The sequence below is a fragment of the Saccopteryx leptura genome, chromosome 9 (assembly GCF_036850995.1).
Source record: "Saccopteryx leptura isolate mSacLep1 chromosome 9, mSacLep1_pri_phased_curated, whole genome shotgun sequence".
NCBI lineage: Eukaryota > Metazoa > Chordata > Mammalia > Chiroptera > Emballonuridae > Saccopteryx > Saccopteryx leptura.
In genome coordinates, this window is record NC_089511.1 from 882,150 (window position 1) to 953,341 (window position 71,192).

At 50.8% G+C, this 71,192-nt stretch overlaps 1 protein-coding gene across 1 annotated transcript; it reads right to left on the reverse strand.

The window, feature by feature from the left end:
- Positions 1-23,989: 23,989 nt before the first annotated feature.
- On the reverse strand, positions 23,990-28,213 carry LOC136381137 (proline-rich protein HaeIII subfamily 1-like). Its single transcript, XM_066349501.1, has 3 exons — positions 27,977-28,213; positions 27,109-27,330; positions 23,990-24,604 (listed from the first exon to the last, which is right to left on the reverse strand). Exons 1-3 carry the CDS (start codon positions 28,211-28,213, stop codon positions 23,990-23,992), a joined length of 1,074 nt encoding a protein of 357 aa, XP_066205598.1.
- Positions 28,214-71,192: the final 42,979 nt, after the last annotated feature.

The window sequence follows — 71,192 nt, forward strand, 5'->3', positions numbered from 1 at the left end:
CTGGCTGTTGCCCAGGCACCTGTGGTGACCCGGGTGCCCACTGGAGCGAGCGGAGCTGGAGCAATCGTCGTGGAATGGTGCGGGGTCCGGGAGCTGACGGGGGCCCTCGGACCTCCCTGCGACGTCGTGGGTGAAACGCTTCCCTCTCGCAAGGGGTCGCTGCGGCGTCTGCCTGATCCCGTGACCTGTTCGGTCTGGCACGTCCCAGTTCGTAAGGGACAGCTCCGCCTGAGTGGGGACGTGGCCTTCCGCAGGGCGGTCTGTCTCTGCCCAGGTGGGACGTGGCCTTCCGCAGGGGCGGTCTGTCTCTGCCTGAGTGGGGACGTGGCCTTCCGCAGGGGCGGTCTGTCTCTGCCCGGGTGGGACGTGGCCTTCCGCAGGGGCGGTCTGTCTCTGCCCGGGTGGGACGTGGCCTTCCGCAGGGGCGGTCTGTCTCTGCCCGGGTGGGACGTGGCCTTCCGCAGGGGCGGTCTGTCTCTGCCCGGGTGGGACGTGGCCTTCCGCAGGGGCGGTCTGTCTCTGAGTGGGGACGTGGCCTTCCGCAGGGGCGGTCTGTCTCTGAGTGGGGACGTGGCCTTCCGCAGGGGCGGTCTGTCTCTGAGTGGGGACGTGGCCTTCCGCAGGGCGGTCTGTCTCTGAGTGGGGACGTGGCCTTCCGCAGGGGCGGTCTGTCTCTGCCCGGGTGGGACGTGGCCTTCCGCAGGGGCGGTCTGTCTCTGCCCGGGTGGGACGTGGCCTTCCGCAGGGGTGGTCTGTCTCTGAGTGGGGACGTGGCCTTCCGCAGGGGTGGTCTGTCTCTGAGTGGGGACGTGGCCTTCCGCAGGGGCGGTCTGTCTCTGCCCAGGTGGGACGTGGCCTTCTGCAGGGGCGGTCTGTCTCTGCCCGGGTGGGACGTGGCCTTCCGCAGGGGCGGTCTGTCTCTGAGTGGGGACGTGGCCTTCCGCAGGGGCGGTCTGTCTCTGCCCGGGTGGGACATGGCCTTCCGCAGGGGTGGTCTGTCTCTGAGTGGGGACGTGGCCTTCCGCAGGGGCGGTCTGTCTCTGCCCAGGTGGGACGTGGCCTTCCGCAGGGGTGGTCTGTCTCTGAGTGGGGACGTGGCCTTCCGCAGGGGCGGTCTGTCTCTGCCCAGGTGGGACGTGGCCTTCCGCAGGGGCGGTCTGTCTCTGCCCAGGTGGGACGTGGCCTTCCGCAGGGGTGGTCTGTCTCTGAGTGGGGACGTGGCCTTCCGCAGGGGCGGTCTGTCTCTGCCCAGGTGGGACGTGGCCTTCCGCAGGGGTGGTCTGTCTCTGAGTGGGGACGTGGCCTTCCGCAGGGGCGGTCTGTCTCTGCCCAGGTGGGACGTGGCCTTCCGCAGGGGCGGTCTGTCTCTGCCCAGGTGGGACATGGCCTTCCGCAGGGGCGGTCTGTCTCTGCCCAGGTGGGACATGGCCTTCCGCAGGGGCGGTCTGTCTCTGAGTGGGGACGTGGCCTTCCGCAGGGGCGGTCTGTCTCTGCCTAGGTGGGACATGGCCTTCCACAGGGGCGGTCTGTCTCTGAGTGGGGACGTGGCCTTCCGCAGGGGCAGTCTGTCTCTGCCCAGGTGGGACGTGGCCTTCCGCAGGGGCGGTCTGTCTCTGCCCCGGCCAGGACCTGCACACGTCCCCACATCTCCCGGGTCCCGAGGGACTGCCTGGGTCCCGGATGCTCACCGGGGCTCGCTCAGTAAATGGATGAGAACAATATTCCACACTGTGGGAGACTGCCTCCGGGACCAGGGCCCGAAACCGGCCGCACGCCTGCTTTTCGTCCGTGGGAGACAGGAGGTGCCGGGGTTTCTGCTTCACTTTAGGAGCAGCGCCCTGGTGTGGTCTTTGACCGCTGGGCCCCTCAAAACTTCACTGATTCCCCACGGTCCCCAGATTTCCCTGCGGCTCACTCCCCACCCTCTGCGGTCACTGTACCGGAATGTCCGTCAGCCTGCGGGTCCTGCCTGATGTTTGCGGGGATCAGCCTAGGGGAACCCCACGAGGCCTGAGGAGCCACCAGCCCTTCCTCGTACAGACTTGTTGCCTCAGTTCCAGAGACTCGAATGTGGCCCCTGCACTGTGACCATTCTCACCCAGAGGCCCCAGGGACCAGTTTAGAGATGTACCCATTTATAAGTCTGTCCGCTTCAATTATCCATTGTAGGGGCTGGGAGATGCCACCAGGTAGCCCTCCTCGGAGCTGGGCACGGCGCCCATGTGCCAGGACTCAGAGAGGGTGGGTCCAGCCTGAGAGGTCTGATGAAGTGTCCTGGGGCTCCCCCGTGTGTGTGGGACATGCGGACGGCGCCACACAGGGTGAGGACGTGGAGTTACAGCCGAGGGGGTCACAAGATGGACACGTTATTCCTCATTCCCGTCAAGGTGTGTGAATGTGCGCTGTGGCCCCCGGGGGACCGACGGAGGCTTCTTGGTTGGGAGTTGGGACAGGGGTAGATTCTACCTGCTGTGGGTGTGTCGTCCTCCCACCCTGGGCTCCGTCCCTCGTCCCGAGACGGGACGCCTCAGGACAGCTGCCGCCGACGTCTCCAGCTTCATCCCCACCTCGGAGTCGACATGGCCACCTTGGTGTCCTCGTGACAGCGCGTGACGGGGTGAGCCGAGGCTCTCAGCTCTCCGATCCAGCGGGGGGAGGGCGGAGGGGGGGGAGCGGGCCCCTTCTCACCTTCTCTGGCCGGAAACGCTAGCCGATGTGTAGTGGATAGAGCAGGGGTCCCCAAACTTTTTACACAGGGGGCCAGGTCACTGTCCCTCAGACCGTTGGAGGGCTGAACTATAAAAAAAACTATGAACAAATCCCTATGCACACTGCACATATCTTATTTTAAAGTATAAAAACAAAACGGGAACAAATACAATATTTAAAATAAAAAACAAGTAAATTTAAATCAACAAACTGACCATTATTTCAATGGGAACTATGGGCCTGCTTTTAGCTAATGAGATGGTCAATGTGCTCCTCTCACTGACCACCAATGAAAAAGGTGCCCCTTCCGGAAGTGCGGCAGGGGCCAGATAAATGGCCTCAGGGGGCCGTAGGTGGCCCGCGGGCCGTAGTTTGGGGACCCCTGGGATAGAGACTACTCTCTGGGATTTCGATGGACGACTGGTTGAACCCCCTCGGGTCAGAACGCCTCTGCTGCACGCCCTTCCCCTGGCGTCTGCATCCCTTTGCTCAGCTCAGAGGAGGGACGCCCCTCCCCGAATTCACCTGCTTCCGCTGGAGGTCAAGGTGGAACGACCTTGGATCCACCGGGGTTTCCTGGCCAGTACTTTTCCTTTCTGACCAGTACGTTTTCTTTCTCCGGCTCAAAAAATCATAAGACCATGTATTTGTTTTTATCGCTGCTGTAACAAGTGACCGCAGACTCAAGGGAGGACACCGTTCGGATTTATATCTTGCAGCTCTTGTGGGTCAGAAGTCCAGCAGCGTCCTCACCACTGGGCTGAAAGCGAGGAGCTTTCCCTCCCATGCTGGGCTGTGGCGAGGAGTCCTAGCCGATGAGGCGTATTGCCACATCTCGGAGCACTGGCGTCCTGGGAGAAAGCTCCGTGGGGCTGGGGAGGGTAGAGACCAACCGCAGGGGCTGCTCTGTGGGGAGGAGGCGGCTTTGGGTCACGTTGTGAACAACGGCCGGTCCGTCTGGGCTTTGGGAGGGTCGTGACTCACGTCCAGACCTCGTCCCTCACTTCCTTACGTGTCCCTCGGGCCCCTGGCTGTAGCCCCTTCCACCCCGGGGCAGAACCAGAGGACAGGACAGAAATACCTTCTGCCGTTTCAGAACAGATCCCAAGGCCCTCGGCAGGGTGGTCCCCTTTGTCCGAGCCTGGCTTGGTGGGTGACAGTGTGCTGAGCGCTCGGGTGTGAAGCTTTTGTCATCAGCACTGGATCTGCAGGGACAGGGAGCAGATGTCCTGGGTCCTGGGGGTGCGAGGGTGGGGGGCACAGGCCACAGAGGGTGGGGCGTGTCCCCTGCCCTGCAGGACAGTGGAGGGCGGTGGGTGTTGTTGCCAGGCACGGTGGGAAGCCCCGGGGAGGGGCCTCTCTTCTGAGAGTGGCGCAGCCGCGTGCCCTGCAGGGAGTCTGTGCCGTCCATGCCATGTCCCGAGGCCCCGAACCCAGGTCCCAGCATCCTCAGCTCTCCCTGAACGTCCTCCCTGAGGGTCTGCTCCCAGTGTGGGTCCCGAGGACCCCCCGTGTCACGGTGCTCTTGCAGGAACACCAAGGCAGCCTGGTCTGAGGGGGGCTGGCAGACAAGAGGGCAAACGGCTCTCAGACTGCAGAGTGCTCCGGAGACATTTCCTGTGGGCCGGCTAACTTTTCAGACAGGGAGGGTGCGTCGGAGAAGAAACACCTGAGTTATTTCCCGTTTGGCCTGTTTCCTCCCCAGACTAGGCCAGGAGCCCCGAGGCCTGAGGCCGAGCACCCCAGCTGCCCTGCCCCGTTCACCCCACAGCCCTGCTCCTCTGCCCGGGGTGCCCCGTTCACCCTGGGGTGCCCTGTTCACCCCGCAGCCCTGCTCCTCTGCCCGGGGTGCCCTGTTCACCCTGGGGTGCCCTGTTCACCCCGCAGCCCTGCTCCTTTGCCCGGGGTGCCCTGTTCACCCTGGGGTGCCCTGTTCACCCCGCAGTCCTGCTCCTCTGCCCGGGGTGCCCTGTTCACCCTGGGGTGCCCCGTTCACCCCGCAGCCCTGCTCCTCTGCCCGGGGTGCCCCGTTCACCCTGGGGTGCCCCGTTCACCCCGCAGCCCTGCTCCTCTGCCCGGGGTGCCCTGTTCACCCTGGGGTGCCCCGTTCACCCCGCAGTCCTGCTCCTCTGCCCGGGGTGCCCTGTTCACCCTGGGGTGCCCCGTTTACCCCGCAGCCCTGCTCCTCTGCCCCGGGTGCCCTGTTCACCCTGGGGTGCCCTGTTCACCCCACAGCCCTGCTCCTCTGCCCGGGGTGCCCCGTTCACCCCGCAGCCCTGCTCCTCTGCCCGGGGTGTGAGGTCAGCTTTTCCTGCAACAGGTGAGCCAGCCCCAGGCCGAGTGTGGGCACAGGAGCCTTGTGGTCAGGGCAGCAGAAGCCTTTGCTTCGTGGGGGAGTTTCGGAGCTGGCAACCCAGACGGAGAAGAAGGGCGTCCCAGCCCGGCCATAAAGCAGCTGGACAAGCTACACCCCTCCACCCCCATGAGCAGTTGGGCAAATACCTCGACGCAGAGACCTGCGTGTGCACACGGGCGGGAATTAAACTTCACGGTTATTTTTTACATCCTCACATTACTCTTGGAGCACTGTCGTATTTTATGAAAACTTTGATTAACATTTCCAAATGACCTTCCCCCCGCGGCGGACCGCCCGTCCCAGGAGCCATAACCTATTTAAAACATTTTCGTCTTCACAAACACAATAAAGTAAGCTGTCTTCGACGGAGATTTGTAGCTCTCATTAGGGATACTTTTTAAAAGGTAGTGTGTCTCCGGGGAGCATGGTGACAGGGCGTAATCTTTGCCGGCAAAGTTTTGTGACGCGGACACTTGGTGCAAATAGATTGTTTCACCTTTCGGGTCCCTGTCACCCCGGTCGGCTGTGTCACTGCTCTGGTATTCGGTGGGGACGGTTAGGGCTCTGGCTGTCCTGACAGGCAAGATGCATCGGAGGAGATGAGGCTGGTGGTCCCCACAGGGGAGCCCCCACTTGGGGCTTGGCCTGTCCATCAGGGGCGAGGGGAGGGCCCAGGGACACGGGGGCACAGGACGCTCACGGGGAGACGGGGGACCTGTTAGAACAGCAGGGTCCTCCAGGCTATAACTGAGGCTGCGCCCTCGGGGGGGGGTTGACTATCTCTGACGGTGGGCAAGGGGTCATTTTTCAGGGCCGCTGCCCCCAGCAGGCCCGTCTGCACACTGCCCAGCTGCCTCGCCCCAGCGGCCTTTTTAGGCAGCAGGCTGACGGCAGCGTGCACTCCAGTAAATCAGGCCGATCTTCCGAGCAGCGGTGGCGTTTGGGGACACTCCTCTTTCATCAGAGGAGACGCAGGCCGCCTCTCCAGGCGTCCGCCGAGGGGACATCATTTCTCCAGGAGCCCGGCCTCGGGTCAGTGTGCAGCCTCTGGCTCCCCCGCCATCCCCTGTTGTGTCCACCTCCCGGAGACACTCTGATTTATTAGGATTAAACAGCCGTGTCCTCCCCCCGACTCAGCCCGCAGGACGCGCACCCCCCGCCCGCCGGAGCCACAGACCAGGGCAGGGTCACTTTACAAATGGCCCCCGTGTCTGTGGGAGCGAGTGCCGGGAAGTCCGACTCTGCCGGGGGCCCCGCGGGTCTGCGGGGAGGGCCAGGCTGCTGGGCAGCAGCTCTGGGTGTGGCTGTCCCTCTGGTGTGCTGATGTGATGACGGGGGGACAGGAGGCTTTGAGTGCTGGAGAGAGGGGCCCAGAGCTATTGGTCCTCTTACCTTGTCCGACGGGGACGACACCTGCCTGCACGCACTGCGGAGTGAACCCTAGGTTTACCCGGTGAGCGCTGTCATTGTGTTTTTATCTGAGCCCCCCCCCCCGCCCCCCACACACTGAGGCTCCGCTCTGGCTTGGCACCTGTTTGAGAGCTTCCTGTTTGGCATGGATTCACGGTATGACCACTGCTGTGCTTGTATGGATCATACAGACGAGGCCTCGGTCCCACCTTGGGTCTCTGTCATCTCCTTGTGATGCCCTTTGTCCCCGAGGCCCGCTGGCACCCCCTCCCCCGTGGGACCCTGGTGGTCAGGATTCAACGAGTTAACGCACACAGAGGCCCAGGGCTGGCACTCGGCACGTGGTGAACCCTGGTAAGCACAAGCCCGGTTGTCCTGGTTTCCTGGGAGCCCGGGCTGGCTCCTCGGCCCCTGGTGGCCTCCCGGTGCTGAGAGCCCGGAGCCGGGCAGGTGAGTACTGGGGACTGTGGAGCCGGGACTCGGGGTCGACGGTGTCCCCTGCGCTGTGTGTGACTCTTGTCTGCCCCGGCAAGGCTGCACTCCTCCTGGGGGCCTTCTGGCTGACAGGTGTGTTTGGAGCCTGGAACAGCTGGCCTTTGCCTGGAGGCCGGGGAGGGTCTGGCCCCTGAGCCCCGGGGCTTGTGAGAGAGGGACAGTGTGTCCAGAGAGTGTTTCCCCTTGGTCTCTCTGTGTGTCTTCTTGAGTCCATGTCCAACTTACCTGTCCTGGCTGGCCCATCCCATCCCGCCTGCAGACGCATGTGAGGACCTACTGTGAGTGCCAAGACGTGGGAGGCCATGTGCTTCCTTCCTGGTTGTTTTGGGCGGAGGTTCCCACAGACACGGGCCTGTTCATTTAAATACCTCTTCCCCTTTTTTCTTTTTTTTTTTCTTTTTTTATTCATTTTAGAAAGAAGAGAGAGAGAGAGAAGGGGGGAGGAGCAGGAAGCATCAACTCCCATATGTGCCTTGACCAGGCAAGCCCAGGGTTTCGAACCGGCGACCTCAGCATTTCCAGGTCGACGCTTTATCCACTGCGCCACCACAGGTCAGGCTCCTTTTTTCTTTTGTGTGAGTAATACATCTGGCTGAAGCTTCCGTCTAGGTAGAAGAGGTTGATCCAGTTAGAGAGGAAAGGGTGTATGAGGCCCGATTCCTGGGTTTTAAGTTCATTTGAAAGAATATTAGAAACAATTATTTTTTTCCTACGGAGAAGCCGGGTCGGAAGGTTGTTGACTGGGGGCCGTAACCCAGCAGCTGGGAATGGTGGCCGTCCCCAAACCCAGACTCACGTTCGGCCCCTGCGTCCCGGGCTCTGCCCGGCAGAGCGGCCTCTCGACACACAGATGTCGGCGGTCAGGGGTGGGCCTGTCACGGGTGGGGGACGAAGGCGCAGAGACAAGGGGCTGTCCTGGCGCACGGTGCAGAGACCAGGGACGCGGTTCCTGGGGAGAGGAGCGATGGACCTCCCTGGTGAGCCGCGGCCAGGGCCCAAGGTGCCTGGTCACCACCCCAACGGGCTCCCACAGCTGTGCCGTCTGGGGAGCCATTGCAGCCGGGGAGGAGAGAATATAGTGTCTGACAACGGTTATTTTGTTTTAAGACATGCGCATTAAAAATACATCTGAAATCCAGGGCACAAAGAATCCAAATAATGTTATTAAATGTCTTGTTGCAGAAGGTCCCCGGGGACAGCTGGCTCCGCTGTCTTACGGAAAATGTGCAGAACTCAACTTGTTGCGTGAACAAAGCATTTTCATCCCTGCCTTCTCCTCTCTCTCTCTCTCTCTCTCCCCTTTTCTCTCTTTTGCATTTTCCCGTTTCTCTTGAGGAGACAAATCTCTGAAGGACTATTAAGTTGCAAATATACTGGAGCCAAAAATAGAAGATGGAGCCTTATAAACATTTTGCATATTTTGGTGTAATTTGTTGAAAATAGTACAAAATATGCTCACAGTTGGCATCTCAAATGCAAATATTAGGAATGCAGTCCCCTGATGCATTCTGGTTCCCCAGCAGCACAGCCGGGCTTGTCCAAGAGCTATTGTGCGACTTGGTGGCTTGTTGCAGTGCGAACAATCTCGGTGACTTGTTTGCACAGCATCTTAGGGGCCTACCTGTCGCCAAGCTATGTAGGCTTCCCTGGAGGCTGGGGGGCGGGGGGGAGGCAGAAGCCGCGGGTAGAGCTCAGGGAGACACAGACACAGACACAGATATTTTTTAACATCACGATGCTCGTGGCTGTTGTGCATTTTTTTTGTTGGGATGGGGCTTGTGTTCACGGCCGCCCACTCTCGTGGTGCGGACATGGGGTTGCGTGGGGTGGGGTGGGGGGCTCCCTGGGAGGGGCCGGCAGTCGCTGCGGGGGTCTCTCCCGCCCAGAGCTGAAAGGGGTCCTCTGGGTCTGTGTCCGGGACAGCCAGTCCACATCCCCTCCCCACTGACAGGCGAGGACCCTTCTTCCCTTCGTCCAGGGCCCCCCGCTGGTGCATCTGGTCCCCACCTCACAGGTGAGTCCTTCCCTCCTCCAGGATGACGGCAAAGGAAAACAAGATGTCTTTCTTGGTTATAAATTTAACTCTTCTATGATTAGTCGGGGCAATTAGGACGCCCCTGGGGTCGCGTCTACGGCGGAGGCACAAGCTGGAAGTCTGATTAGCTCCGGTCTCCGGATGCTTGTCCCTGGTAGTAAATGCCTGGCACATGGAGTATTGATTTTCATTTAGATATCTTAATGTCTCCAGACAATCCCAGCAGATGCGGGCTGAACTCGGATCTGCGGGGAGCACCGGGGCTGCAATCTGCAAACATTTTTCTTGCCACTTTGTTTCATTTTTCCTAAACTTAACTGATTTGGAATCGGGAGATATAAATGAACAGCGCGGGCCGGGCCTATCCATCACAGCATGTACAAACATCACCACTGCCCTCTCCTAACATCCTATTACCACCGGGTAGTTGGCTAGTCAAACAGGGATAAAAATTACACCGCCAACATCATAAGTTAGGCTTGATTTGTTGAGCAAGTAGCCTGACAATTCGGTAAGAGTTATATACCTCAGCTTTGCTGGAAATCAGGCTTGTTATGGCTCTGGTACGTCTATAAAGATTGTTCATTTCATACAAAACAGCTACCTGCGCTGAACGCTCTGGAAGGGAAGAGTAATGCCGGTTATAAATATCGAGGAAAATCTATTTATCTGGCCCCTCCACGCCGTCCGCGAGTCCCACGGAGCGGCCCCGGGTTCCGGCGGCAGGAACAGAGCCCACGGCGGCCGCCTCCCTCTGCCCGGCCGCCCCCGGGCTGGGCTGCGTCATCTCTCTCTGTCACACGCCATGAGCAGTGGAGTGTGACCGGTGCCAGCGCCTTGCTCTCCGCCCACCAGGGGGACGCTAATGATGGTGAAGAGAACCGGACGGCGCTGCTTGGGAAGCCGAGGCGAGGGGCAGGAGGCTGCCTGCCGGCCGGCCGGGCTGCAAAACAGGGGACGTCCGAGAAGATAAATTGAAATTATTAGGATGGGGTTGGGATTTTTTTTTATATATATAGGGCAGGGCTGTGCTCGTTTAAAGATACATTGTTGGACTGTTCTATCTGATTTCAAGCTGCCGGGTAATTAAAATGATGAACACTCCTTACTCATAGGTTTTAATTCATTCGAGTTTTAAGCACCCTTTGTGCTCGGAACGGAAGGGTAGGACATCTACACACGAGGCCTCGCACCAGGGGCCTCTGGGCCTCCGGGCGTGTCCGTGACCTCTCTCTCGGGCCAGCGTCCCCGTCCGAGCTGTGGGCACGTGCGGGGAGAAAGCGTCGGCACAGACGGCAGCCTGGGTCAGAGGGCAGGAAGGGGAGGAGGCAGAGGAGCTCTGGTTCCTGCCACAGATGCTCCTGGGTCTCTCCAGCTCCGGGTCCCCACGGAACGCCCCTCCTGGGGGCTCTCCAGTTGTGGCCCAAACGCACGTCCGTCCGTCGGGTACGTAGTGCCAGCGGACTGTCCGGGCAGGGCCCCTGCCTGGCAGACGTGCTGGAACGTGGAGGGGGCACAAGCCCGTTCTTAGCCTGCTGTCTCCTGGGCTCTGTTCTCGTGTCATCAGTCCCCGTGTCCAGCAGTGTGTTGGTGAATAAAGGGGGTGTTTTCAAGAGCTCACCTGTGACGGCAGAATGACAATGCTGTTGTCTTTGGGGTTCATTTTTTTTTTTTTTTTTTTTTTTTTTTGCCACCTGGTTTCCCAACACTCAGGGACAGAGCGATGTAACGCTCCTGGCTAATCTCCTCCATCAACTTGAACCGTCAGTCCCGGTGATTTGCAAGGCTGCTTGAGACACAGACTTTATTTTTTTAAGGCAAAGTATAGCTGTGGATTCTGCACCTTTTGACAGATTCTTGGGGATGCCGATGCCGGGACTGCCCTGCTGGGTGACCTTGAGCAAGACAGCTCACCTCTCTGGGCCTCCGGGCCCTTATCTGTAAGACAGGGATCCGTGTGTCTTCTTGATAAGATTACAAAGACTCTAGAGTGTCAGAAGTGCCTGATATAACGCTTGGTCTAGAACGGAAGCGTAGCTGTCGTCAGCGGACACTGTAATGTGAGCAGCCGCGTTGCTGTTTTATGTGAAATGGAACCAGGCATTCTGGCCAGGGGCCTCCAGGGCGTGACCTACACAGTGAGCTGTCCTTTCCTTAGCTGGTTAAGAGTTCCCCGGCCACCTACCTTGCCCAGATCATTAGTTAACATGGAGACTTCTGGAAAAACTATACACAGTCTATACTTCATCTATTTATATCAAAAGTAAGAGAGACAAAAAGAGGAGGAGAGAGGGAGAGAGGAAGAGAGAGAGAGAGAGAGAGAGGGAGCCAGTGAGTATGAAAAGGGGTCTCCCACCTACGTGGGTCCCAGTCGCAGGCCCCACAAGTGTCTAGTTGCTCTTCTTTCCCTGGTGTGGGGTTACCCGAGGCCACTGCCAGCCCACCGGTGACTAATCATTTCCTGTCATTTTTCCCGCATGGTGACCCTGACGAAAGAGGTCTCCACCAGCTTGGCAGAAAGACACACCGTGGGGACTTCCACCTTTTTTTTTTTTTTTTTCAGGTAGAATGGCCACACACCTGGACTGGCTCAGGTCAAGGCTTATTTTCCCTGGGGGTGACAATCCCCCTTTAACCTGCAAAGTGGTCCAGCTGGTGTGATAAATCCTACAATCACCGAGGCCAGCAGGGAGTGTAGGGGAGCAGGCAGCTGAGGTGTTGCCCAGGCAACTTGGAAGGCCTGCTAAAAGTACAAAGCTGGGTAGTGACATCAAGGCACCTGTCCCCGGATGGATGCTCGGGGCGTGCCCCAGGCCACCGCCAGCTCACAAGCGCCAAGGGCAGCAACGGGAGGAGGTCTGTGCGCAGGTGTGGAACGCGCACTCCTCCTAAGGAAAGAGGGGAAGGTACAGAAAATGTCATTGTAAGTGTTTATGACAAGTGTTTACTTCTGGGGAAAGGCTCGTTTTAACTCTTGAGACCGGCTTCTTAGTAACTGTTTTTGAAAAAGTCAAGCCTCACATCCATTTTATGACTTGTTACTCGAGCGGGTCCACGCCGAGAGTCTTCGGAGCGGCGTTGCTGAGGGTCAGACCGAAGGCTGTGGTTGTTACTCGGGACAGCTCTTTACACTTGGACTTTGCAGTGGCTGCAAAAACAAAACAAAACAAAACAAAGAAACAAAACGGAAATGAGGAAGAGCAGAGCATAAGTGAACAATGGTTATCTTTTCTTTGGAGCTCTTTTTTGGGGGGGGGGTCTTGGGAAAGAATGTGGCTGTCCCCTGCTGATGTCATTTTATCGACATCACCGAGTATCATGTGTTTCCAGGTTGGGACCGGGCCACACACAGGAGGTTCTTAGCCAGCAGGGTAACACGATGTGCTCTCCACCTGTCCATGCACACTCTTTCCCTGCTTTGCATTAATTACTTGTGGGGACAAGACCTCTTTTCTCTTTCATGCTATCTGGTCCCCGGTTCCCTGAATGTCAGAGGCTGCAAACTGGTAACCCACAGGGTCAATTTCCATCAAAAACAAATGCCATTTTACCAATGGAAGGAATGAACTGTTTACATTTAAATAAGATTTTATATTAAACTGGAAGCCGTCTGATTATGATCTGGAAAATGCTGAGTCTTCTTTGGGATATCATACTGGAGACTGACTTCACCCCTCATTTTGTTCACTATGAGGGTCTTCCCTCCAAAGAGCCTCCTGACCTCATCCAAACACTGTCCCTCAAATTAACCTGACAGTTTCCTGCCTGTTGAGAAACTCACTCAGCAGGAGGCGGCAGGGACGCGTTGGTCCAACCTTGGAGGAAAGCCATCCGCGGCCCCTTCCTTCTTAAGCAAGAGCAGATCACCGTGTGTGTGTGTGTGTGTGTGTGTGTGTGTGTGTGTGTGTGTGTGTGTGTGTAGTGGGTAAAAGAAAAAGACCAAGATAAAAATCAGGACAAACCGTGTATGCTAAAAGCCCACGTAGAGACATTCAAGATGTTACATTCAAAGGACAAGGACGGTAGCCCAGGGACACAGATCACTCAGGAAACAAGGAATGATTCAGAGATGAACACTTGATTCCCCAGGTGACACAAAGAAGAAATGGAAGGCCTGGGAAGACGAGCAGCAGTGATGAGGGAAGAGGTGGGAGGAGTAAGCTGGTCTGCAGGGGCTCTACTCCCTGTCGTTGGGAGGATGCGGGTCCAAGTGCGCAGGAAACAGCCGCAGACGCGTCTCCCAGGGGGCGGCCGTCTCTGTGTTGGAACCGGTCCCTGCCTTCGCAGAACAGGGCTGAGAAAGACGTCACTACGGGATCTGTCACCCAGAATTCCAGGGCCCCGGGGATACCGTGGGTAGAACGGGGCTTGGAGCACCGCTGGCTCTCGGTGAAGGTTTGTTATGATTCATTATCAAAATAAAAACAATAAAGAGAGAGGAGAAAGTCACCCCAAAGGAAAAAAAAAAACCCAGACTGTTATTCCCCTTTTCATAAACCACACTGGATTCTAGAAGCTCGTACTATCAACACTGGGAGAAGGAACACCCAGCGTGACCTGGAATTCTCTGTTGAACCTGCCGTGACAGGGGAGGCGGGTGTAAGGGCTAAAGAAACTCATCGGCCAGGCACCCTTTTAGAAAAATCACTTTATTGAAGTAAAATTTACATCAGGGGTCCCCAAACTTTTTACACAGGGGGCCAGTTCACTGTCCCTCAGACCGTTGGAGGGCTGAACTATAAAAAAAACTATGAATAAATCCCTATGCACACTGCACATATCTTATTTTAAAGTAAAAAAACAAAACAGGAACAAATACAATATTTAAAATAAAGAACAAGTAAATTTAAATCAACAAACTGACCAGTATTTCAATGGGAACTATGCTCCTCTCACTGACCACCAATGAAAGAGGTGCCCCTTCCGGAAGTGCAGTGGGGCCAGATAAATGGCCTCAGGGGGCCGCATGTGGCCCGCGGGCCGTAGTTTGGGGACCCCTGATTTACATATAACCCAATTTCCGCACGTAATATTATAACTTGATGCGTTTGCCCTACGCCTGGTCACAACACAGAACATTTTTGTGACCCCTGAAAGCTCTCCCGGCTCTTCCCAGTCAGTCACTCCGATCCCCCAATTCTGTTTCTGTTCTAGCATAGTGTGGCTTTGGGACCCCGTAGTACGGATATGTCGTCTCGCGTGTGGCTTCTTCCGTTTCGCATCTGCCATGTTTGTGACCGACAAGTCCCCTCTTCTTTCTGCCTGTATGCTATTCCAGCGCGTGAGGCCCATGGCCGGGTGTACCTGCTCACCAGGGGAGGGACGTGGGCCGGGTGTACCTGCTCACCAGGGGAGGGACGTGGGGGTGCTCCCAGCTACTGGATCTTAGGAAGAGGGCGTCTCTGAGCAGCTGTGTTCCAGTCCTTGTGGGAATGAACATTTTTGTTTCTCTCGAGGCAGTACCTGGACAGGAGCAGCTACCCCGTAGGGTCAGTGTTCTATGTAATGACCAGAAATGGCCCCGCTGTTTTCCAAAGTGGCCGCACCACGCTGATTCCCCGCCAGCAAAGCACAGGGCGCTTCCCACTCTTGTCAGCGCCTGGTGTCTTTGAGCCACATCCTGCTGGGCGTGTAACGGCACCCCCCACCCTCCCCACCCCGTCTGCACCAGCATGTCCCTGACTGCGAATGACCCTGAGCCTCCTTTCACATGCTTGCTCGTGGGCCGTCCGTGTGTCTGCTTTTGTGAAGCAGCTGTTCCGTTCTTTTTGCTCACTGTAGTTTTGTCTTGCATTGTGTGGGTTTTTAATATATTCTGCATAGGGGTCCTTTCTCAAATACTGTTTTGAAATTTTTTTTGACTGTGCCTGGCCTGTTTATTTTCATAATGGTGCTTCTTGAAGTGTAAAAGGTTTAAGAATTTTTTTTTAGATTTTTATTTATTTATTCATTTTAGAGAGGGTAAAGAGAGAGAGAGAGAGATGGGGGGAGCAGCAGGAAGCATCAACTCCCATATGTGCCTTGACCAGGGAATCCCGGGGTTTCGAACCAGTGACCTCAGCGTTCCAGGTTGACGCTTTATCCACTGAGCCACCACAGGCCATAAAAAGTTTTAGGTATAATAAAATCCTATGTCATTCTTTGCTTTTTCAGGTCTTCTTTTCTGTGTCTTATCTAAGCAATCTTTGCCTACCCTAGGGTCACCATGACTTTCTTCCAAAAGTATAGATAACACTGGGGAACAAAATTTTTGTTGCATCCACAAAAACACTTGTTCTTACCTAATTCGAGTGTGCCGATCTCAAATTTGATATTAGTTTTTCTCTGTAAGCTACAGGTTTTTTTGCAATTCAATATTTTAGGTTGTCATCTTATTGTAAAATTTTCAACATTTAGTTTAACATAATAAAGTAGAATGTCTTCTTGGGCATCATCTTTGTGAAAATATAATAATTTATATAATGCAGTAAATACACTAATACACTAAAAGATATGATTGCATTAGAATTTGTCTACAATTTCGAAATAGAACATATTAAAACACTTATTTTAATCATAAAATTTGCGCAAAACTTATTTAAATTCTATTTAGGCAAAAATTTGCATTTGTAGCTCTTGCGTTTGTGTACTTGTTGAGGACAATCTCGTTTGATGCTCCAGCTGTAGTCTGCTCATCACTAACAGCTCCAAGATTTTCAGGAAACTTATCAAGGTGACTGTTCAGGAAGTGAATCTTAATGCTCGTGTTACATCCAATGTCGCGGAAAGCCAACAGCATCCTTTGAACCAGAAGTTCATAGTTTTCTGCTTTTTTGTTGCCAAGGAAGTGCTTTGTAACTGCCACAAAAGACTGCCATGCTGCTTTCTCCTCCTTATTCATCTTCCTGGCAAATTCTTCGTCACGTATGAGGGTGTGAATTTGAGGTCCATTGAATACACCTGTTTTTATCTTCTTGAAAGACAAGGCAGGAAAAGCAGAAATAATATGTTGAAAGCATTCACTTTCTCTATTCAAAGCCTGAACAAACTGCTTCATTAAGCCAAGTTTGATGTGAAGTGGGGGAAAAATGATCCTGTCTCAATTAACTACAAGTTCATTCACAATATTTTGTATCCCTACTTCCAGAGCTTCACGTTTTGGCCACTCCTTCTGTGTCCAGTGTTTTTCCCGAGCTCATCTGTCTACAAACACAGAAAGCAAGGATACTTTGTGAAACCTCTCTGTTGTCCTAGCAGGAAATTGACCATTTTAGGATCCACACAAATGATCCAGTTATGCTCCTCATACTTCAGAAAGTCGAGGACAATTTTTATGTCATTATAATCCTCTCACAGATGAGTTGAATAACCAATTGGAACTGCTGCATAAACATTACCGTTGTGTAGGAGAACATATTTCAGACTCTATTTAGAGCTGTCTTAAGAAATAGCTGCCATTCTGTTGGACTGTAAGTGGTAACACCTAGCTGGCTGAGAAGACTACTGATATCAAGACAGTAAACAAAGTGTTTGTCTTCGAAAAAAAAGTTCACAAAAATTTGTTCATGCTTCCTGAAATGGGATCCTTTAGCTGTCCGATGAAGTACATTCTTTTCTTTAAGCTTGGAAGCTAATAACTCTGCTGTTTTCTTTGATAGGCCCAAATCTCTTACTAAGTCATTCAATTTAAGTTGGCTAAACTGCTGAGGGGTTAATGACTGCTTGGCATCAGAAGAAGACCCTTCAGATTCTACAATCATTTCCTCATGCATCTTATCAAAATACACTTGATCACCATGTTCACTTTCTTCATCCTTAGAAGAAATAAAACCATTGAAAACTGGAACCGGAGTGTCTCAGAGTGTGGGATAGGTCGTACTGCTGAAGGAATATTAGGATATGCAATCATATGCCATTTTTTCTTACCGATGCCCTTTGTATGGATCAGACAGAAATAACAGTCATTGCTGTGGTCCTTAGGTTCACGCCAAACCATGGGAATACCAAAAGGCATTCCTTTGTGTTTTCCTTTTGTCCAGTCACGAAGCATTTCCTCATGATTATGACACACAATATGAGGAGCCCAACTCTTGTCTCGAGCGCCAAGGGGAACTTGACAATAGGCAATATATGCACATGTCACAAATGATGAAATATTGCACTTTGATGTTGAAGTGTGTAACAGCCACATATATAACAGAAGGTGTCAGGACTATTCTTACATTTACGCCTACTCGAAGAAGCCATGACTCAATCTTAAAACAAAATAAGAGGGTGTTTTTTATCAGATAATAATTTTTACATTAAAAAACAACTACAATTATGGAAAAGTGGTGTTTTAAAACATTAATTGCCTTGTGGTTATGTTCAATCCAAGAGTCGTTGCCCTTTAACTACGATTTAAAAACCAATGCATGCCATTAACTGTGACAAAAAGAAATTAAAATTGCATAAAAGCTAGAGCATACACCAAAAAACGGATTTTAGATTTGGAATCAGTGATGCAGACATATATAGAAACAGTTCTAAAATCTCATGCAACAGAAAATGAAGAAAATTCCCTGTGAATTAGTTATAGGTAGGTCTATGATTCTGAGTTCATGTTTCTGCATGGTGGGAGGTCAAGATTCTATTTCTTTTTTTTCCCTCTCTTTGCATATAGATGTTTAATTTTCTAGCACACTGGTGGATGACCATCCATTCCCCATCGGACTATCCTTGGTTCTTCAGCCATGTTTTGTGGACGTGTTTCTGCCTCCCCACCCACCGGGCTGGGCACTGAGACTGCACTTCTACCAACACTTGAAACCAGGTCACACGAGTTATCCAACCTCCTGTCTCTCTCTCTCTCTCTCTCTTTCTCTCTCTCACAAAAGAGGGGCTGTCTGGAGGGGTTGTGGAGGGGTGTGTGTGTGCAAAAGAGAGAGACAAAAAGGGAGAGAAATGAGAAACATCAACTTGTAGTTGTAACACTTCAATTGTTTATTGATTGCTTCTCGTACATGAGTTGACTGGGGGCTCCAGCTGAGCCAGTGACCCCTTGCTCAAGCCAGCAGCCTTAGGGCTGAAGCTAGTGACCATGGGATCATGTAGACGATCCCATGCTCAAGCTAGGTGAGCCTGTGCTCAAGCCTGTGACCTTGGGGTTTTGAATCTGAGACCTCAACCACCCAGGTCGACGGACATTCTATTCACTGTGCCACCACCAGTCAGGCCCAATCTTCTTTGTCTTTCTCAAAATTGTTTAGCTAGTTTGGCCACTTGCATACACACACACACACACACACGCACACACGCACACATGCACAAAAGACATCAATTTCTACAGATAAGCTGTGTTGGGATTTTCATAAGCATAAAATCTATCGGTTGATTTTGAGAGAACTGATGACTTAACACTGTTCTGTTAACATAGAATGTAATGAACATGATGGAAATCTAAACATTACTTTCCCTGACAATGTGGAAGTCACAGAGGGGCTGTCTGGAGGTGGGTTGTGGAGGGGTGTGTGTGTGTGTGTGTGTGTGTGTGTTTGTGTGTGTGTGTGTGTGTGGTGGAGAGGAAGACAGAGAAAGGAGATTAGGATTGTGACATCTGGACTTGACCAAGTGGGAACCTGAGACACCGTGAACTATGGCTGAGACAGAAGCATATGTCTCAGTGGGTCACTTAAATTTCTAAGGGAAGCCCATCTAAGAGTCCAACAGTAACATATACAAGAGAGAGAGGACAGGAAGGCTGGTCTCTGAGACTAAGAAGGCTCTTTGTCAAACATGGCAAACCCTTCACAGTCTGCCCTTTAAAAACTCACTTCATGGGTGTCATTTGTTGTAGAGAAATTTTAATTTTTTGTATAGTAAAAGCTGTCATTATTTTATGATCTACTGGTTTTAATTGTATATTTTCTATATTATATTTACTTATAAAATTCATTACTTTTACTTAGAAAAAAATGAAATTGAATAATTTAAAATCAGAGAAAATGTTGATGTAATTTTTAATGGCTAAGAAATTTTTTTTTGTAAATATAGAACACAATTACTGTAAACAATATAAAATAATAAAAAAAGATCATGAAGAAGTAAAACTCGTGGATGCTATCAAAGCTGAACTTAGGAAAATTTATAGTCTGTTGTTTTATTATTAGATCTAAAAGGATGAACGTACAGGAGTTAAGTATTAAATGCAAGATATTAAAAAGAAAATACTAATTTAGAGTATGAAAGAAAGAGAATTGATATAATAAAGAAAAAAGTCTTATATATTAAACATTATATATAATCAATATTTAATGTATTTAATTTAAAAGCTTTTGCATATATGATGTACTTTAAGTAGATATGCATATAGTATAGTATTACATATTATATGTAAAAGCTTATCTATTAAATACATATACTTAGAAAAATAAGCAAAGAATAGAAATATACTCCAAGACAGTGTTACTACATTACTAATTCTTTGTTTTTAACATTAAATTAACCGGAGTAAAATACATTGTTTTAAAGAGCAAAAATAAATGAGTAACAGGATTAAGAAATAAATCTAAGTCCTGCATCTTTAAAACGATAGGTAAATTTCTGATCTAGTTTTTACCAAGAAAACGAGGAGAAAATTCTTCCTCAGACATATAAAACAAGTTATGAGAAAAACGGGACTAACCAAATGCTTTTATGGTATTATTTTTATGATAAGTAAGTTAAAGAATGTATTATATATACAAATCAGTTGATTTAAAAAAAATCCCATATTACAAAAAAAAACCCCACAACTATTGAACTCACACAATTAAGAGAGAAATGTTTACAACAAAACTTTACTTCCAACAACAAAGCAAACAAAAGATGCTTTTTATCAGAACTGTATTTTTTTATTAACTGTTTTTAGAGCACAGTAACCTCTAACAACACTATCCAATTCATTTTATAAAGCCTAAGGTAATTACTATCGTAACCAGGTGAAGATAGTTCAAAAAGGTGACTCACTGATGAACAGAATATAGAAATATGAAATAAAACATGATGGAAAAAAATCTAGCCAAGGAATACAAGAATAATACTTTCTGACTAAATACATTTTTTCCCACTAAGAGATTTAAGTATAATTAATATATTTAAATGGATTCCTATATCAAGAGATAAGATGTACATGCATTTTCCGTTGAAATGACATAAATAAAATTCAACACCTACTTCCAAGAAAAAAACCCCCACAAAAACCAAAACCTAATACTTGTTAGTATGACAGAAATGAAAACTTCTTTATTAAAGAAAGGTAGTTTCGCTTCCCAAATGACAGCTGGACCGCACACTAGAATAAAAAACTGGAGTCATTTCTATTTAAACAAGAAAGGATTCTTGCTGTCCCTGCCATGTTTAATACAGGTCTTTAAATTCTGTCCAACGGAATAAAACAAAAATACAACATAAGAGCAGCAGTTACTTGGAAGCTGATGAACTGTCGCTGTCATTGGCATGGGACGGGATTGTCTCTCTGGAGAACACAAGAGAGTGAATTAGGAACGTTTGTTTCCTCGGGTAAGTGAAATAAAAGTTTGATCAAAATAAACACAAATAAAACGCCGTTTTTCTACATTCCAGAGATATTATGAAATGAATAAAAAAAAAATAACCTTTATATAAATACCAACAAAAAATGTAAAATATTCAGGATGAAGCCCACAAGAAATAGGCTGAAAAAGAACAAGGACTGACCAAGGGGGGAAAATGTGCCATGTTACTGAGTCAACGTTAAAAAGGAAGTTGTCAGTACTCCCTGGAGGATCTAGGAGTTTAATAAAATCCAAATAGAAACACCAGTGGGATTTGGGAGGATGAAATGCTTTATAAAATTATTCTGAAATCCATCTGGAAGTTCAGAATTGCCAAGAACGTTCTGAAAAGAAACAGAAACCGAGGGGGACTTGTGCTGTCATGTGCACGATGTCCAATGGGATGACGTGCTTGTAGCTTTGTAGATATTCAAACAGCCTGACTTAATTGCAGGGATGGGCAGATAAATCAATGAAGCCGTGCAAAGAGAGCGAGAGCAGGCCCGCGTAAATATGAATTTCACATAAGATAAATGTGGCATTTCAGATCAGTGGGGAAAAGAAGAATTCAGGAAGTAAAATTGGGTCAATCTGCGGACCACGTGCGTGGAAAAAAGAAAACACACGGGTATTTACAACGCAACACGTACTAACAAATTTCAGATTAATAAAATATTTAAATATGAAATTTGAAGCCAAAGAAGTATTTTAAGGAACATACATGAATGTCAAGGTATGCATGTTTTTTTTTAAGAGCCATAAGTAGAGGCATAGTCCATCGGATAAGAGACTGATGGATTTCACTACAACAAGGCAAAATCGTTCATGTCAAAAGGATCACAAACAAAACTAAATGTTATACCACAAACTAGAGGGGAACTTTTTTTTGCAACAAAAGAATTTAATATCCTTATTATATGAGTACTTATAAATTAATAATTAAATGACAAACATACAAGATCAAAGGGGCAAAGAAAATTAGCAGGAAATTTTATGAAGGAAGGATCACAGTGGACAACGAATATAAGAAAAGAGTTCAACCTCACTAAAAACTAAGGACTTTATGTTAAAAGGAATGATTGGTGTAATGTATTTAGTTCAGTGCTAAGGACACAGAAAGTTCTAGATAAGTGTTAACTCTTTTGTAAGATGACGATGATGGTGATAGTGATGATGATGATAGTGAGGGTGATGATGGTGATGATGATGGTAGTGATGGTGGTGGCGATGGTGATGATGATGATGGTGATGATGATGGTAGTGATGGTGGTGATGGTGATGATGATGGTAGTGATGGTGATGATGGTGATGATGATGGTAGTGATGGTGGTGATGGTGATGATGATGGTGGTGATGGTGGTGGCGATGGTGATGATGATGATGGTGATGATGATGGTAGTGATGGTGATGATGGTGATGATGATGGTAGTGATGGTGGTGATGGTGATGATGATGGTGATGGTGGTGGCGATGGTGATGATGATGGTGATGATGATGGTGGTGATGGTGATGATGATGATGGTGGTGATGGTGATGATGATGGTGATGGTGGTTATGATGATGGTGATGATGATGACGGTGATGATGATGGTAGTGATGGTGATGATGGTGATGATGATGGTAGTGATGGTGGTGATGGTGGAGATGGTGATGATGGTGATGATGGTGATGATGGTGGTGATGGTGATGGTGGTTATGATGATGGTGGTGATGATGGTGATGATGATGATAATGGTGATGATGATGATGGTGATGATGGTGGTGGTGATGGTGGTTATGATGATGGTGGTGATGATGGTGATGATGATGATAATGGTGATGATGATGATGGTGATGATGGTGGTGGTGATGGTGATGATGATGGTGCTGATGATGGTGGTGGTGATGATGGTGATGATGATGATAATGGTGATGATGGTGATGATGATGGTAGTGATGGTGGTGATGGTGGTGATGATGGTAGTGATGGTGGTGGTGATGGTGGTGATGATGATGATGGTGGTGATGGTGGTGGCGATGGTGATGATGATGGTGATGATGATGGTGGTGATGGTGATGATGATGATGGTGGTGATGGTGATGATGATGGTGATGGTGGTTATGATGATGGTGATGATGATGACGGTGATGATGATGGTAGTGATGGTGATGATGGTGATGATGATGGTAGTGATGGTGGTGATGGTGGAGATGGTGATGATGGTGATGATGGTGATGATGGTGGTGATGGTGATGGTGGTTATGATGATGGTGGTGATGATGGTGATGATGATGATAATGGTGATGATGATGATGGTGATGATGGTGGTGGTGATGGTGATGATGATGGTGCTGATGATGGTGGTGGTGATGATGGTGATGATGATGATAATGGTGATGATGGTGATGGTGATGATGGTGATGATGATGGTGATGATGGTGATGATGATGATAATGGTGATGATGATGATGGTGATGATGGTGGTGGTGATGGTGATGATGATGGTGATGATGATGGTGGTGATGATGATGGTGGTTATGATGATGGTGATGGTGATGATGATGATGGTGATGATAGTGATGGTGATGATGATGGTGGAGATAATGATGATGTTTTATTCAAATGGTATTAGTAACTAGCAGCATATGGAATAGTGGTATAGGGATTATTTTCTTGGGGGAAGAATAAAATAATGCATTTCTAAAGTGTGATTTTACAATGCATAACCAAACTGTGGAAAAAGCAAATTTCTTTGGATAAGTCACTCATTCATATATTTACTCTAATAAAACATCGTGAAATTCTCTTCAAGGGTTTATTTCCGGGATGTTTGTTTTAGTACTGATGGTAGTAGCTACCGTAAAACTGGGTGAACAGAAGATGGGTTGACGTGTAGGACACCTGCCTGGCAGTAGAATGTGGGTGGTTAACGGGGACTTTGCAGAAGACAGCTCACTGACATGAACTCAGTCCCAGTGTCTCAGGTGAAAATGGGTGTTACAGGTACGTAGCCAGAAAAAATCTGCATAAGCGTTTCAAAGTTTTTCATGTTTATGTCTGAATAAAGGGATCATGTGTCATTGGATCCTCCCCCCCCCCTCCCCCCGGTATCTTTCAACAGGTAGTAATTTTGTAAACAGAAAGACTAAAAATCCCACTGGTAAAAATTCCCTTTCAATTTTCAGAAGAACACCTCTGGGAATTTGGGAGCTGAGATTTGGGGCTGCTGTTTAGGGTTTGCAGGGTGACCTCCCCGCAGGCCGCCCTCAATGAGTGAAAGTGGTGGAAAGCAGCCCAGAAGCACAGGGGCCACGCCAGGTAGCCGCCAGGGGCAGCAGGGGGTCAGGCGGTCCTCTGTCTGGGGTGCTCCTTGTAGTGGGGCCGCTGCACCCAGCTATTGGCATTGAGTCCCAGCAGCAGAGGCTTCAGCTGTTTAAACGCGGGGCTTGTGCGCCGCGGGCTTCGCCGATAGATCAGGAGTTAAATGTAGACCCAAGGACCTCGTGGAAGCTGTCTGGGGCAGCTGGTCCAGCTCCTACATCTTTAGCGGTCCCCGTGGTGGTTCTGAGTCTGCGCTTCTCCGCGGCCGGCAGACCTGCCTTCCCTGCCCGCTGCCCAGGTGTCAGCTCCGGAGGAGGCCCAGGTGTCGGCTCCGGGAGGAGGGGGCCCAGGTGTCGGCTCCGGGAGGAGGAGGCCCAGGTGTCGGCTCCGGGAGGAGGCCCAGGTGTCGGCTCCGGGAGGAGGGGGCCCAGGTGTCGGCTCTGGGAGGAGGCCCAGGTGTTAGCTCCGGGAGGAGGAGGCCCAGGTGTCGGTTCCGGGAGGAGGGGGCCCAGGTGTCGGCTCTGGGAGGAGGCCCAGGTGTCGGCTCCGGGAGGAGGGGGCCCAGGTGTCGGCTCCGGGAGGAGGAGGCCCAGGTGTCGGCTCCGGGAGGAGGCCCAGGTGTCGGCTCCGGGAGGAGGGGGCCCAGGTGTCGGTTCCGGGAGGAGGGGGCCCAGGTGTCGGTTCCGGGAGGAGGAGGCCCAGGTGTCGGTTCCGGGAGGAGGGGGCCCAGGTGTCGGCTCCGGGAGGAGGGGGCCCAGGTGTCGGCTCTGGGAGGAGGCCCAGGTGTTAGCTCCGGGAGGAGGGGGCCCAGGTGTCGGCTCCGGGAGGGGGCCCAGGTGTCGGCTCCGGGAGGGGGCACGCAGCCCAGCGCGGCCCTGAGCGCACAGGGTGCTGTGGCCTCACAGGGAAGGAAGGACGTGGGTCTCTCTCAGGGCTGCCCAGAGGGGGGCCCCCGGGACAGACGTCTGTGGGGTGGAATCTGTGCGTGTTGGGTAACAGGCTGAGGGAAACCCTGGAAGGCCACCTGGGCACTGGCCCGTTCTGTTCCCACCTCCCTTAGTCGAGACCAGTGGTTTTCAACCTTTTCACCTCAGGGCACACAAACTGATTACCAAGATTCTGCAGCGTGCGCACGCACACACACACACACACGCACACACACACACAATTGTATTTTTTTGCCCATCTGACAAAAATAATAGATCTAATTTTGATTGATTAAAAAAATAGTAATTATTTACCCTTTTTTGTTCCAGAGCGACTTAAAAAAAAAATCAGTGCCTATCCTTGTATATAAGGATGTCTGGTACCAAGAATCAACCAGTCAGATGCAAACTTATTATGCGACATGACCAATACACACAGCTCTGTTACATGACCTATATATTTATGGTTCAAGACAGGGCGTTCACACCAGACGGCTGTTGTTGGGTTGGCTGTTGTCTTTTTTTGTTGTTGTTGTTGACAATCTAAGTGTCAGCGCCCCTGACAAAATAGTCAGGTGTTTTGTGTTTTAAAAACTCTTGCAGCACAGCGGTTGAACATCACTGGTCTGGGTGAACCAACAGAACAACCGTCATGTCAGGCTCTGTGACAGGACTGGTGCGCCCAGCTCTGGGGCCGACTCCGGGCCTGGAGGCTGCGTTCTCTGTCTTCCTGTTGCCTCAGAGACCAAAGTACAGCGATGCCGCTCAGAATTCTCTCAGGCTTTCCTCTAGTTCTGCCTCCACCGTCTCCTCGCTCCCCACAGACCACTAGTTTTAACTTCTCTCGCACCTACTCATACTTCCTCCAGGAAGCCTTCCTGGATTTCTTAGGACTTGATCGTTTTCCTTACCACATGCGACAGCACTTTGCTCGTGGCCCCAGCCCCACGGTTTTGCTTTGTAATTCTCGTCGGGTTATCTCTTCCTTGTCATCAGCCCGGCCCTGGGGTGGCGCACCTGTCTTGGCCAGTACCTGTATGATACTCCATCCACTGGACAAATGATTGAATAATGAATAGTGGAACTTAACGTGAGGAGGACACAGCCTCTGTGTACGCAGGGGGCAGACTTGGGAAAGCACGTTTGTGCGACCGCCGTCGTGGGGAAGGAAGGTGGTTCTGTCTGAGAGAAGGTGGCCCTGGGTTGTTCTCAGAGGGCAGGGCCAGCGAGCAGGTCCCTGAAGGGATGACGTCGTGTTTGTTCTGTTGGCCCGGCCTGGGGCTCAGACACGCCGTGCAGGAGTGAGTTCCGGAGGCATTGCAGCCATGTCAGACTGAGGGGCCATGGCACTGCCCTACTGTGTGTCTGGCCCTGGGCGCACTGGTGACCTCTCTCAGAGCCTCCTGACACCCTGTCCTGAGGCCCCAGGCTGTGCCTGGGCAGCAGCCTTGCCCACCACCAGCTCCGTACGCCCACACCTGAGCCTATTGCGGTCGCATCCCTGGGCTGCCCAGCTGTCACAGGCGTAATTACTGCAGCCACTGCAAGGGGATCGTGTGGTGGTGGGATCGCTGGTCCCCTTAGAACTTTACTGCTGTTTACTACTCTCATTCCGGGTTCTCAGGACACGGCCTGCCTTCTGCCGGTCTCTTGAAAAAGGCAGTAAATTCCCATCTATCACGGGTGGCCCAGCTGCTGCCGGGCAGCTGCTAGGGGAGGGCTCTGTGTGCTCTCTGACAGGCTGGCACTGACCGTGGGGAGCTGGCAGCTCTGAGCCAAGTGCCTTTCCTGGGACGGCACTGGGGCCACGCCTCTCCTCTGAGCCCCGGGTGACCGCTCTGTGCCAGTTCCGTGTCCCCAGCTGCTTGTCTGTGGCCTCGTGTCTGCCCGGGACAGGGATCTTCCCCAGCGGAGGGACAGTCTTCTGCTACTAAAGGTTTTATTTTAGATTTAAAAACATCATTCTTCCCCACGTTGTCAAAGGAATATACAATAATTGCAATAAAAATAGGTAACACTGTTGGCTGTCTGCTTGACCCCAGGCATCGTACTTGTAACTTTGGGACGATCCTCCCTCAGTTCACTACTCAGACAAACACCACCCGATAGGCGTGTGGTTTTCACTTCCCAGGTAAGGAGCCCTGTCCAGAGAGGTTATTTATTTATTTTTAAAGCGTTTATTTTATTGATTTGAGAGAGAGAAGAAGGGAGAGAGAGAGACAGAAATGGGAACATTGATCTGTTCCTGTATATGGCCTGACCGGGGACCAAACCAGCAACCTCTGTGCTTTGTGATGATGCTCTCACCAACTGAGCTCCTGGCCAGGGCCAGAGAGGTCATTGACCTTGTCCAGCATCACACAGCGTAGGGGGCAGGGCTGGGGTCCAAGGCCAGAGAGGTTATTGACCTTGTCCAGGACCACACAGCGTAGGGGGCAGGGCTGGGGTCCAAGGCCAGAGAGGTTATTGACCTTGTCCAGCATCACACAGCGTAGGGGGCAGGGCTGGGGTCCAAGGCCAGAGGGGTCGCCTCGCGGGGCCCACGGCTGTGCCGCATTGTGGGAACTCTGGAAAACAAAAGTGAGGCAGGAAGTCACCAGTCACTTCACTTTTCAAACACGGCTCTTGATATCTGTCCTTTCCGGCTTTTCTATTTGTCGCTTCTCCAGACTTGTGATTCGACTGCGTAATCGAGTTTGTCTTCTGTTAAAGTTAATACTGTCACTGAAACACTTCTCACAAGTGTGTAATCCCCATTGTTGTGGGTCTCCCTTGTTTGCGGCTCACTTGGGTGGTATCCAGTTTCCCCCAAGTGTGAGTAATCAAGCAGCACTGTGGTGTGTGTGTGTGTGTGTGTGTGTGCGCACGCACATTACTTACTGTGCACCTAGCCTCTGTTAAAGTTTGCACACAGAGTATCTGATTTATTCCCGAGGTGACCCTGTAAGGTAAGACAATAGAACTCCCCCATCAGACACATCAAGAAACGAATGTTTAGCAGGTCCCATAACTCACCCAGCTTTCTGCAGCCGGCAGGTGGGAGGCCAGAGTTCAAAGGGATGCCAGGGAGGCAGAGGACAGGCTCTGGCCCCTACCCTGCACTTTGACTAGGAAGCTTTTCCCTGTTGCCTTTGTTTGTCTGTAGATAGCACCAGACAGGGCATCACGGAGTCAAAGGTGGTGACCGCGTCTGAGTGAGCGAGAGGAACTCACGCCCGTGCCTGTTGGTTCTTCCTCCTGCCATCCTTGGCCATCACCGTTGACTCTCCGGTAGGGTAACCAGTAGTCCCCAGATCCCAATGGCTGCTGGCGGCCCAGTTCACGGCTTCTCACGCTCCACACCCGCCAGTCCGCGGCTCTGCCCCAGGCGTCCACGTTGAGAGCAGCCACCATCTGGGCTGCCTCTCGGTCACTGTTGCAGCTGGAAAGACAGCCCTGGGCGTCTGCCATGGCCAGCGATGCGGTCAGGCCCAGAAGTGACCGGTGTCTCTGCAGCTCCCACCCATGTCCTCTCTGAGAACACGACCCCACCCGCAGTGACCGGTGTCCCTGCAGCTCGCACCCGTGTCCTCTCTGAGAACACGACCCCACCCGCAGTGACTGGTGTCCCTGCAGCTCACACCGATGTCCTGAGAACACGACCCCACCCGCAGTGACCGGTGTCCCTGCAGCTCTCACCGATGTCCTCTCTGAGAACACGACCCCACCCGCAGTGACCGGTGTCCCTGCAGCTCGCACCCGTGTCCTCTCTGAGAACACGACCCCACCCGCAGTGACCGGTGTCCCTGCAGCTCACACCGACGTCCTCTCTGAGAACACGACCCCACCCGCAGTGACCGGTGTCCCTGCAGCTCGCACCCGTGTCCTCTCTGAGAACACGACCCCACCCGCAGTGACCGGTGTCCCTGCAGCTCACACCCGTGTCCTCTCTGAGAACACGACCCCACCCGCAGTGACCGGTGTCCCTGCAGCTCGCACCCGTGTCCTCTCTGAGAACACGACCCCACCCACAGGGGCCAGCAAGAGCAGCCCTCTCGTGTTCTCCAGGACGAGGGGGCTGGAGGGGGTGGGGCAGGCCCTGATGACTCGGCCTGGACGTCGCTCACCTCACGGTGGGGAAGAGTGACGCGCGGTTGCTGTATTTGACGTGAGTTTTCTTGATGCGTCTCAGGGTTTCCTCTCATTTTCTTGGCCAGCGGACCTTCTTTTGTAACTTGTTTGTCCTGCAATGCTTTCACAAATGATTTCCCGATGTGGCAATGTCCCCGAACGGGTCTTTGATGAGTGAAAACATATGGCGTCTCAAAAGCTAAATTTCTCTCATGTATTTTAAACATATACATATAAACAACCCTATTAATTTGCTTCTGTGTCCCAAGGACGTGGCCCAGCATTTATGTTAATTTCAGGCTAAGAATTCATTTGGGTTCAATTTAGCTTTTCAGTTAAACTCCATGAAAACTGAGGAAGCATCCTGAGTTCCAAAGGGTTTTTAACATCTGGGTTTCAATGCCTTCTGTCCTCCTGGGCTCCCCTTGTCCCTGGCCCCGAATGTCCATTCTGAGGCCATAGTGGTCACTGAATGTACCTTCTTGTCCTGTTCCCACTCTCCTGTCCCCAGGTGACAGGCACACCTGCATATTGAAACAGCTTCCTGAGTGGTGTCTTAGACAGTCTGCCAAAGAGGCCGTCCACGCTGGATCACCCACCACAGTGGCTTTCCTGCCCAATGGGACACATTTACCACAGTCATACACAACCGATCTTTAGGTGGGACACAAAGGAACAGTTTTTATAAATAGCGATACAATTTTAGGTGTATTGAGAGGTCCTTACCTAACAGCGAACTTGTGCATTGGCAGATAGCCTACGATAAGGCTAAAAGTGCGAGTCAGTCAAAGGTAAAGATTTAAAGAAACTCTTAGGTTGATGATACAGGGTAGGGGCAAAATTGGGTCTACGGTTGTTTGTATGGGAAATAATAGAAGAATTAGTAAATAACGCAAGAAGGAACTCCGTTTCTCATACTTACACGTGTAGACCTACTTCGCTCCACCCTGGGCAGTAGGAGCCCAGGGACCCGGCAAGGGTAGGGGTTAGTGTGTAAGGACAGAAGTGTGAGAAAGACCCCTCCGTAATCTAACTTCTAAGCCACGTGGCCCCTTGTGCGAAAGGACCAGCAGGCAAGGGAAGAGTGACCGTGCCAGCAAGGGACGGGGAGCTGGCAGCTGTGCTCCCCACACACCCCTTTGATGGACAGTGAGTCCCTGGGCCTCCTGGGGGGGGTAGTGGACTGGCTGATCTCAGCTGTCACTCCCTCAGGAGTTGCCTTGGCTACAGACTGGTGGCTCAGCCAAGGTCTTGCTCCTTCCCACTGTGGCCCACGTCCAGTGACTGGTCATTTTAAGACTGTAAGGCCGGGCCACCCGGGGAGAACTCTGAAGGATTATTTTAGCTCCAGAGCTCTGACGCTGCAGGCCGACTTCTGCTGCCCATTCCTGTCCTCCCCCAGCCCCCTGCCCCCGGCTCTGGCTCCTGCTGTCCTCAGGGAGGTCTCTAACACACTGCCACCTGCAGCAGTCTGGCTCCGAACTTGGGAGGTGGGTCCAGGCATCTGGCAGTTTTGTCTGCAGGTCCTCTGGTGATTCTCATGGCTAGTGTCACCTGCCCATGTGCCCCTGTGGGATCCGTGAAGCCCCCCCTCCTGTCCTCTGCCCACGTGGCACCTGCTGAGGGTGACTGTGAAGCCCCCCTCCTGTCCTCTGCCCACGTGGCACCTGCTGAGGGTGACTGTGAAGAGGGCCCCCCCCCACCCTGTGCTTTCAGGAATAAACCACAGGACAGATGACCTAGTGTCTGACCTCAAGACCATGTGAGGGACCAGGTAGGGCTGTGGGTGGTTAGAGGAGAGAGCCACTCAGCCAGTGTGGGCACCTCTAATTCCATCTAGAGTGGGCAGCCCCCACATTCCCCTACCCCCCTGAGTCACAGAGAAACCGCTCCTTCCAGAAGCAGGGCAGGCGTGCAGCACACACTTGGGACAGTCTTGCCGTCAGAAAGCCCAGTCTTGGGGGGGCACGGTGGGTGCATTTCTTGGTTCCATTAACCTGTGTGTTCCTCCACAGCCTCAGCCCCTTCATCCTCTGCCCACCTCACGCCCATTCTCACCCCTGGTGGAGAGTCACTGGGGATAACACCACACTGGGGGTTCCCAGTGGCTGCACCCTGAGGATCCAGGATTAGAATGAAGGGCATAAAACCAGACCCGGGGTCTGCGGAAGAAGTACCAAGAGGCAATGGCAGAACCTGAGCAGGACTGGGCAGGGTGACGGGGGTGGAGGGGAGAGGTCCCTCAGGGGACACAGCTAGGAAAGAGAGAGGGGAGACAGGTAGTGGTTCCCCAGGGGAGAGGGGGAGACAGGCAGTAGACCCCCAGGGGAGAGGGGGAGACAGGCAGTAGACCCCCAGGGGAGAGGGGGAGACAGGCAGTGGCCCCCCCAGGGGAGAGGGGGAGACAGGCAGTGGCCCCCCAGGGGAGAGGGGGAGACAGGCAGTGGCCCCCCAGGGGAGAGGGGGAGACAGGCAGTAGACCCCCAGGGGAGAGGGGGAGACAGGCAGTGGCCCCCCAGGGGAGAGGGGGAGACGGGCAGTGGCCCCCCAGGGGAGAGGGGGAGACGGGCAGTGGCCCCCCGGGGGAGAGGGGGAGACAGGCAGTGTCCCCCCAGGGGAGAGGGGGAGACAGGCAGTGTCCCCCCAGGGGACAGGGGGAGACGGGCAGTGTCCCCCCAGGGGAGAGGGGGAGACGGGCAGTGTCCCCCCAGGGGAGAGGGGGAGACGGGCAGTGGCCCCCCAGGGGAGAGGGGGAGACAGGCAGTGGCTCCCCAGGGGAGAGGGGGAGACGGGCAGTGGCCCCCCAGGGGAGAGGGGGAGACGGGCAGTGGCCCCCCAGGGGAGAGGGGGAGACGGGCAGTGTCCCCCCAGGGGGGAGGGGGAGACGGGCAGTGTCCCCCCAGGGGAGAGGGGGAGACAGACAGTGTCCCCCCAGGGGGAGAGGGGGAGACGGGCAGTGGCCCCCCGGGGGAGAGGGGGAGACGGGCAGTGTCCCCCCGGGGGAGAGGGGGAGACGGGCAGTGTCCCCCCGGGGGAGAGGGGGAGACGGGCAGTGTCCCCCCGGGGGAGAGGGGGAGATGGGCAGTGGCCCCCCGGGGGAGAGGGGGAGACGGGCAGTGGCCCCCCGGGGGAGAGGGGGAGACGGGCAGTGGCCCCCCGGGGGACAGGGGGAGACGGGCAGTGGCCCCCCGGGGGAGAGGGGGAGACAGGCAGTGGCTCCCCAGGGGACGGGGTAGCAGTCTTGCGGAGCTGGGAGAACTCACAGGAGAGTGCGCCTGCCTTCTGTACTTGACTTTAGAGCCAAGTGTGGATGAGATTGTCCTCGGTGGAATGGCGGGGACCGGGGTTTCGTACTTATTGCTGGGGGTCACCTCCGCCCTGCGCCCTGCACCCTGCGCCCACACTTCTGCAGCTTTGTGAAGTGGACTGTGCTAGGACCACCTTTACGCGTGTCCTGGGGTCTGACCTTCACTACCTGATGATGCTTTGCAAAGCAACACGGCAGCTTCCGCCCACGAGAAATCCACGCAAGACCGTCCCCACCCGGCTCAGCTCGAGAGAGGCCGCCCTCGTAGACGTGTGCGCACAGAGAACCGCCGGGTGCAGAGGGCAGTTAATAACATCCGGCTTGGCGCCTGGCCGAGACCGCTACAAGGGGCTTAAATCATGGAGCCTTGTTGCTGAAGACCTTCTCCCCGATCTTGGCCACAGGAGGCTGGAGATGGGGCCGTGCTCACACCGTGTGGTGATGCATAAATATTAGCCTTAAATAACGGTGAATACCTTGTTTCCTAAAAAGATTAGTGGCTCTTCCCCGTGTGATAAATTGTGTGAGTTACGGTGCGGACCCGTCTTCCCACTGTATTATCCCGAAGCCCTTTAAATAACCGAACCCAAATTATGCTCAGCAGGCGGTGGGGATGTCTGGGTGAGCTTCGGGCAGAAAAGTGTGAGTCGGTTTATTATTCCATTTCTAGCTCTCTCTTGCCTTCATTCCGCTCTGCCTGGGTCTATTTCTCTAAGTCACCCTCTCTCTCCTCCCCCTCCCCGTCTCCTTCTGAATCTCGGTCTCCTCCTTCTCCTCATGGGACAACCGCTAACTTGTATGTGTCGTACCAGAGAGCTGCAAGGCTGATCGGGTTCTAAGCCCCTCCCATCTGCTAGGTCAATCTAAGGACAACCCCAACTGTTGCACTTTGATGCTGTCTGTTACCGAAGTGTGTCACCTGAGGCACAGAGAGGTTAAGAAACTTGTTCTAGGTCACAGAGCCAGGAAGGGGTGGAGCCGAGACGTGCAGCCCCAATGGACAGGGGGGAGCTCCGTGTCCTGCCCCCACGCTTCCTCTGAGGCAGCCCCCATGTGGTGCAGGAAAACCGTTGGTGCCTTCAGAACGCACTCTTTTAGGGATGCGCCAAGGTGCCCTGGCTCTTCCGGCAAGTGATGGGGTTACAGGTGCCAAGGCTGCTCCCTCCCCACATCACTGCGGTCAGCCCAGCTTGCTGCCTCTGGGAGCCTGGCCGGGTCCTCCATGGTCCACTCTCTGTTGGCATTAGCCGATTGTCTTGGGTCTTGAGGAGCAGACAGGACTGCAGCAGATGCACCCAGAGGAGCACAGTCCCCTCCACCCCCCCGGCCCCCCGCCCAGCAGGAGCCACATCCTGGTCTTGCAGAAATAGTTCATTGCGCCTCGAACGCTCTGGGCCCAGCCTGCGCTCAGACAGGCAGGCGCCGTCCCCCGACTGAACGTAATCTAAAACGTGGAGGGCGCTGTGCTGTTGTCATTTCTCTGTTTTAACTTTCATAATCTGCTTTACTTACAGCAGATTCGCAGATAAACGCACGGATTTGAAGTGTCGAGTCTGACGGGCTTCACCTGGTCGGGGACACACTTTCGTCACCCCTGCTACAGGGTGGCCATTCCCGCTGCCATTCCCAGGAAGTCCCCTCCAGCCTGCCTCCGAGTCCCTCCCTGGTCCTGCGGTGAACTGACCCCGGGGGCTCTGACCCCGGCCGGCCGCTCCTGCCCCGCACATTGTGGGCGGCGGGGGTGGGGGTGGGGGTGGGGGACGGGTGGCAGGTGGGGGGCAGACAGTGTGCATCCTCCTGTGACTGTCCGACGTCACGGCTAGAGCGTTCCCCCAGCAGGTCCCACGTACCCGTGTGAATGTTTTCATCGTCACTTCCGAGGGGTAGCTAATCCCCGCACTATCAGGCGACGTGTTCCTCCCCCTCTCCGTCGATGGACATTAGGCTGTTGCCAGTTTTTGGCTGTTGTGGGAATAATATTGCGACGAACCCTTGTGTCCAAGTCCTTTCGTAACAAAACAAAAAAAAATTTTTTTTTTTTGATAAATAGGTACACATGGAATTTTCTGGGTCACGTTATGCTTAGCTCCCGAGCCGTTTCCCACGGTGGTGGTTCCGGTCCCAGCCTCACCAGCGGGACACGGGGCTCCCTGCCGCCCTCTCGCGGGGCTCCCTGCCGCTCTCTCACCCCCGTGGGGGTGCCAGTCTTGCCAGGGGGGCCCCGATACGAGGGAGGACGCAGCATCCCGCTGTGGTCCTAACTCGGATCCCCCTGACGGGCGACGGAGCTGAGCATCTTTGCAGGCGTGGACCGTCTGGTCATCTTTGTTTGCGAAAGAGTCATTCAAGTTCTTTTGCCCATTTTGCTCCTTGTCTGGTTTGTTTTCGTCACTGTCTGGTAGGAATTCTTTACCTCCTGTGGACTCAAGTCCTTTGTCACATGGGTGTGTTGTACGTCTTTTTCTTGACGCTTTGGTTTGCTTTTCATTTTTTCTTTTTTTTTTTTTTGTATTTTTTCTGAAGCTGGAAACAGGGAGAGACCGTCACAGACTCCCGCATGCGCCCGACCGGGATCCACCCGGCACGCCCACCAGGGGCCACGCTCTGCCCACCAGGGGTTGACGCTCTGCCCCTCCAGGGCGTCGCTCTGTTGCGACCAGAGCCACTCTAGCGCCTGGGGCAGAGGCCAGGGAGCCATCCCCAGCGCCCGGGCCATCTTTGCTCCAATGGAGCCTCGGCTGCGGGAGGGGAATAGAGAGACAGAGAGGAAGGAGAGGGGGAGGGGTGTGGAGAAGCAGATGGGCGCCTCTCCTGTGTGCCCTGGCCGGGAATCGAACCCAGGACTTCTGCACGCCAGGCCGACGCTCTACCACTGAGCCAACCGGCCAGGGCCGCTTTTCATTTTCTTAATGGTGTTTTTCTTGGGGGGGGGGTGAGGGCGGGAGGGGTGCTGATTGCTGGACTTTACAGGAGCTGTTCCTACAGTTTGAATATTGAAGTCCCCAGTAATCAGGGTGAATGTCCAGGGTGACTTTCATTTATTGGAATTGAAGCTGGGAGCTGAGTGTGTAGTCTCACGGGAAGAAGCAGCCTACACACCACCTGCTCTCTGTGGTCACTTCTCTGGGATGGACACTTGAGGGTGGACAGGAGGCCAGGCTGCTTTCCCTGTGAGCCCCACCGCCCTTTGGCTCTGCTGAGGCCCCTCACCAGCCCTCTCCACGTTCATGCCGAAGACGAGCTTCCTTGGGGAAGCCAGGGGTCAGAGTCCCCTTGTCTGGAAACGTCTCTCCGCGTCTCCGCACTGGGGCGTGTCTAGGAGTCCACGATGCCCAGCATCTGCCCACCCCTCTCGTGAACAAGATGTGAGAGGTTTTCGTCAGTGGGTAGAGGAGCCAAACATTAGGCATGCGAGTCGGGCCCCAACGTCGTCGTAAGAAGATCACCTCAAGGGCCAGAGTGAGCCAGCGGGGAGCAGAGGCGACAGACCGAGGGACTGTGGCCGACCACCGGGTCCCCGCCCGCTCACCCAGCCCCTGGCCAGGCCCCTGGAAGGCGGCTCTCCCGATGACCTCCTCTCTGCACACGGGTCCTGACAGTCTGGACTCGGACACGAGTGCTTTTAACCTTGAATGATGACGATATTTTCACCTAGTCCGTAAATTCTGTTCATGCGTGTTACAGCAGCTAAATTAAATGATAGGAATAACTAGTATTTTGAAATTCCGAACATCTTATAATTAGGCCAGCCTTTAAGAAATATTCCAAGTTAAGGCACATTAGAATGTATTCCACCACATGGAGACAGCCTGACAAGGAAACATTATTCTTAGATTTACAATTAATTACCCTTATGTCTATACCTTGCATCCAATTTGCATATCTTAAAAGTGCTGTAAATTTCGCAGGACTCCCTGTTATTTAAGATCACACTGCTTCACGAAGTTTCTCCAGTGGTAACTTTCTCTGGAGTCGGTAGTTGTGAGGTCAGTAAATCTGACTCCACTTCGCTCTCCCATATGATAATTTTTGTGTGTGTGTGTGCATTTTTCATTATTTGGCTCCTGTTCCTCTTGCCCTCTCTCTCTTTCTCTCTCTCTTTTTGTATTTTTCTGAAGTTAGAAGCAGGGAGGCAGACAGACAGACTCCCGCATGCGCCCGACCGGGATCCACCTGGCATGCCCACCAGGGGGCGATGCTCTGCCCATCTAGGGCGTTGCTCTGTTGCAACTGGAGCCATTCTAGCACCTGAGGCGGAGGCCATGGAGCCATCCTCAGCACCCGGGGCCAACTTTGCTCCAATGGAGCCTTGGCTGTGGGAGGGGAAGGGAGAGGCAGAGAGGAAGGAGGGGGGGAAGGGTGGAGAAGCAAATGGGCGCTTCTCCTGTGTGCCCTGGCCGGGAACCGAACCAGGGACATCCATACGCCAGGCTGACGCTCTATCACTGAGCCAACTGGCCAGGGCCCCTCTTTCCCTCTCTTTTATCATTCCCCAAAGAACTCAAGATAGAGAGGCACCGGAAGACCGAGTCAGTGGTCAGTCTTCTGCGATGCTCTTTCCCCCTCCACGCATCAGGACAGGTGGGGTGTCTGACATGTTGACACATCTGTCCAGCGCCAACCTCATTAAACAAACAAAACTTGGTGCAGGCAACTTAACTTTCCCTAGAAATGAAATTTCATGCCGGAGACTTACTCTTGCCTGACCAGTAAGCTCTGCCTGCCACTTGTCCCGCCCCCCCATACCCCCCGTTTCGAGTCCCTCGTAGTCACCACTAATTTCACGACCTCTCATTTGAGTGGATTGTTAGGTTCACTGTGAATGTTACATTTTAGGAAGACGACATTGGATTCCCTAAATTATTCATAAGGGTCCATTAGCACTATATAAAATATTCTATATTTTGTAGGAAGCCATTAAATACACACTTAACTTCAGCTGACATGTGTGGTCACATCTACCTGCTGTTGTGTCTTCTACTTGCAGAAGTGAACCCACAAGAGTGTCCCGTCTACCTGGGGCCCCACAAGCACACCTTGTAAATATCATTTGGGGGTTATTACAAATTATTTCTAAGATTTAAAAAAGAAATAAATGTTTCAACAAAAGGTAACCAGTAGTTTCGTAAGACCATGTCTTGAATAAAAGTCATATCACAACAAGAACTGGTGTCATCATCACAGGGGGATTTTTAGTTGCTTTGTTGTTCTATTTTTTTTAATGTATTTTATTTGTGATCATCGGCCAAACTTAAGATAACAGTCCACTTAGAAACTTATAAATTGTGTCCCCAAGGTGCATGTGGGGCCCACAGCCCGGAGCGTTAGAGCATTGTCCCTGTGCTTCTGTAGAGAAGAGAAGGAATGTCCCCCGCCCTTTAATTGTATGTTGAGCACAATCAGGTAATTCCCCGTGGCTTCCTCTGCTCGCTCATTAATTGGCGGTTTATTACGGCAATTTTTAAAAAGTGAGTCCGTTGTCGTTTCTCCATTACAGCTACCAGAGAATTGGGTGGTGACGAATGTCAGGTTCCCCGGAAGGGACTGGCAACATGCTGGGCAAGAGGTGGTGAGGACACCCCCCCGCCACCCCCAGAGTGTGACGCTGGGGGTGAACCAGAGACCACTTCCTTCTCAGAGAGGCTTCCTGTCCCTCCCTCTGCCTCCTTTCTCCTCCTCCCTCCTACCCGGGTATCTCCTCACTCCTCCTGGGAGGTGGGCGAACGGCAGACTTTTTTACAAATTTATTAATTTCTGACAGTGACATCCTTCCTGACAATTCAATGTGTAAGTGAGTCCCCGTGATTTCAGAAAGCCCATTCATCCTGGCTTTTGATGGGCTGAATGCAAGCAGGTGTAAAAGTGGCTCTCTCTTCGTTGATTGTAATATAATATTTCTATTAAAATCACTTTTAAAAGCCTCCTGAAAATTTGAATAATACTTTTTCAAAGAACATGAAGCTGCACCTCAGATGAGCCGTCCTAGAATACCTTGGCAAAAGTGCCCAAGTAGCAGGAGTTTTCCTAGTCTTATGTCCTATATACATCTGTTAAATTACTCTGAGATCTCATTAAATAAAGCTAATGTACTTGTAAAACAGTAGGGAGAGACAGTTTATCATTGTAACTGTTAGAGAGAGCCATTCGGGTGGGGAGGGAGCCAAGAAGACTAGGTATATGCTGGTCAGTGTAGATGCTTCAGAGTCATAAATCTTAGCTCTTTCCCGCCTAGTTACTGTGTATTTCTTTAGGTGGGAGATTGATTGTAGCAGCCGAAGACGAATTTGCCCATGGTCCCTTTCTTCTTCTTCTTTCTTTCTTTCTTTCTTTTTTTTTTTTTTATACTCCTGATGCTTCGCCAAGGTGATAATGCCTCCCCCACCCCCACCCCCCACCCCCCGCCATCATTTGTTTCAGATTAAAAGCATGGAATGGCACAAAAGAAGCAAGGGAAGCTTGGTCTCTGCGGTCGGGCAAACAGGAGGGCATGAAGATGTATAATGTCCCAGGCGGGAGGAAGCCCTCCGTGCGCCCCAAGGATTTATAACGGCTCACCTGAAGGAGAAACAGGGCCGTGCGCGCCACCGGGTCCCTGGGAAGGGCGCTGCCATCTCCTCGCCGGGCTCTCGAGCAGATGGCAAAGGGGTTTAATTTGAAAAACACTGAAACATTGTGTACGCTCGAAACCATGACAATTGCAGTTTTATTGTCTCCACTCCGGGAAATGCGTGTCTGGATTATCTTGTGGCCCGAATGGGGAGAAAAGGTACTTTTCATGAATATATAGAGATGCTGAATTTATAAGGATCAATATAGTCGCCAAATGTTGTACAACATGTCAGGATATCATAAAAAGCAGGCAGTTCTACATAAAATACCAGCTTAATCTTGGAGGTTTTAAAGCCTCATTAAAATGTGGATAAAGTCCATATATGGAGAGGCAGCCTTCAAAAGGTTGAAGTGATATATCTGTAGGGAGGTAAGCGCCCTGCTGAATGTCAGTAGTCTGGTGGGCGGTGGGGTGGTGGGCGGGGGCTTCGGGCTAGGAGGGGGGGTGTCCTGGTCTAGGGGTGGCACTGTGGGTCGGGGGTCACATGCTCTCCCTGGTTTGGAGTCCCCGCCCTTCACTGTAGGACAACAGATTTAGAGAGAGAAGCCCCAGGGGGCAGGGCAGGTCTTGGAATAGTTGGCAAGCTGGCCCATTTGTGGGTTTAATTATTTGTTTAATTGGAGGTCAGCTCCCTGTGCAACAGGCGGGGGGTCCAGAGGGCTGCTTCAGGGTCTGGGCAATGTGACAAGGACACACGGGGGACTCTGTGTGGTCATCTGGGGGGGGGGCTGAGGAGCATTGCTCACTGACCTCCTTCCACATCTCCTGGTGACCCCCGGGGACTGTTTGTGCGAAGGAGTCAAGGCTGACGGTCCAGCATCTGCCTGTCCACCCTCCTGTCATCCCTGCCCTCCGATGACCACTGTTCCTTTTCTAGGACTGAAAACCAGCCAGCCCTCCAGGGGCAAAGCTGGAGTTTGGCCCCCTCCTCAGAAGTCTGGGTGGTTCTGGCTGGTTTGCTTGTTTTATTATTAATTTTTTTTCTGGAGAAACTTTGAAAGTCAAGCCAATACTTTTATCTTGACCTTTCTGCAGCGCTGGCCCATGCTCACCGCTCGTCAGCGGCCCAGGTTGGCCAGGAGTCGTCTGTCACTGCCAACTGTCACTCCACCGCAGCCCCGTCAGCCTGGTTACCCAGGATGAGTCCAGAGCAGAGCCTGCGTCGGAAGGATCATTACGCTCGAGGCTCCCAGGTCGCACAGGCGGTCCAGGGGGCCTGTGGTTATTTATAATAAAGGGGAAGGCAGAAGCCGCACCTGCCGGTGGCCCAGGAGGCCGGCAGAGGACGCCTGGGCAGTGTCATCTCTGAAGGACAGTCACAGCGGACTCTTTCCCCCCCCCCCCTCACTGTAAGCAAAGAGGGTTTATTGAACATCTGTTCTGTACATGGCTGGGAAGATTGATTAATTTAATTGCTCACACTTTGCTTAAGTAACATTTGAATACTTAATGTCAAGTTTGAAGGATATCCTGACGTTGGCCAGCGTCCCTTCCCTTCAGGTCACAGAAAGCAGGTGGGAGGGGGCGGGCGTGTGTGGCCACCCGCCTCCCCTTTCCAGATTCTTCTCCTGCGACCGTCCGCGGGAGCGGCCAGTGGGAAAAGCTGCCTCTTTTCATCAAAGCGACCAGTTACTTTTCACATTTTTTTCCATTGTGATAAATCATTAATGTAATGAGCTTGGATCTTCTTCACTGAGTGGTGGTAATTTTCCCTCTGGTATCAACTGTGGAGACAGTTGAGCATATTATATATTTCTGTACCCTTTAACATAATACCGTAATTGTATGGAAGGACCCGATGAGTTAAAGCCGCGGTGATTTATGGTGAGTTCCCGTCAGGCAGCACGTGTGTGTGGAAGGAGCTCCCGCACGTCCCGCGGAAGACCAGCTTTCGGGGCGGTCCCGGCCGGGCCACGCGCTCTGGTCATCGCTGGTCGGTTCTTGCTCGGCCCAGGCCGGCGTCGGTCTTGCTCAGGAAAGAGGAAGAGGCGCTCCCTTCGCGAAACCTCGTTCTAAAAACGGGCAGCGCGGGCACTGGGACTGTAGCGTGTCCACCTCACGTGGAAAAAAGTGAAATCCGAACCACGCTCACCCAGAACAGGGCCTGGGCCTTAACGTTGCGAGTGGATCCCACAGAGACTGTCTTTCCTCCCCCCAAAAGTTCTTAGCCATCTAAGCGAGGGTTCCATTTTACAAACAAACAAACAAGAAAACAACAAAAGCAGAAAGAGCGTCACACCCACGCTTGGTGAGTAGGTAGGTCCGCCGTGGGCAGGATCCTGGCCGGCTGAGGGTGGCACCTGAACTTGGCTGGTAAGTGACCAGGGAGGATTTTAATTTATTTTTGGAAACAAAGTCCACCTCCCTAACGCTCACTCTTTCTAGAAACCCCACTCACTCATTCTTAACGCTCATTCATTCATTCAACAACCACGTCTCGGACCCGCGGCCGTTGTCAAGCGGAGAACGTTGCTGGATTTTTGGAGATTTCTTTCAGGATTTGATACGGAGGGAGACTTTCTGGTTTAATTTATAAAAATGTATGTTAGGCTTTTTAAAAAAAAAAAAAATTTTTTTCCAGATGGAGACGAGACAGGTGGGTGATGAGGAGGCGGCGGATATTCGAGTCCCAGGAGGACACGCACCGCCAGCGCGCGTCCCGGGAGTCCTGGACGTCACACGCTCACAAAGGCGCTCCCGTCTGGGCAGGCTGGGACCCAGGAGGCCGCACCCCTCATTTACTGCTAAGAACCCGCGGAACGGAGACAATTGGGGGGCAGGGAGGTACCCCACCAACCGGCTGAGCTCGGATTCCGGGCGGCGTCCTTGCTGGGGACAGGCGCGGTGACGGTGACGCGAGCGCCTCTCCGGAGCGAAGACGACTCCGTGGTCTCCGGTCACCTCTGCCGGCCGGCCGGGGTGGCACGGGCCGAGCCTTTGAGCGATGCCCGCGTGTCCCCTGCTCTGACCGCACACAATACATCCGCGACTGTCAAGGCCAGAGCCAGGTGCCTGGGCTCCTGGCATCCTTCTCCATCAGTCATACCGCGGGGAGCAGACAATTAATTCTGGAGCAAAATTGAAAGTCAGAGGCAGAGTCTGAAAGAACAGAATGACAATAATAAAGTGCCCCAGCCCCGCATTAATCTCCCTCACTTCAGGCCTGTCAGGGCCGGCCTGGCTGTGACTAATGCCAAGCTTTGCATACAGTGGTCACAGACACGAGCAGCACGCTCCCTCTACAGCGCCCGCGACGCGCTTTGTTGAGTTTCTGACTCCTGTGGAATCAGCGAGGAAACACCGCCGCGGGCCACAGGTAAGGGGGCGGGGCTCCTCTGTCACCATGGGGACGGGCGCCCGGATCCGGGGCTCCCCCCGCGCAGGAGCAGGGGCAGGCGACACCCCCCACCCCCAAACATGTGTTTCCCTGGTTCTTTCCTGCCTGTCTGTCTCCTCCCTCGTTCCGTCTGTCCGGGACTCACCTCGACTGGACCGCCTTGCTGGTGTCCTCCACCTCTCCGCGCTAGTCCTGTGGGCTCCCTGTGCTCCTCAGTGTCCTGCGCCTCCAGGGACCCCTGAGGGCAGGTTGGAGGGATCAGCTCGAGTGTAGCTGCGTGTGCAGGTCCCTCATGGGACCCTCGTCACACGGGAAGGAGTGTGCAACCCGGAATTGGGGTCGGCGCAGGCTTGCCTGGAAGCTCTGAGGAACTAGAAATGGGATGTGGTGGCACATTGGTCACATGTCCAGGGGACTCGAGGACCCTTACACCTGTCGGGAGCCCAGGAAGCCCCCACTGGGGTGCTGGAGAAGGCACTGGAGGTCGTCAGTCACGGGCGGCGTTGGCGCACACCTGCACCTCTAACCTGGACAGGGGAGAAATGGCTTCTCTAGTGGGGACACAAACCTCCCTGTTTGACTGAGTTTTTCTGAGTAGTAGAAAAGTGAATTGGGGCCGTGGGCATGATGATAGATTTCAGTCAGATATGGGAAGGTTTCCCTCCAAGAATGGTTAAAAACCCTGGCTTTGGGGACATTCTCATTCATACACGTTTGTTTTATAAACAGGAAATCAAAGGTCAGGCTCGACATGTATGTCTCAGGTGCAGAGTTCCGTTTCCCCGGGAGTGTCCCCACTGAGCTCCTGGGAAAGGCTCCGAGAAGTCCCACAACGACTGGGAGTGAGCAGAGAGGGGGTACGTGGGCTTCAGTGGGGAGCAAGGTCCAGGCACGTGGTTATGGAGCGTGTTAGGGAGGCTCTTTGTCCTCCTGACACAGCCTCGTTGCTGGGGTGGAAGACAAACCCCAAAGCATAGAGTCACCTCTGCAAGGCCCTGGGTGTGTCCAGCTTCCCAAGGGACTGGTTTCCGTGTGTGAATTCAATACCTAGACGGGGCTGTTTTGTTTGCACAGAACCTGCGCAGAATGGCCACCCCAGGGAGCCCAGTGACCACTGCGGTCATGCCAGGGACAGGTGCCCCAGAGCTGGCCCTGAGGAGACAGCTCGGGCTGGCCCGGACACCAGGGCAAGGGTGGGCTTGCTCCTTCCAAATAGCCTCTTGTGTCTCATTGGATGGGGACAGTGATGATCTTACAGTGGGTGGACGGGTGGCCCCTCTTCTGGCTTCTATCCAGCCCCCTGGTGCCCCACACACATCGGGGTAAGAAGACAGCCCACTGCCTGGGGCTCACACGGTGCCTTTGACAACACGGTGAAGTCTGTTTGCCCATCTCTTATCTGGTTCCATCCTTGGGGTTCCCTTACCTGGAAGCAGGTATAGGAAGCATGTCCACCCCACCTAAGAAGTGGGGTCTCAGGGGTTCTCTTTGTGGACACCTGACATAAACTGAGTCCTGACACTGTTCAGGCTTTGACTGGAGGTGCCGGTGGCTCTGCCTCCCTGGATGGGATGCCACCCTTGGAAGGGAGCCCAGGAGCTCTGCGCTCACCCTTGGCCTTGCTGTGCTAGGACCCGTCCTCTGCCTCTCGTAGCCCCTGGGGAGTGGCCCCTGAGCGTTGTTGAAAGACTGTCCAGCATAGCAAACTAACGACTCCTGACTGCGTCCATGAGTGTGAAGAGAGGACTGTTTTGTCAATTAATTATCCAGAGGTCCTTACAGGTTCTCTGGCTTCTTCTTTGAAGGTCTTGTTCGATAACCTTTTATCTCCACCCTAAGGCAGTCTAAGGACATGTTACAAAAGTGGAGACTTTGACTATTTATAACGATAACTATTATTGATAACTACTGCTACGATTATTATTATTTCACATGTCAGCATAGAGACTTTCCCTGCTTTATCGAGATGTAGTTGACACATCACACGGTGTCCATGTTCATTCGATACATTTGCATATTGCAGAATGGTGACCCCCGTAGCCTTAGCGACCGCCGTCATCATGCCACATCGTGACTTTCCCTTTTTTGTGATGAGAGCGTTGAAGATCACCTCTGAGCAACCCTGTAGCATGTAAATACACTGTTACTAGCTCTTAATCCTCCTGCCCTACGTTCCAGCCCTGAGACCTGTTAGTCTTATAGCTGGAGGTTTGTCCCCTGAAGAATATCTCCCCAATTCCTCCCCGCCCCGCCCCCCCCGCCCCCCCAGCCTATGGTAACCACTGTATTCTCTGTTTTTCTCAGTTTGGCTTCTTCTTTTTTTTTTTTTTTTTTTAAGATTCCACATAGAAGTGAGATCAGCCGGCAGTTCAGTTGTCTTTCTCTGACTTATTTCACTTAGCGCAATTCCCTCCAGGTTCATCCCAGTCTTTGCAAAGGCAAGGAATTGCCTTCTTCCTCATGGCTTAATATTCCGTTGTGCGTGTGATACATGCTTGCACACAAGAGAGCTTATAAACACTTTCTTCATCCACTCATCCTTTATGATGAGTAGAGCACTTCCGTTGTCTCTACACCGGGGCTCTAACGAGTGATGCTGCGGCAGACATGGGGGTGTCCGTCTTCTTTGAGATCCTGTTTTCATTTCTTTTTTTTTTTTTTTTTTTTTTTTTCATTTTTCTGAAGCTGGAAACAGGGAGAGACAGTCAGACAGACTCCCGCATGCGCCCGACCGGGATCCACCCGGCACGCCCACCAGGGGCGACGCTCTGCCCACCAGGGGGCGATGCTCTGCCCCATCCTGGGCGTCGCCATGTTGCGACCAGAGCCACTCTAGCGCCTGGGGCAGAGGCCACAGAGCCATCCCCAGCGCCCGGGCCATCTTTGCTCCAAAGGAGCCTTGGCTGCGGGAGGGGAAGAGAGAGACAGAGAGGAAGGTGCGGCGGAGGGGCGGAGAAGCAAATGGGCGCTTCTCCTGTGTGCCCTGGCCGGGAATCGAACCCGGGTCCTCCGCACGCTAGGCCGACGCTCTACCGCTGAGCCAACCGGCCAGGGCCTGTTTTCATTTCTTTTGGATAAAGACCCAGAAGCGGGATTGCTGCCTTATAGGGTGGTTCCATTTATTATTATTATTATTATTATTATTATTATTATTTGAGGAATCTCTGTATTGTTTAGCGTGGGGGTTTTTCAAAGCAAGATGGTTCCCAGGGGTGCTAAGGAGAGCGGGAAAGACACACAGAGTCTCTTTCCCCTGAGCGATTTGTGAGGTGAAGGGGGTTCTGAGCAATGGAGCAGTCTCAGCAGACTGTCTCCTGGGCTGTGGAGCTCCCAACCGTGGCACCTGAGCCCTGCGTGGGGGGCTCCTATGTCCCTTTGCCCTGCACACAGGGAGGGAGGGGGTCCCCACCCAGAGTCACTTATGACTCTACTTGGACTCAAAGAAATCATCTTTTTGGCCAGCAGGGTTATCCGTCCTTCATCGGAGCCGGGTCCCCTGAGGTGGCGGTGAGGTTGGAGACCCGGGACCCCCAGAGGGGACTGTGAGTGTGAGGACCCGGGCCCTCCGTGGAGCAAGGACAAACCAGCCAGGGCAATGCAATTGTGACATCTCATTTCCTTTTATTTCATGGTATTTTTTTTCATTCATATTTTGTCTCCTAATTTTTTATCATTACTGTCATTTCCACTACCTGTTTTGATATTTAGAGGGTCCCGAAATGTCACTGTTCGGCTTGGACAGCTTCTCTGTCCCCTGCTCCACACATGACACGTGTCCCCTCAGCCTCAGCCTCGTCGTTTGTAAATAAGAAGAAGTGGAAGCTGCACGGCCCCGGGCGGCACTCGGTGACAGGCGAAGTCCCCGCGTCCCTTGGCAGGGCTGACTCAAGCCCGGGCTGGGGAGAGCCCTGTTTCCCTCTGCACGGGAGGGTCGTGCTTCTGGGATTCCAGTCCTTTTATGTGTCCTGATTATCTTGAAAAAAATGTCAGGAAAAAGCGTGGACCAGCACCCTCTCTGGGTATGAGCACCTTCCTGCCCCTCTCCCCAGGACATGGAAAATTGAAGCCGAAACATTTGCAACAACACATTCATGGTTATTCTTCCTCTTTTGGAGGAAGAAAAGAAAAGGAAAAAAAAAAAAAAACCAACCCCACATCTCTCTCCTTTTGTGCCACTGCAAACATTGGGACGTTTTTGGCGGGAAGGGGAAGTTATTTTGTGTATGTGTGAACTAGCATTTTGATAGACAGGGTAAGTTGCCATCCAATTCTAAACTATAGATTTTCAAGCAGATTGATGCAACAAATTGTTAGCAAATAGCAGTTTGCAATTTGATGCTAATTAGACATAAGGCGAATATGTGCCGTGACAAATTAGCAGCGAACCATACTGCAGAGGATCAGCGCTCGCTGGCACAGCCCACACCCAGCTTCCACACCTCCCGCCGCCGTCCTCAGCGCCACCATTGGGGCCCCAGCCAGCCTCGCCTCTCTGGGAGCAGGACACCGGAGGGCAGACGAGGAGCGCCCTGGGCTGGCTCTCGGAGGGATGCTCTGTGTCCTAGCTTTCTCTGTGTCCACTTGCTGGTCAGCACGTCCTGGTCCCTGGGTGGCAGGAGGCTCTGGGCAGCTTGTATGATACATATTTATGTTATAAATATTAAATAATCCTGGAAATGTTAGAAAGTTGGGACAAGCCAAAAAGAAATCAAAGGAAAGAAAGAAAAAAGGAGGGAGTAAAAAAGGAAGAAAGGAAGAAAAAGAGAGAAAAGAAGCCCTAAGTAATTGCTACCAGTCATTTGGTAATCACTCATTGAAACCCTTATTTCCATCAATATATAGATAGATAATGATACATCTATATATATATATGCATGTGCTTATATAAATGTATTATGTGTGTAATTATTATTCACAATGCAATAGGACTCACACGTATGTTGTTGGCCACCTTCTTTTCACATAATTCTACATTATGTACATTTTTTCCCAAGTCCAAAGACATGGATCCACATTTTAATGTTTTCTTTTATTACTTCCCTGTATGGGTGAGTCGCCCCACCCTCTGCGGTGAGGGACCGAGGTTGCTCATAGCTTTCTGCTACTGCGAATCCTGCAGCATTGAACAAGCTGGGACATTCATTTCTGCACACGTGTGGTTATTCATAAGGACACGTTCCTAGATTGGGGGGGGCACTGAGTCACAGCAGAAAGTTGCTTTAAAATGTTTTCTCTCTTCAGAGCAGCCATTTCGTAAGCTCTGACCCATGGTGGTTATTATTTTAAATCGTTTTTTAACATCAGACACGCCCCACCCAAAGTTGCCCTGTGTGACGTTTGCTTGTCTTTGTTTATTAACGAGGTCTACAGTTTTTCGGAAGTCTTAAGTGACTCACTGCTGGCGCCCCAGGGTGTCTCAGGACCTTACACTCCCCACTGGAAACTGAATTCATGTTCAACAGCACTCCGGCGGATTTTTCTGTTATACAGATTTCCACGTGAACTTTAGATTATAGACGCTTCGGAGATGACGCTCTCAGTGCAGCGGAGGGACGCGGAGGAAACCGTGGGCGCCGCCCACACGTGCCACGTCCCCAGCGCCCTCCAGCATCAAGGCCCCTCGTGCTCGAAGGTTCTGCTTCACGGGACCTGGAGGGGCCCCGTGCTCCCCCAATTACGCTCCCCTGTTATTCCATCATTGGGCCTCTTTGGTTAAGACCACTGACCGGTGTCACAGCGCCTCCTTCCCTTCACATGGTCACTGTTAATCCTGGGAGACTGACCAGGATGGCCTTCCAATGGGGCAAAGAGCAGGGCTCCCACTCCAGCCCACTCCAGGCACTGGGACTGCCCCCCACACCCCCAACTCCGGCCCCAGCATGCAATCTGGAAACTGGAGTTCTGGTTTCAGGAACATTGAAACACCCATACTCTGTCAGAGCCTCTGTTTCCCTGTCTGTAAAATGGGACGTGAGAGGCATTGACGATTCACTACCGGGGGTCAAGGTGAGTGGTGTTCCGTGCACCTTCCTCCAAGGAGGGTGTCCAGCCAGAGGCTGTAAGGAAATCGGAGCTTTCTGCAGGAACCACAGGGAGCCGGATGCAAACTGAGGATCTCATTATTTTCCGTAATCAGTGTGGAAACTATGTTCTTTGGCTCGTGCATGTGCAGCATGTCTGTCTTTAGGTCAGTGTTACTGCGCTGTCTTGCAAACCCCCTTTATGAGTAAACATAAAAGCCCGTGTGGTGATGAGCACCCACTCTTTAGGGGCGTTCCATTTCCCTTTCATTTTAAATTTTTCACTAAAATATAATTAATATAGCATAAAGCCACACTTTGAAATGCGTAATTCATTTATTTTAAGTCTGACATCCAATTTGAAGCAGTTAGATTTAAATAACCGCTTAATGATTATTTTTATCAGAATGGACCACCTTTATTGCTAAACTATTTAAAAATCTTCTTGATGATTTCCTACATTTTTAAATTTAAAAATTACAGTAATAGCTTAAGTAAGTATAGGAATAATTATGGTATACAGCGGTACCTTGAGATACGAGTTTAATTTGTTCTGTAACTGAGCTCGTAAGTCAGTCAACTCATATATCAAACAAATTTCTCCCATTTAAAATAACTGAAATAGATTTAATCCATTCCAGCCCTGTGAAACATCTCCAAACCATCCTAAATTATGAAAAAAGACATGTTTTTAATTAAGAAACGCACATGTATACTTTACCAATGCATAACAAAATATATGAAATAAAAGAAAAAAGTGTTATTTAGTACTGTATTCTTACCTTGGAGACAGACGAATGTGGCTAACGGAGGTGAATGGTGGAGGAGGAGGGAGGGAGGAAGGGATGCAGGCACTGTAGACATGTAAACTAAAACTGCATTTACTTAACACTAAATGTAAACTAAAACTGCATTTTCTTTACTTTAAACAAAACTAAAACTGCACTTTCTTTACTTAAAATGAAACCATAAAAACTTAATTGTAAAAAAATGCACTTTCTTAACTTTAAACTTAACCTAAGCTTAACATTACGTATTTTTCATTTAATCACCTGTTTTTGCCTTTTTGACTGCACTTTCCGCACTTTCACTTGCAGGACTTTTGAATAAAAATCTAACCAAAGAGGTTTACTTTTGCCTGCCTTTTAAAATGTTATGGAAATGTGACAAACAAGTGTCATTAAAAAGTGCTGAAGCACGACCAGTTGAAACTTTTTCTGGGTGTTTCTTTTCAATGAAACTTGAAAGCTTCTCCCACATTGCCAGCATGTCTTTAATTTCACTTGTAGGAATCACTTCCTCTGACTGTACCTCCTCCTCACTACTAATCTCTTGCAGAAGCTCCATATGTTGCATCATCTGTAGCTCCTTCAACTCCTCAGTTGAGAGTTCCTCCTCATGTTCCTCGACAAGCTCGTTTACATCACCCTCATCTACCTCCAGACCCATTGACTTTCCAAGGGACACAATCTCCTCCAATGCTTCTTTCTCGGTCTTGGTCTCTGGTTTGAATCCTTTAAAGTCCCTATCTGCCAACAACATCAGGCCGTAACTTTTTCCATGTCAAGTTCAAGGTTCTTTTTATAACATCTTGCCATGCCAAGTCAATAATGCGTAAACATATCACGATGTTTTAGTGATCTTTCCAAAACTCTCAAAGGGTTAGATTTGTATTCTCAGTCACCTCAAAGCAGCAGCGGAACAAGTGCTTTGTGTAAAGCTTTTTAAAGTTGGAAATGACCTGCTGATCCATAGGTTGCAAGATTAAAGTCGTGTTGGGTAGGAGGTAGAGGACTTTTACGAATTTGAACTCATTGAAAATGTCATCTTCAAGACCAGGTGGGTGGGCTGGAGCATTATCAAGGATTAGTAATGCTTTCATCAAGAGTTTATTTTCTTGAAGATATTTCTTCACTGCAGGACCAAAGACAAGATTTACCCATTCAATAAAAAACTGCCACGTAACCCATGCCCTAGCATTGGTGCACCACATAACCTGCAGTTTTTCTTTAAGACTCTTGTGAGTCTTAAAGGCTCGAGGATTTTCGGAATGATACACTAACAGTGGCTTTACTTTAGTCACCGCTAGCATTTGCACACAATGCAAGGGTCAGACGGTCCTTCATAGGTTTATGGCCTGGTAGCTTCCTCTCCTCTGTGGTGATGAAAGTCCTCTGGGGCATTTTTTTGCAAAACAATCCTGTTTCATCACAGTTGAACACTTGTTGGGGATGTAGCCTTCCTTTGCGATAAGCTCAGCAAAACATGCGATGTACTCCTCAGCTGCCTTAACGTCAGCACTTGCAGCTTCACCGTGCCTCACCACAGAGTGGATACCAGATCTCTTCTTGAAATTTTCAAACCAGCCATGACTTGCCTTAAACATATCTTCTGCTGCCTCTTTTGAGATTGATGGTTCTTTCTTCTTCAAGTCGCCATAAATAATATGTGCCTTTTCGCATATTGCAGTCTCCATCACTGTATCTCCTGCCAGCTCTTTCTCTTTCACCCACACCAGCAGAAGTGTCTCCATTTCTTCATGGACATTTGTCCTTAATTGGGACAGAATTGTAGTTCCTTTCGCTGGATTTGCATTTTTTGGGTTTTTTTTTTTTGTATTTTTCTGAAGCTGGAAACAGGGAGGCAGTCAGACAGACTCCCGCATGCGCCCGACCGGGATCCACCTGGCACGCCCACCAGGGGGCGATGCTCTGCCCATCCAGGGCGTCGCTCTGTCGCGACCAGAGCCACTCAAGTGCCTGGGGCAGAGGCCAAGGAGCCATCCCCAGCGCCCAGGCCATCTTTTGCTCCAGTGGAGCCTTGGCTGCAGGAGGGGAAGAAAGAGACAGAGAGGAAGGAGAGGGGGAGGGGTGGAGAAGCAGATGGGTGCCTCTCCTGTGTGCCTTGGCCGGGAATTGAACCCAGGACTTCCGCACGCCAGGCCGATGCTCTACCACTGAGCCAACTGGCCAGGGCCTGGATTTGCGTTTTTGATGGCATTGTTTTGTTTAAGGATGGAACAAATTGTAGATGTATTGCAGTGGTACAGCCTTGCCGGTTCAATCACTCGTACACCACACTTATGTTTTTCTATTATTTCTTGCTTTACTTCCATTGACATCATTCTCTTCTTCTTCTCACCACTGTCCTTTACACTCACTTTCTTCGGCCCTATGATAGCACACAAAAAAAGTTAATAAAAAACGCAAAAATGATGCAAGAACGAGTACAGCACACGAGATTCGGCTTGATTCTGTGGGTAACATGTGAGAAAGAACGAGATGCTGGTGTTGTGCTGCCGATACTGGACCCATGAGCCAACGTGCCAACTAGTGGCAGCTTCCTGAATCATGACTCGTATCTTGGAATTTTGCACGGATCTCAAACAAAAATACAGACTGAGTTGCAGCTTGTATCTTAAAAAATTCGTATGTTGGTCTGTTCGTATCTCAAGGTACCACTGTAAATATTTTTATATCTGAGTATATTAATAATATAAACAATGTATATGTCTAAAGTTTTCTTTTAACCCTAACTGATACTGGTCATTTTGGGAATATTATCAGTTATATTTTCTAACTGATCTTTGTTTTACTTCAGGAAAGTGATTAACTTTTAAAGTTTATTATTTGATCACCTTATAAAAGTCTATTATTCTAATAAATTTACATTGTTTTGGTAGTCAATCACAAAATATATAAACAATGAGCCATTTTTCTTTCTCCTTTTCTAAATTTATATTTTGTATGTCTTTTTCTTATCTTATTGCTTTGGAAAGAACTTTCAGGAAAATTTTAAATAATGGTGGTGATAATGGCCATCCTTATAAGTATTTTCCCTTTAAAAGGATGATTTGGCCTGACCAGGCAGGGGCGCACTGGATAGAGTGTTGGACTGGGATGTGGAGGACCCAGGTTCAAGACCCCAAGGTCGCCAGCTTGAGTGCGGGCTCATCTGGTTTGAGCAAAGCTCACCAGCTTGAACCCAAGGTCACTGGCTCGAGCAAGGGGTTACTCGGTCTGCTGTAGCACTACAGTCAAGGCACATATGAAAAAGCAATCAATGAACAACTAAGATGTTGCAACGAGAAACTAATGATTAATGCTTCTCAACTCTCTCTGTTCCTGTCTGTCTGTCCCTATCTATCCCTCTCTCTGTCTCTGTAAAAAAAAAATTAAAAAAAAATAAATAAAAGGATGATTTGAATGTTTGATTACTAGGTATAACAAGTAATGATTGGGTTGAGATAGTATTTCTTTAAATATGGAAAGATAGATTTTTTTTTCAAGACCATTTTTTTATAAAGGAATAGTTAGATTTTAATTTTTAGTTTCTATGCATTTGAAAAATCAGGAATGACTACTAAATTTTATCAAATGTCTTTTCATCAACTATGAATAATAATGTATCTTCTTAGTCATATTTGATATTCAGAATTACCTTAATATTACATTGTCTAATGCTGAGCCACTGTTACTTTCATTGAATAAAATAGACTTGAGGATAGATCAGTTTCTAGTTTTAATACACTGCCGGATATGAGCTACAGAAGCACTTTAAACAGAAGGAGCAGACAGTCAAAGCTGTGGCACAAGAGAGTGTCTGGGCTGTTTGCTGAACCTTGAGTAGAGTAGCTGATTCGGAGCACAAGGCGTGTGAGAGGGCAGGGGGAGATACTGCTGGAAAAATCAACCGGGATACAGGGTCATCACACCTCGAATTCTGCCTCAAGGAGCTAGATTCTAGGTATATAGATCGATGGTGATGTTGCACACCGTGAGAGAAGGTGGAAGGTTCTGGAGGGTATCGGGATGAGGTACGAAAATGCTGATTAGAACTTTTGAGAAATGCTCACCTTTCAGAAGTCAAGAGAAGATGGTCACAAGGGCCTATGAGGTCAAAGGAAGAGGAAGAGGCCTGGAAAAGAGCCACAGTAAGAACAGGAGCAGCAGAAAGAGCTTCGGGAGAGAGGTGGGGTCAGAGGTGGCCATGGAGGGTGAGCAGTGGGAACGGGTTTGGAGTCGGTTATTTGGAGAGGCAGGATTGGCGTGGCAGGTGAAGGTCATATTGAAAGAAACCATTAGAAGAATTCTTTTAAAAAAGGAATCAGAGGGTTGAGAGATATTGGTAGAAAGGAGACACTAAAGGTATATATGTTCTTATCATGATGATTATTATATTACTATCGTCATTCACACCCAAATTGTTGACGTGTGACCCAGAAGTTGTATGAAATAAAAGCACCATGACCACGTTATGTGGCTAGAGGAACACGCAGTTATGGGAGCCAAGCTGACGGACTGGAAATGGCAGGCAGCAACTCAGGAAAACTGCCTTTAATTTCTTTCTTAAGCCCTCTGTGGGAGTTCCCCAGACAGTTTTGAGAATGATCAATAATTGATGTTGTTGTGAATTTATTTTATTTTTTTGCAAATATTTAAATAGTCTGTAATAAGCTGCAGCCTGCTTGTAGCCTGGCCTTCCCAGGCCAGTGGGACACGTGGGTTTGGGGAATTGTGACCAGAAAACCCTTCTGCACACAGTGGATGACCCAGTCCGGCTTCCGTGAGGTCACAACCATGGTAAGTCGATCGGCTGCTTACCATTGCTTTCTGAGTGTGGAGAAATCAGTGCTCACTTGTGAGAGTCCAGTAGGTTTGTGAGTGATTTACTTAAAAGACACCAACATGCAGATGTATCCTCGGCCCTGTCACACCGTTATTCTGACGTCCTCTCTCAGTTGCTCTCCAGGCCGGAGGGAAGGGGTTGGTGAAAAGTCCGGCGGAGCTCACGGAAGGCCCTGTAGACGGCTATTCCTGGAGTGCATGCCAGTGTGGTATTTGCAGCTGGAAGGCGTGCCTATTTGACATTAACCCTCAACACAGGTGCCACGTATGGGGGAAATGGGGGGGGAGGGACGGACTCTTGAATGTGTGGGTGTGTCTTTGACCCTCACGTGAGCTGCCCTTCTTACAATATGCCTGGCAGGTCTACGGCCATACCACCCTGAATGCGCCCGATCTCGTCTGATCTCGGAAGCTAAGCAGGGTCGGGCCTGGTTAGTACTTGGATGGGAGACAATATGCCCGGCAGGTTGTGTCCAGAGAGTATAGATCCCGACCCTCACATAGGTTAGCAGAACACAGCCTCCTTTTTCTCCAGGTACAAAGCTTAGAGACTAGCTAACCCTACTCTAACCCTTTGGGTTCCAGTCACTTGAACTGTTTGCAGACAAGACAAAACCCAAACATTCCGTCTCTTTCATATTAACTCTGAGCTTCTGACTCACTAGGGTGGGATGGGGCCTTGGCATCCAAATCACTGACAAGCTCCCCGTGGAGTCAGACAGCTGATTCTCGGGTTACTGTGTTACCCTTTTAATTTGTGGAAGGACTACAGAGACGTCTCCTCTCACTCCTGATACAGGTGATTCCTCTCTCTCTCTCTCTCTCTCTCTCTCTCTCTCTCTCCCTCTCTCTCTCTCTCTCTCTCTCCCCGTACACCTGGAAAGAGGTTTATTGGTTTTATTGACACAAAGATCTAGGTTTGGGTCCATTAATTTTCTCTATTATTGTTTCCAGTTTCATTGATGTCTGTACTTATTCTTTTCTTCTATTTCCCTTGGGTTTAATCTGTTCTATTTTCTGGTGTCTTAGAGTGTAAGCTTAGGTTATTCATTTCAGACATTTCTTACTTTCCGTACAAACATTTTATGCTATAAATTTCCCTATAAACACTGCTTTGGGTATATCCCTCAAACATCAACATGCTGCGCTTTCATTTTCACTCACTTTGAAATGTTTTCTAATTTTCCTTGACCATCGTGCAACTTTCAAACCATTGGTGTCCTTAACTTTAGAATAGGGTTCTTTGAGATAGGTTCTAGTTGGATGTTGTTCTATTTTTGAAGTCTAGGCTGAGAGCCTATTTCTTCTAAATGTGGTATTTAGGCCATTTATGAATATTGTCATCATTAATACAGTCGTGTTAAGATTTACCATCTGGATGATTATTTTTTGTTAAATCCCATCTGCTTCCCTCCCCCCCCCTTTTTTTGTCCTTTTCTACCATCACTTAGAGAAACTGAGAATGTCTTATAATCCGATTTCAGCCCCTTTGTTGGTGAGAAGTCTTGGTTGTGTTATTATAGTGGCTACTTTAGGGTTTGCGGTTCATAGTTCTGGGTCACTTTTAGTGACGTCACCCAACTCTCCATCTGGTAAAGAACCTTACAACTACTTCTCTGTCCCCCTCTCTCGCTATGTTGCAATTGCATGATATCTTATTCCTGTGTGAGCTATAAGCACTTCACTATATTGTTATTATTTTGCTTTAACCAGTCCATTGCATTTTAAAGTGATGACAACATAAGAAAAATGTCTTATTTTTACCCACATATTTACCATCCCCTTCTTCCTTCCTTTGTGGTGATCACGATCTATATTTGACCTCATTCTCCTTCTCTCTGAAGGACTTTCTTTTAACATTTCTTATAAGACTTGCCCGCTGGTTCTTTCAGCCTGTGTATGTCCGAGAGGCCTCATTTACGTTCATTTTTCAAAAATAGTTCATTGTATGTGTGCGCATATATATAAATATATACACACACATATATATAATGAAAAAATAATAATAGCTATTCTAACAGGTATGTGATACCTCATTGTGATTTTGATTTGCCTTTTTCCTGATGATTAATGAGGTTAAACATCTTTTTTTTTTGCTATTGAGTTGTATCCGTTCTTTATGTTCTTGACACACTTTGACTATTATGAATCCCTTATCAGATATATGATTTGCAGTTATTTTCTCCAATTTGGTAGGCTGCCTCTTATTTTGTTGATCTTTTTTTTTCTGCACTAAAGCTTCTCAGTTTGATGAAGTCCCCCCTGTTTATTTTTGTTCTGACTTTCTTTGCTCTTGGTGTCAGGCCCAAACCTTTATTGTCGAGACTGACGTCGAGGAGCTCACTCCCGTGTTTTGCTGTAGAAGTTCTATGCTCTCAGGCCTTCCACTCGCACCTGTAATTCGTGTTGAGGTGTTTCTGGTGTGCGGTATTGTATCGTGACCCACACCGCTCTACAGCACATTCTTTTTTTTGTTTGTTTCATCCTTTTGCCTGTGGCTGTCCAGTTTTCCCAACACCATCTATTGAAGAGACTGTTCTTTCCTCATTGTATATTCTTGGCTCCTTTGTCTACATTTTTAACATTCAAAATTAAATAAAAGAAGGATAGTCTTGTGTCGTTTAATCCAATGGATGTGCCTGTCCGTTGGGTAAGGAAGCCTTTGGGATCCAAATGGAAGATTTATGCTCAACTTACCAAGGCCCTCTTTCTGCACTTCTGGTCCTCACTAGAACTGCTGACCCTTCCGCTTGCATTTAATGCAAATCCTTTGTAACTTTGCCTCTTGGCTTAATGCTTGCCTTAACTGCTTTATTACTGTCTGTCCCTGATGGAACCTCCCCTCCCTGATGGAGGCCTTTTGTCTGCTTAACTCACTCTGTCCCAGGCCTAATGTGAAGCTCTATGCAGATGAAGAGCTTCATAAAAGTTTTTCCTGATGGGGGGGGCGGAGGGGGCAGAAAGGACAGCAGAGAGAAGAGACTTGTAAAGCCAGCAGCTCGTCTGGCCACTGTCCCTGTTCTGATAGTGCTTGACGGTAAAATCTCCCCCTGTCCACTGTTGGTTGGCTCCGTAGGGTGCAGGCCAGTGTCCAAGTTAACCTTGGAAGGAGCCAGTGCTGCCTGCTCATCTGAAGGAGGAGTTTCTGAAGGGCAGTTTCCTGCTCTTGAGAGCTTTTCCTCCCAGAGGGTTGTCCTTCCTGTAAGTCATAGTGTGTGTGGGTGGGTGTGTGTGGGGGGGTGTCTCCAGGGAAAGCGCTGATGGCCCCTTTTTCAGGGGTCCAGGAGCTCACCTGTTACATCTCATATCTTTAGAGATGGCGAGTCACTGACTGCTGAACAAGGGCAGCGGGCCAGACTTTGTGTGCTGTCGGGAGCAAGACAGCAGCCCACGATTCCAGGGGACGGTTCTCGGCTGGGCTCCTTGTGTGGCTGGGTCCTAAAGTGACGCTGAACACTGGAACCATCCTCCAGGCTTAGTCCCTGGTGGTGGCATCCAAGACCCACATGGAGCTGCACGGCGCTGGTGGTGGGCTGTCTGAGCTTTGGGCCTGGGACATCCAAGACCCACACGGAGCTGCACGATGCTGGTGGTGGGCTGTCTGAGCTTTGGGCCTGGGACATCCAAGACCCACACGGAGCTGCACGATGCTGGTGGTGGGCTGTCTGAGCTTTGGGCCTGGGACATCCAAGACCCACACGGAGCTGCACGATGCTGGTGGTGGGCTGTCTGAGCTTTGGGCCTGGGACATCCAAGATCCACACGGAGCTGCATGACGCTGGTGGTGGCCTGTCTGAGCTTTGGGCACGGTGGCCCTCCTCTAAGAAGCCAGGAAGTCTGAGGAGGAATCAAACTGAAAACCCAGCTCAAGAGTGAGGAGGAGACACGTGTGGGAGCTACGGCAGTGTGGCTCACGCGTCACGGCGCTGTTGATGGAAGGTGTCATGGGAAGTGGGAGCTTGGGGTCAAAGGGTTCTGCAGGGACCCCAGGTGTGGCAGAAGGAAACCCCCTTTTTAACCCATTGGTCCCCAGAGTGGGACCATGCTTACATAGAGAAGCCAGTTCTCTAGCCACTGCCTCCTTGGTCTCTTCTCTTCCTCTCTTATCCCCTCCCTCACTCTCAATAGGTGACTGCAGCCTCAGGGCCTTTGCACATGCTGTCCCGTCTGCCTGGAATATCCTTTCCCTAGATCTTTGCATGCTGGCTCCTTCTGACCCCTCTGCTTCAACTCAGATGTCACCTTCTCCTGGGGGCTTCCTCTGACCACCCATCTTACCTGTCATTCTCTACCCCTGTCTTGCTTCATACAACGTGTTCTCAAGTCAACCTGCTTGTCTTCTTCACTTGCTGCCCGTCTCCCTAGAACACAAGACCCTGGGAGTGGGAACTTGGTATGTGACTTTCACACCGCATTTCCCCAGGACCCAGGCCCACGCCTGGCATTCTCAGTCGAAGGAATGAATATACCCACTGTACACTAAGTTATTTTATTTCTCAAGAACTGTTGGTCACAGTGGGAACACTTCCTATACAAATCTGAACCCTGTCAGAAAGCAGAAGGATTTGTTTAGGAAAATGAAAAGATATATATATATATTTTCAAAGTTTCATAAACATATGATAAAGGCTAACAAGATATTTTCAAAATAAGAACCACATAGGAACAGCTTATGGTTCTGGTCAAATGAAGTTGTCATCAAATCATTCTCAAAGCAAAAATAAAATCAGAATGAGTCAGAAGAGTTTTTTTGGGGGAAGATCTGGCAACTTCATGCAAAGAGGTTTTTTGTTTTTTATTTTTTTAAAAAAATAAAAACCTTGTTGCTTGTTTTAGGGGGGACACGATGTCCCACTGATGTGGTCCCACCCCAGGGGCACTCGGCAGGGACAGAGCCCACGACACTCCACGCTCTCGGGCCAGAGAACCTCGACACAGAGGTCTGTCTGCCCGGCTGGGCTCTCCTGCCCAGACCAGCAGAAACGGCTCCGCAGCACAAATGTTTAATGACTGAGCTCCATCCAGACTGCCGGAGCTTTGTTCCCGAGAAGCCAGCCAATTAGCAGTCCTGGTTATTATTTACATTTCATGCAATAGATCACTAAAACGGTGTTGATGATTTATCATTTATATTATGGTATTGTCAGCATAATTTATTCAGATCATGCTGAGATACCTGCAAAATTAAGGAAAAGGAAAAGGAATGGCGTTGAGTCCAAAGATATTTATTTCTTAGCTTCTCTCCCTCCCTCCCTCCCTCCCTCTCTCTCTCTCTCTCTCTCTCTCTCTCGCTCACTCTCTCTCTCTGTTAATGAGGATATATGTTAAGAAAAATCATGGATCACTTAGCTATTAAATTGTTCCAGGATCTTCTGCATCACAAGTTTACTAGGCTTGCTGTTTTTTGGAGGATGACTTGGGCTTTCATTTGATTTTCTCCTGTGTCGTTTGCTTTCAGTCTACTGTTTCAAAGCAAATAAAAAAGGAAAAGAAAAAAACAAATTCAATTGTCTTTAGAGGAAAGTTGTGGGGATTAATATGAGACTAGAGGCTTCTCTTCCAGTTTATAAAACAACCTTATCTTCTGTGTTATATTCTCTCTGCCCCGCCCTCTGGGAAATAATTGTTGCTTATCAGAATTAGAGATAAAATATTCTGGTGGTTGAAGCCATTCGTCACCTGGGCATGGCAGAGATTCTGCTGCTGAGCTTGGGGTGTGGCATGGGGCACCAGAGCCCTGGGTTCTAGTCCCCGCTCTGCCCAAGCCTTCACGTGATGCGGGGGTCGCTGAAGGTCTCAGGGCTTCCGTTTCCACCACAGTAGCCGTGGTGTTTCTCACAGTGTGATTTGTGGGTCTTCTTGCCTGTCCCGTGCCTCAGTTTACCTCAAATGTACATGCCAACTATGGCCCTGGGAAGATATTAAGATGGCGTCCAAGAAGACTCTTGAGTCCACAGGGATCTTAGGGCGCAAACACAAAGCCCTATTTACCGGGAGACGGAAACTGGTGAACCTGCCACCTGGCCCTGGGGGGTTTGTTCTGCGCACGCCCCCGAGTCTGAGATCTTCAGACCACTAGCTACAATCCACAGAGGTGAAGGCCTCATGCAACACACTGTGTCTTTGCACATCGGTCTTTTCAAGTCACGGACACTTTCCCCCTCTTGTGAGTCAGCGTCATACTCTGTCCAAACCAAAATTTTTAGGTGGATGCACGGACTAATTGCTCCTCGTTTTACAATTCTGAACTGAGGTCATAGACAGGTGTACAACACATAGGTCCTCTATGTGTACACGCATGCTTGCACACACACGTGCCTGTGACTGTGCACGCGCACACACGCACACGTGCCCCGCACACAGATGTGGTTACCGGTTGTAACTGGGTGAGGTTATAATGGAAGCACCACCTGACTCCTCGTCACCACGCAGACCCCCGGCCCGGGCCTGCCGTCAGCCCCGGAGCAGCAATTACACAGTCCGTGGGTGTGATGAGCTGCAAACTAAACATTTGTAAAAAGGCTGTAATTAATGCAATTAGCTATTTACACGATAGCCCATAATGAATCCAAAGGCATCCCTATTGACTATTGAGTAAATAATCTGACATTAAAAAGCCAATGATCTGAAAATGAAATATTCTCTCTCTCTCTCTCTTTTTTTTTTAAGGGAAGAAAGATGAAGGAAAGAAAATTAAAGAAAAGGGGGAAAACAAGCATAAAACTCAGCATAGGTGTCACTGTGTAAAGAGTCCATTGTGCCTCCGGCGGAGCCGTCATGAACCGTCAGGGCAATAATTGCACGGCGGACCACCATGGCCCGGTCGTCTCAACACCTTTGCATTTGCATATTTATTTAATCAATGGCAAGTAAGTACAGAAAGTGAGTCTTTGGGTTTCCATCCCGATTCTACCTTCGTGGGTAAGGATGGGGTGAGGACTCCACCTGCCCCTCCCTTTCCAGGGAGGCAGCGGTCCCTGGACACCAGCAGCTGTGGCCGTGGCTGGTTTCGTGGGTGGGCTGCAGACCTAGAGAACCATGGTGCTGGGGCAGGAGGGTGCACGGAAGTCTGGGTCTCCGGCCAGAGCGGCAGGAGCCAGCAGGAGTCGTCTTTGGTGTGGCCCCAGGGTCTCCGGCCAGAGCGGCAGGAGCCAGCAGGAGTCGTCTTTGGTGTGGCCCCAGGGACTGACCGCTGACCTTCTGCGGGAACAGTTTGTCTCTCCTGCGCATGCCTTTCTGGCCCCAGGCATTTGCCACGCATGGATAGAGAGGGTCATAAGCACCAGGCTTCTCTCCAAAAAGAGTCCGATCGTTTAGTAGCTTGACCCCTGAGCCATTATTCACAGTCACCCTGACCCACCTTGGCTTTGCCATGGGCCTTCCTATTCAGGTTTTGACCAGTGTAGCTCAGCGGCCTGCTCAGCTAACCTGCTCCCCACCCCTCATCCTCCTCTCTCTGGTCTGGTCTCTTTTGGGGGTGGACTGGTTCAGTTTAGCTTTTTCTTCTGAGCACCCAAACCCCAGGGCTTTCCTCTTTTTTGTGACTTGGGAGAAGCCCCTTGCTCCTTCTGGGCCTCAGTGTCCCCACCCCTACGGTAGTGGTGACATTCTTCAGTGAGTCCCTGGTACTAGCTGGCAAATCAGTGCTGCTTCATGAGAAAAGAACTAGTTTTCATAAAGCTAGTTTTATCTCATTAGAAGCATTGCCCTTTATTCTGAAATTATACCATTCTTAATATTTTGGTATTGAGAGCCTGGGGTTTTCTTTCAAGAACCTTGACTGTAGGGAGGCAATCACAGACCTGTATCTCGCTTCTATCTCTCTCTCTCTCTCTCTCTATCATCATCATCTATCTATCATCTATCTTTATCTTTCTCTTTTTCTTTCTTTCTTTCTATTTCTTTTTCTTTCTTTCTATTATCTATCTATCTATCTATCTATCTATCATCTATCTTTATCTTTCTCTTTTTCTTTATTTCTCTTTCTTTCTTTATCTTTCTTTCTTTCTTTTTCTTTCTTTCTATTATCTATCTATCATCTATCATCTATCTACCTACCTACCATCATCTATCTATCTGTAATTACCTAGCTAGACAATACACACACATACAAATATATGTATAGTATACATATAATTTAAAACTCTGATATTTATGCTTAAAGCTGCAGCGGGCAGAGAAACACGAGGCATGAGAGACACCTTAAGACCTGGAGGGAGAGCGAGGTGGACGTCCCCTCCCAAGAGGCTGCGTGGCACAGACGGGGCCCAGAGTGAGAACGGGCGGCAACCATCTTACCACTCTGAGCATGACCGAAGGTAAGCCGCCGGCCTTCTCTTCGAGTCCAGCCCGGGGAGGAATCATGTGAGCTGGTGTTTGCAGGGAGCTTTGCGCTGATAAAACACACGTACCGCCTTTCGTCCCGGTTGCTGCTGCTCGTGACAAAACTCATTAGCAGTGGGAAGAGGAATACCGGCCGTCTCCTGCTTCCTGCCTGCAGGCTGCCCGGCCCCCTGCACGGTTCACACAGGTGTTCGCCACCATGCCGGCGCCTGGAGCACCCCCTGTGGTGCAGGAGGAGTTGACGACGGATGGCCTGAGTGGCTGTGTCCACCTCCGGAGGTCAGCCTGCACATCGCACACCAAGAAACGAGCTCCGAGAAGTATATTGACAACGTCAATGGCAGAGCCGGACTTTGAGACGAGAGTCTGCTGTCTCTCAAGCCCGGGCCCCTCTCTGTTGCAGAGAAGAAGCCACAGGTTCAGAGAATTTCCAAACCCCAGGACATTGGGCCGGAGTCGCACTGGGTCTGTGCGTGTGTGCGTATGTGTGCGTCTGTCTGCTGAGGACCGGAACTGGAGCCTGAGCAGGTAGCTGTCTCCTGTCTCTGCACAGCCTCCCACCTGGAAAAACTGGGCCCTTCTCTTCATTTCTGAAGGAAGTCACGGGGTGCTGATGAGTCTGTGGGGTGGGGGGGGTCTGACGTTATCAGTGGGGGGGGCGCATGTATGGAGCTGCCCTGCCCGTCGGGGGACTGAGCAGGCACGCACCGCCTTCTAAGAGAATTTCTGGCTTGAATTTCAAATGCTTTTTTTATTCCCCTCTGTGACAGGCACGGACTGCTAGTCTCTCAGTGGGGCCAGCACTCCTGTGTTTGGTGGATTCTGACTCACGGGGGGTTGTGTGGGTGCAGAGCAGGCCCCGAGGCCGTGGGCGATGAAGGCGGAGTTGTGTTTTCACCAACACGAGGGAGGGTGGGCTTTGCCTCTGTCTGAGGACTAGCTTGCTTCAAGGACCGACACACCACAGCCAGCGAGGCGTGCCCAGCCGGGGGCGGCTCTGGTGATGTGAGCACCGGTGCCCAGGCCTGTGGTCTAGGCCTCCTTTGTCCCCACCCCCACACCCCCGCGTGAGCCAGGCGCCCGGCTTTCCGAGCGGGGCTGTGAGTTTTTGTACTTCTCTCCCACGCGGTCCCCTTCGGCAGAGGGACTATCTCTGCCATCTCTCAGCAGCGTGATGGCTTTCAAGCATTGTTGCAAGTGCTGTTGATTAAACAAAACGGAGCTGATTGCAGCAGGTGGCTCGGAGTAGACAGGAGTAGGTATTGCTACCAGCGCACCAAGGAGCCATTTATCAAGGTTTTATCTGATCCGAGGCCCTGCATTTATCAGTCACTGCCTACAAATGGCGTCACGCCGGGCCTGTCTGAATGCGTCCGGAGCCAGCTCTGCTCTTGCCCAGAGCTGTGCCCGGTGGGAGCGTGGCTTTGAGTGGCACGGGTCGTGCAGTACACTGAGGGGGAGGGGCACCAGGGGATTGTGCTCAGAGAGCTAGAAACGTGTGGTGATGTGGGGACTGGTGCTGTCTCGATGAGGACTGGACAGGCATCCTGCTTAAGGGAAGGGCACTTCTAAGTGGGGAAGGGAAGCCCCCAGGTCAATTTAAGTCCCAAGATTAATTACCAGAAGCGTCCACAGGGTAGACTGAAGGCTCTCAGGAAGGGAGTGGATGGGCTTTCAGAGTTCTGATTTTATTTGTTAAGAATACGGGTTGGCCAGAGGATGCCTTAAACTCCTAAAGAGTGACATCCAGAAAGCGTAACCTTAAGGGCTGCTTTTACAAGATTTCAGGCTCAACAGACAGAAAGATTGACAGATGGATTGACATAAAAACCAAAAAAAAACAAAACAAAACAACTCTGTCTAAGGGGACCCGGTACACAGAGGCACAAAGCAAGTGTCAGAACGGGAGAAAATGTCTGCGGCCTCTGTATTATAGACGACCTTTTGTAAACGTATAAAGTGGGGGTCTGGACTGCCTCTCGCAATGCCCCTGGAAAGATGTAAAGGGGTATTGTGACAGCATGAGGACAGGAGCAATCGGAGCTGGAATCGCAGCAGCAGAGCGTCGGAAGGTGGGAAGTGAAGGGGTGAGTAGTGAGGAGCTTGTAGGAGTTGAGAATACCAAGTGCCAAGCCGGAGGGAAAGGTGTGAGTCCACAGGCTTACCCGCGGGACCTGCCAGGGGCTCAGGAGTCAGCCACGCCCGTTCCGAATCTATTGCATCTCCTGGTTCCGCCCTACTCCACGAAGCTGGAAGGTATCCTTGAAAGAATCACCCGGCCCTGGCCGGTTGGCTCAGCGGTAGAGCGTCGGCCTAGCGTGCGGAGGACCCGGGTTCGATTCCCGGCCAGGGCACATAGGAGAAGCGCCCATTTGCTTCTCCACCCCTCCGCCGCGCCTTCCTCTCTGTCTCTCTCTTCCCCTCCCGCAGCCGGGGCTCCATTGGAGCAAAGATGGCCCGGGCGCTGGGCATGGCTCTGTGGCCTCTGCCTCAGGCGCTAGAGTGGCTCTGGTCGCAATATGGCGACGCCCAGGATGGGCAGAGCATCCCCCCCTGGGGGGCAGAGCACCGCCCCTGGTGGGCGTGCCGGGTGGATCCCGGTCGGGCGCATGCGGGAGTCTGTCTGACTGTCACTCCCTGTTTCCAGCTTCAGAAAAATGAAAAAAAAAAAAAAAAAAAAAAAAAAAAAAAAAAGAAAGAATCACCCGGCAAGTAGGCAAAAAAGATCAAAAGATGGAAAATAGGAGATAAAGGATAAAAAAAAGCAGTCGAGGGCTGCCACAGAGAGCATCTGAGTAATGCGAGTTCCAGAAAGGGAGAGAGAGCAGATGGGGGTGAGGAGGTGATTGGAGAAATAATTCAAGAAAATTTCCCGTGAGTGCAGTATATGAGTTTCCAGACTGAAAGCCCAGTTCAACGGATGGGCATCGGCCCACACTTCCACCTGTCACTCTGAAACTTATGAATGACGAAAACAGAAAGGGAATACACACCAGGAGAGAGAGAAGGGGGTGGGGACTAGAACCTCAGCTTTCTCACCAACAACACTGGACACGAGAAGGCCTGGACCAGTGCCTTTGGGATGCTGCAGGAGAATGCTTGTCTTTGAATTCTCCACCCGGCCAAACTATTAATCAGGTAGGAAGACATAAAAAAAACATCTCTTTCAGACGTTTTGTTATCCATGTATAGAAAAGCAACCGATAGCTGTGTGTCGAATGCGTACCCTGCACCTTGACTGAATTTGTTCGTGAGGTCTGACAGTTTTGGGTGGAAGCTGTAGAATTTTCTGCACAGAAGATAGGATTACCTGCCAACCAAGCCCAGTGTGGCTCTTCCTTCAGAACTGGGGTGCTGTTTCCTTTTTCTTGCCTGACTGCTCTGGCTAGGACTTGCCGGTGGGTGAGAGGTTGGGCGTGGGCAGCCTTGTCTCGTCCCTGATCTTAGGAGGAAAAGCCTCCAAGCCTTCTCCATGGAGTGTGATGTTAGCTGTGGCTTTGTCATATCTGGCCGGCATTATGCTACAATGTCTCTCCTCTCTATACCCACCCACGCTGTTGAGTCCTTTTTTATTATTATTATTATCATGAAAGGATGTTCGTTTGTCATCCTACTTTGCATCTACGGAGATGATCGTACGATTTTTATCTTTCATTCTATTCATATGGTGTAGCACATGAATGGATTTGTGTAGGTTGAACTATCTTTTCATCCCACAATTTTTGCTTTTACATTGTGTGTCCATTTAAGACACTGCTGTAGATCTCGTTATTGTTGACTACTTTCGTCCTTTCGTCCTTACAGTCGTGTTCAGTTGCTAACGCACCACCATCCTGCAGTTATTAGAGTTTTCTCACTATGCTGAGCTTTACCGGGGTGCAGTCTATTCTCATGTATTTTTCATTTTCCGAACAAGTGTCCTTTGACTTCAGCTTGAAAAACTGCTTTTTAGCATTTCTTATAAGGCAGGTTTTAGTGGTGATACATTCTGTCAACTTTTGCATTTTGGGGGAAAGTCTTTATCTACTAATCCTCATTTTTAAAGGACAAGTTTGATGAGGAAAGTATTCTTGGTTGAAAGTTTTTTTTTTTCTTTCAGCACTTTGAATATATCATCCCATTCTCTCCTGGCCGTCAAGGTCCAGCTGAGAAGTCTACCGACAGGCTTGTGGAGGTTCTCTTGTGTGGGACTTTTTTATTCTCTTTCTGCTTTTAACGTTCTCTCATTGTCTTTGATTCTTGACAGCTCCATCATATAATAATATGTCTTGGGGACAAGCCTTTTGGTTTGAGATTTTTGAGTGAAGTATTAGCTTCATACACTCGGATGTCCCAATCCTTCCCCAGGTTTGGGAAGTTTTCAGCCATTATTTCTTTTACATAAATTTTCTTTTATTTTTCTGAAAGAGGTGCTAGGTTTTAAAAAATATATAAGTAAATAAGCCCTGGCCGGTTGGCTCAGCGGTAGAGCGTCGGCCTAGCGTGCGGAGGACCCGGGTTCGATTCCCGGCCAGGGCACACAGGAGAAGCACCTATCTGCTTCTCCACCCCTCCCCCTCTCCTTCCTCTCTGTCTCTCTCTTCCCCTCCCGCAGCCAAGGCTCCATTGGAGCAAAGATGGCCCGGGCGCTGGGGATGGCTCTGTGGCCTCTGCCTCAGGCGCTAGAGTGGCTCTGGTCGCAACATGGCGACGCCCAGGATGGGCAGAGCATCGCCCCCTGGTGGGCAGAGCGTCGCCTCTGGTGGGCGTGCTGGGTGGATCCCGGTCGGGCGCATGCGGGAGTCTGTCTGACTGTCTCTCCCTGTTTCCAGCTTCAGAAAAATGAAAAAAATAAATAAATAAATAAATAAATAATATATAAGTAAATAAAAAGAATCATCCTGCTTTAAAATGTTTTAACTGAGGCAGTGGATAAGGTGCTCAAACCCACCGACAGTTTGGAATTATGAGGAAATTCAAGACATTGAGAAATAGCGTCTGGTTCTGCAAAGGCTGATAGAGCAAGATCGCAGAGAGGGAGATGTCCGTGGCTTTGTTGAGCAGAGCTCTCCTAGGGGCTGCGGAACACGCTGTCAGCCCTGGGCTAGAGTATTGATGATGGAAACAACGTTAATCCTGTTCTTTGAATCCTAAGATGACAAAATTCAGCCTGAGATGACCTAAAGCTTCCCTTCGCATGATATATAAAGACGATCCCCCGAGGAGGTGACATTTGAGCCAGGCTTTGCAGGGACGCATTTCTTTTTATTTCAGTGGAATGCTTGCATGATGCTCTTTGCTTACAAATGTGGCGAGTCCCCTGAGCAACGGCACTTTCTGGATCAATCACGGACCCTCATTACTGTTGGTGAACGGGCTCACGGAAAGTCACAGGCCCCAGAAAGAGCTCCAGTGGACATCTGTTCTGTTGGGTTCCAGTTTGCAGCTTTCTGTTCTAACTGATGAGAGCCTGTGACTCACTCATCTCTCCACCCCCACTTGCCTGAACTAGCTGCCGTCAGCCCGGACGTGGGGCTCCCAGGGCTTGCTGTCAGAGGGCAGAAGGCGTGTTCCTTCAAAGAGGGACATAAGGTGTGGAAGCAGCTTGGTGAGCTCATGGGGGAAGGGGAAGTGGCCGCTGATGACCTTTAGAGTACAGAAAAATGCCAGCTGCCCCCTTGGAGATACAAAGGGACTGTCCCCTGCAGAGGAGGAAGAGATGGAGGGGACACGTTGAGTGACTACAGATTGTAGCCAGCATACAAACTAGAACATGGAGGAAGGGCTGAAATAGTTTTCTTAAAGCATAGACGCAAAACATACAAAACTCACATTATATTCTGAACTTTTAAGGTTGACCTTCTTTCTGATTCACCTGTTCCTAAAAGTTTCCTTTTTTTTTTTTTTCATACCATAATGTTCTCCATTGTCTCATTGACTAATCCCTTTCTTCTCAAATATTTGCTGGGTGCCCACTAAGCACCAGGCACGGGGGTACACCACTGAGTGGGAAAGGCGAGCTCCCAGCCTCCAGGGGGCTCGTGCTCTGACAACGCCGGCGGTACTGACGCTAGGCATTTGACGGGCGGGTGGGTGGAGGGCATGGAGAGGCTCCCCAGGGGACTGTCTGTGAGGAGAGGAGGAGTCACAAGACACTCATGCCCGTGAGTGCCTGGGGCATGGTGGTGCTGGGGCCGACAGTCGGGCAGGAGGCTCTGAGAATCCAGGGAGAGGTTTGGGCCAGAGATGTGATTTTGAGGATTTCCAGAGTGTACGCGCCCTGGAAGCTGTGAGCATGGTTGGAGCCGGCCACAAGGAGTGAAGACATGGGGTCAAGAGGAGAGATGCAGGAGGCACCCTCGTTAAGGATCTGGGAAGCAGAAGCCACCAAAGCAGGAAGAGAAGACGGAGGGAGAGAGAAATCTTCTAGAGGGTGTTGAGCAAAACCTGTGATGAAATTCTCACCCTGGAGGTGGAACCCGTTTTCGAGAATATTCTGTTGTGTCCTGTCTGCACTCCTCACTGCAAAGCTTGGGTATCATTAAATGTCCCCCGGAGACTCCCCCAAGCCCCTCAAGCTACTGGGGTTGCCCTCCACATCCCAAATAAACTTTTCCTGATGGAATTACAGTCATGTCACTTTAATAAAAGACAGTGTCCCTGAGAAAACAGGGACACACCTGGCTGTGCTCAGCGTCATCCAGACAGACCGGGCATCTGCGTCTGGCTCTCAAGGATGGAACTGGCTTTGGGGCACCCCATCCTTTGTTGAAAAAAATTAATCTGTAAATACTTTATTAAGGTCGGAAAATGCTGCCAGCGACCCTTTGAAAACAGATACAACATCTTTAAGAGATTGCAGAGGTAAATCTTATTGTCTGGGGAAATGACTTCAGCACAGTTTTTCTTTTATTGCTCTGCTGAATGTGACGGCATTGCTCAGTTTAATAAATCCTGGTCTATCTCTCAGTCCATGTAGGCTGATATAAATATCTCCCGTTATGTCACATTACCACCTTGGTACAGCTATACTGGGCCCTGATGACTGGGGTCTGATAAATGCAGAACCTCATTTGGTTTGTGAGTGATTGAGCACGAACACTGTTTAGATTTCTTAATATACTTGTATTAGCATGAATAAGTAATGAGCACTGCGGGCTTTTTTGAATATTTGATTGTATCTTTGTAATGGATTTGTGTCCCTCTCTTTGTGCTCATGTCATTGTAACTTTGTTGGTGTCATAACTCCAAGTCACGGCCATTGATCTTTATCACCCTGTCTTGAGTCAATCACCCGCTCCTTGCCGAATCGAGCATGCCCGTTGTGTCTTTTTCTCTCCTGTACGATCTGCGTGCCTGTGTTTTCGTGGAGAGGTGCTGGTCACACCCCGTCCTCAGGGAATGCCTTTCTGGCTTCACACAGAGCAGGTGTTAAGTTTCCAAAGAGGTGGAGGGAGCCAAAGCTTGAAGGTTGATAACACGCCCTTGTGTAACACCCCCAAATCTGAGCCACATCAAGTTCTCATCTCCAGCAAAGCCCGGCTCACCCATTCGTTACTGTGGGGTTGATGGGTCTGCCACTGCCCAGATGACTGGGAGCCCTGGGGCAGGGACGACCCCTTTCCTGAGTTTGGAAAATACCTACAACACCCATGAAAGCCTCCCTTTTTATTAAGGGCTTTCTTGCCTTAGGCAAATAGGGCACAAAACCACAGTGTCCTGTGCGCTGGCCAAGTCCTTTATGTGGTGGAAGCTATCCTCTTATGGAAGATTACTTAATCTTTTAGACCTGTTAGCCATTCATGTCCTCGGTTCGACCATCTGGCAAGCCAGTTCCCGTGTTACGAGCCTGAATCCATACGCAGCGTGGCCTCAGAATGAACGTTCCCCTGGGTGCCCACTGAGAATGTCCGTTCTGTGGCAGGGCCGCATGGTCCTGGGGCAGGGAGGGTGACACAGAGGCAGTTTGTGTTTGGGAAGAACCATGAGCACACTGAAAGTCCAGGGACCTCTTGTATGTCCACTGTCCTGTCTCTTGGGGAAGTAGGATCTCTGGCTTGAACTGAATTTAAGAGTGATGATGAAGACATTAAAAAATGTGTTTTGGGTATTCCTGTCTTCTCTGCTACAGCAGAAACCCAGGCAGCAGTGGCCCACCTAGACAGAGCACAGGTGACAGGCGACGGCTCAGGTAGTTGTGGGAGGTGAAAGACATTAAGCCTGCTGTCTTTGCTCTTTCTAGGAATTAGGGTAGGGGGCCTCAGAAAAGCATATAAAAACATGCGTGATCACTCTGGGGCTCTGGTTTGAAGATCGACAAGACCCAGGTGGCAGGCAGGTCTGAAAGGTGTTGTCTAACAGAGGTGTACAGATGACTGAGTCACAGCCACGTCTACAAAATGCTGTAGCTCAGGGGAGGACTTGAGGCAGACACGGGGTCGGGGGCGTCCCTTGAGGGCCAGTCATCCTGGAGCAAGGCTGCATCTACAGTGGGTCTGGGGGTTGAGGGTGAACCAGCTCTGACTTCCCCGGGGAACAAAGGGAGCCCTCACTCTGGAGGGGACACGTCATCAGAGGTCCCAGAGGGAAGGAATAAGAAGTGGATGAGTGAGGAGGAAGGGCAGAGGTGAGTTGTGATCACTCTGACATCAGAGAAGAGGCAAGCAGACCATCTGAACTTCGGGGGAGACATGATGGTGGGACAACAGAGCCCAAGGAGACGAGCAGTGCAGGATGAAAGCGAGCTTCCCCAGGCCGGCCAGTTCCCAGGAAGGAGCAACCCAGGATGGGGCGCAGCAGGGCGAGGCCCCTTACTCCCTGGGCCTCCACGCAATGTAGCGTGGGGAGGTCCGGTGGGTCGTGGGCCCCACCCTGCTGTTGGAACCCCAACGCTGCTTTCCCGAGAGAGGCAGGCCTGACATTGGTCTCTCAGTTTTCTTCAGACCCCACGGTGACTTCTTTCTTGGGGGAGTTTCTGAGGCCAGGGGAACACTGTCCACGCGCCTCTCAATAAAGGAAGGCGCCTGGGGACATGACATGAAGCTGGTGCTCTGGTATCAGCATTTCTGCGTTGTGAGGGGTGGGGACACTTTTGTC

Coding starts and splice junctions, on each gene's coding strand:
- LOC136381137 (XM_066349501.1), bottom strand. CDS start 28,213: ATGGCAGACGCCCAGGGCTGTCTTTCCAGCTGCAACAGTGACCGAGAG. Junction 27,331..27,976: donor AAGAACCAACAGGCACGGGC/GTGAGTTCCTCT, acceptor TTTGTTTTCCAG/AGTTCCCACAATGCGGCACA. Junction 24,605..27,108: donor GCTGTGTGATGCTGGACAAG/GTCAATGACCTC, acceptor GCCTCCTCCCAG/AGCCGACACCTGGGCCCCCT.